Here is a 60948-nt window from a genome sequence, read left to right as displayed (position 1 = left end):
AGGACTCATTATAAAGACAACATTCTGTCATGTAGAAAACACATTAACATATAACAAAAAAAAAACATAGTGTTTGTCTTTACAAAGGTATACATGCATGTGGTAAAAGCCACAACAAATAAGCTAAATACACAGAACTGATAAACACTTGTATGATGATGAAAATGTATGAAGTCTAATTGCAAGTCCTCCTAAGGGTTTTTAGGAGAAATGGCTAAAGAAAGACACACACGTGAAGCATTTATAAATCTTATTATTCAACAATATTCACATTACAACAACAACACTGCTCTGCTAGTGACAGGTTCTAATAATCCCAATATGTTGTATAGTTACTTTGTATTACATTATCAAGAGGCACTTCCAGTAAGTCTGGCAATAGAGGAGCTACAGTATTGTGTCTAAATTCCAAAACAGTAAAAATAAATATTTTTCTAAAAGTTTTTTTTGTCATATATACTTTTGAATCTGTACAGCATATATTTTTTATACAAAGTCAACCAATATATTGAAATAAAATGTCATATTTCACTTAAATACTGGTGAATCACACATTTTCTTCATCCTGTTGGTATTGCTACATGTGTTAAGTGCAAGATACTAAAGAGAATAAAAGAACTGAATCTGTGACGTGCCTGCTATAGTAGATAAAAACATACCAGTCTTGTTTAGCTTGCTTAAAGTTGTGGAGAAAAAAAAAAAAGAAGTTTGTTTTGGTTTCCTTTCTGACAAATGAGGAAAGCTAACGAATAAAACATTCAAACAATGTCTACATACATATATGGGAAAATGGTATGGCACAGGAGCAACAAACAATACAAAAAAAAAAAGAACTGTTTTTGGTTTGAATAAGAAAAAAAAAATGAACTAAAGAGCTTCAGTCTAACAACGGAACAGTTGGCCGGTTACATTGCTACTGGTGTCTGTTGACATGGCAGTGAAAGATTAACAGGCAGTTAACGTGCACATCACTGTGAGCTGTGGTATGCTAGATGGATACCAATAATTCTTGAGTTACTTTTATCTTCACAGAATAAAATATATATGCATATTCAGATATCCTCACCAGTATTGGAATAACACTGATGGAAAACATGCTCCTTTTAGGGCTTGTTTTGTGCAAATCACAAAAAAACACAATATTTAAAAAGGTTCTTTGGTTTGCACAAGCTCATCCAGTGTGTGCGCCTCCCCCCCCCTCCCCCCATTTAAAGGAAACTGGCTCATGCTGGCTCTTATAAACTGAAATAACTGCGTACTTTGAAGCCCTGCACTTTTTCATGTTTTCTAACCCATTTCTAATAATAATTACTATTATTAGAACACAAGTTATGACCGCCATGTGACTGCCTGGTACAAATCACTGGCCGGTGCCCCCGTGATGACCAAGAACAAAAAGCCGACTGATGATGTAAAATTTTTGTGTAAATTGAGAATTTTCATCTAATTCAAAGCAGTCAGAAATGATTTGGTCACAAAAATCATCCAGCTTCTTCGGCCATGCATGTCAGTAGTTTTCCATGTGTTGGCCTATTTACTACAAATCAGCCACGGCGTACACTTAAAATCACAGAGTGCAGCCGTGTTTTAAAAAACAGGCATTCTTTGGTTTCCTGTTATCGATTCCGTCTCAGTTGGCAATAGGTCATCATTCAGTTTTTGTTAAAATAATGCAGCAATTCACTTAAATGACACTAATAAAATATTAGCAGAAAACGTGAATACATTTTAAACCTCAAGAAAATTTCCAGAGTGTGCTAACAGATTTTTTTTTTAAATGTGCAGATATTAAACAAAACCAATGGCTGTAAATGCAGGAAAAAAACCTCCTAAAATATCAAAAATTTTAAAGCCTACATTTAAATATGGTTAGCAACTATTTAAGAATACATGATTTGTAGTGAAAAGCTAAAACATGCGAAAACACTTATGTGACCCTTTAATTTCACTGCATAAAGACTCAAAACCTCAAAACCAGTTCATCGCTCCCCTCCAGTTTACTCCCTAAAATGTTAAAAAGCAACACGCTGCAGTGTTTTGGATTGTTAAAAAAATAACAGGAAAATAAAATAGCTTCAAATTAAATCACAGCTTTGATTTAAGTCTCTTTGAAGTGTACACGGAGGGGCAAGATGGGGGAGATCAGAGGGAAATTCTCTTCTGACTGACCTGTTAAGCTTTACATTTCTGATATCACACAAAATTCAAGTGAAAACAAAATAAAGAAATGTGAAAGAGTCTGCAGTTCTCCAAACATAGAGGTGGAGAATGGGATCGTACAGGTGTGAAACATGAAATATCCAATGTAATATAATTCACATTAGATTACATGTGAGGTACTGATATACTGTATAGTGTATCAGGTATTTACAGTGCATGGAGCTCAAGCTCATTTGCATGTACTCAAGTTACTGCTGTTTATCAGACAGGAGGCTTGCAGTATTTTGTTGTAGTGAGGTGGGTAGATGTTTTTTTAAAACTCAAGTTTGAAAGCTTGCTCACCTAAAAGATGCTTTGACCTACAGTTGTGTTGCTCCGTTGTGTATCAGCTGGTGTCTACAGGTCATTTTTTACCTGCTATATGTAAAAACCTATCAGGACAAGCCAATGCAAAGAGAGGCTAGTGGAAGACGACTGGTCCAGGAAGTGACACATAAAGCCAAGAGAATGCTGCCTGACATGCTACAGATATGCAAATGCAGCTAGTGCTGCAGCATTTGCTACCAAGTACTTTTTCTTTTTCTTTTAATTGCCAAGCAACATTTTATTTTTATTTTTTGGCCAGGGATTCCTGTGTGATTTACACCAATGCTGAAGGTGGCTGTGCTTTGATTTGTGTATTTTGCGCCATAGTTTGTGACTCAAAACCCAATTAAGTTCTTCCTTCTTTGAGTTTTAGTAACAGCTACTGTAAATAAAAGACTTTAAACACCAAAGAGCTTTGAGCTTGAACTGAAACGTGAACAATAAGCCCAGGCTTTAGTTAGTGCAGCCTTCTTTTTTTTTCATAGTATTAAAAACAAGCTGAGCTACTGCATCCATTTGTAAGCACAGGGAATAATCAGTCAAGAGACTTATGCTGCACCATTTAGTCCTCCTTTGCACAATGGGCATTTTGATAACAGTGCAATGGATACAGCTGCATATTTACACAGTATTACCAGAGTATTAGCAAAACTAATTGAGTTAAGAAACTTCGTTACAATAGGACAAGTTCAGCCAGTAAAAATAAGCAAACAAGCCTGTTTGACAAATTGCTTAATAGATCCAGTCTATAACATCTGAATGCACAAAGTGTACACTTACCGGTAAATGTAATACTGCTCTTTATATTTCTGTCACAGTCTTTTTTTTTTTTTGATTTGAGGTTTGATTTCAGTGTTGCTGATTTTGTTTGAAAAGTTTTCCTCTCCGTTTCTTAACCTTGATGTCTCATCATTTCAGGTACAGGTGGAATTATCAATCCCCAGTTAGCATCTCACCTGTCACTTGTGACATCTGCAGTTTCAAATTGACCTGAATTGTACTTATGTGATAAATCTATCTGAAGCCTATTGCACAGGGTATGCAAGTGACCGACACTTCTGTATCTCTGCGGGTCTCTGCCATTTATACCTGCTTGGTTTGCATCATGTGGTTATATGTCTAGGGAGGCGCAGGGTTCAAGAAGGGCTTGCAGTTATGACAGAAGCACAGCACAGAACTATAAATCCACTGTTACAGGTCAGCAATGCTTAACTGGCTCTGAGCTGAAGTGCTATAGCTTATACAGTATAACAACATCCTACTCTGCTTTGGCTACCCATGTCTCCATCACCTCTTCAGTGAACCTCAAGTGTCAGGCAGGTTCCCAAAAAAGTGCTGCTCAAATAAATGTATCCTTGTTTACTTCGCAAATATGATAAAAGAAAAACAATTGCCCATTACACCCCACTGCATGAAGCGACTTAAGTAACCTAAATTCTTGAGATCTGAATCGACAAAGAGCCACTGTTGCTTTTCTGATGTCAGCTCAAATACACTGTGCTGCATATCCCTGTAATACGGTTTGGAGAATTGGATCATCACATGATTCTGAATCCAACCAAACTGGCTCATCTTCAAAGACTTATACCAGGAAGAATCTGCTGAATTGTGACAAAGATCTGAGACCCCTCTGACCTCTCATGAGCAGCTACAAGTAAAACTGAGAGGCTTCCTTCATTAATAAGCCTCATTACTGAGGCTATTCCCCCTTTTCACACTTTCCTACATTACTGCCAGTCTGAATCTCTGAGGACATCAAAGAAGAGCGCAAACACAACCAGCTAAACCTTTTTCAGTCACATACGTACCAGTCAAGAGTTTGGACATACTCAGCCATTCATATGAATCTGCAGGCCTCTGATCAGAACTTATTTCAATCTTCTGCTTAAGCTATAGCAAATCTCTTTATCTGTATTGTGTGAAATGTTTTTACCCTTTCTGCATCTTCTATTTGCTATCATTAAGGATCGATTACACTTACAAAATACTTTGATTTTAAAAAAGGAGGAAAACTACAGTATTTAGTAAATTCATATTAAACATTACATATTCACTGCTATGTATTTATTTATGTAGCTGGGGTTATTTTTAAGCTAGATTTGGTAACATAAGGGGGTTATTGTTTCCACTTAACTTTCTTTGGCTTATTATGGAAATAATGAAAAGACTTTACAGTGATGTTTGGTTTCTTCACATGTACAAGTATGTCTTTAAACCTTTTCTACAGTTTTTTTCTATGTCTCATTAAAGGTCACTACAAAATTGACCTTCTGGAAGATAGTCTTCAGGGTACAATATTTATAGACTCCTATGTGTAGCACAGAGAACACAGGCTTTTTGGCTTGAGAGGTCAAAGTGCATGCTATCATTTGTTTAAATGAGGCAATTTTGTGCAATGGCAGATGTTATTAAAATGGTGCTGGTACTGCTCTTGCTAAAAGGACTTCTAATTGGCCCAAAATGGTTTTAGGGTTAGGTGTACATCACTGCTTTTTGGCTTGGCACATTATACGTCAGGACTTTTAACTGCTTTTGCATTCATGCAGACTGAAGCTTTTTAACAGTGCTTGTTTGGAGAGGATGTATTTATTTAGCACGACAAAGAATAAACCCTGTGTGAAGGAATACCCCTGTGTGTACGGACTAGGTTCTACGCTTCCATGTATAGTTTTTTTGTGGGGGCACAGCACCTCCTGCATGGCAATAAGCTTCACAGTGTTGAAATGTCTTATTAACGTAAATCTTCTTGGGTGATTTGGAGCTGTGACTCAGCTCTGGCCTGGACCATGGTGGATTACTTTACTTTCTGAAACATTTGGCCTACATACCAGCCCATAAAATAGATTGGAGAGAAACAATATTTCTTGTCTCTAATGAATCTCCTAAAAACAAGTTGAGAGGTGGCATGAAAGTGGGCACAGATTATATTTGCCTGCAATAAGAAAACACGTTGCTACTGGTTTCTTTTTTTGTGAGTTAGTTGTAATGTGATTTATAGTATTATTCATTATCCTTCTGTGTTGTACAAAGAGAACCACACTTCGCTGGGGATGCACTGAAGTGACAACAAGGCAGAAGCAGAGACAATTAAAAGGATAAGGACAGCAGAGGTCCTTTTTGTTTCTGTATCTCTACGGGTCTCTGCCTTCCTGAGTTATGCAGCCTGGAAACGTGTAGGTGCGTTGAACTGATTAACAGAAGAAAGGGAGAAACGATTACTGACAAACATTGTTTGACAAGAACAAAACATTGTTTTGTATGTTTTTCCTTGAATGAGAATAAAGCTTTTTGTGTAAGAGTTCTTTGTTAAACTTCCTATCTGTTCTGAGCATGGAGTGTGTTTCTGCTATAGCACTGTGTGTGTGTGTATGTGTGTACAATGCGTGACCACTGGCTCTTTTTTTCAATCTCCTTCTGAAATTCACGTGGCAGAGCCTCAGTGGACACGGCTTTTCCCCCTAGCTTTAATCCCATTGTATTCACGGAAAAGGGGCCTGTTGCACATCCTCGAGCAGCTGCGTGGCTCCAAAGTGTGCTGATAGCATGGGAACTAAAGAGAGGAGTGTGGGAGGGGGTGGCATTGTGACAGTGTATTACTCACTGGTGGAGTGAATATGTGAATCAGCGTGGTTGGCCCATAGTGCAAGATGAGCAGTCTGGGTGAGGGTATAGTGCCAAATCCAAACTAAAACAAAGAGCAAAACAAACAAATACAGTCCATCTTCATTTTTCACTTTCAGTTTTCTCTTTTTTCCCCCTTTGTCACGTCATCTTTTGCTCATCTCACATCTCTTTCCTTGTCAGATGCACTGGGTATGTGTTATCCCTGTCCTCAACCCTGTTTTTGTTAGGCACATTTTACCCAAGACATCCTCTACAGTGTTGTGTCAAAGTGATGTGCTGGCTACCATATAAAGAGTTTATTTAGGAAAGAAAAAAATGTTTTAGACAACGTTCAGATTCCTGGTTTAAGAGGAGGTCAGAGTTCATAATTTCACTAAGGTTCTTCCTCTTTTTCTCCTGAAGTGTCTGATTGTGGAACGATTTCCTCTTCCTCTATAGCTGGCACCTCTTCCCTTTCATTAAGGCCATCAGTGGACTCCTCCTCTTTGCTCACTTGCTCCTCCTCTTCCTCATGAATGGCTGTTATTGGATCAGTGGGGTTACCAATACAGTTTGGATTCTCTTCCTGAGCCTCCGCCTGGGCTTCTGCAGCAAGCACTCTTTTCCACATTTCATGGTTTTCCAAAAGATGCTGCGTGATCTGGCAAAACACTTTCCTCCTGCTCGCCTTTTTGGCTTCTTGCCGCTCTGTGAGACACAAACTCAACAGTTAGAGAAGCTCTTAGGATGATACCTCTCTTAAAGAAATAGCAGATTTTGGAAAATGTGTTCATTTGCTTTCTTGCAAAGTTACATGAAAGGACTGATATTAAGTTTATGCATACCTCATGAGAAAGACATGGAACAGGAAAACAGTGAGTCTGGTTCTGTTCAGAGAACAGAGCACCTTTATAGCCAAGTAATTAACAATATGTTCTTTTCTGAAATGTGTGTAAAATGCTAAATTTAAGAAATCTCTGCTTTGCTGCAAGGTTATAAGTAGAAGTGTTTTATTAGGTTTTTTATTTTGGCGAGTTTGACTGGAATGCAAATGTAATCCTGCTATAAAGTGAAGCATTTGTAGAGCCATTTCTCATTTCTTTATACACCTGTGGCACTTTTTCCAATTCTTCATTCCCTATTTAGTGGTGAAATTCCGTTGCGGATACAAATGTTGGTGACTTTTGAGGGCAACATACGCTGAACGTGACACGTGAAACAAACGCAAACGGAGAGGGTAACAACGCATTTGCAGCAAAATGATGAAATGAAGATAATATATATATGTATAAAAATCTAAAGAACTGTGATTTACAGTAAATACTTTCTTCAACAACATATAGATGTTAATTATCACTGTATTTGTAATGACCTTTGTGCAAAGTTTCACTCAGATTGGCCCAACAATTAAGGAGGAGATAGTATACATAGAGACATAATATAATTTCATACCAAATATTGACTTTCAAGCTTGTTTAAATTGTACAAACTCTGTTTTTTGTACCGTATCTCTGTGCATGTCTGAACATCTTTCAGTAAATCACTGCAGTGAGGGGTGGCTCAACACTTTTGCACAGTACTGTAGTACTTAGTTACAAAAATGTAATGTGCATATTTTAAACGACGCTTTAAACCTTTTTATAGCTCCATTGTGATCTGTAAATTGAATTGTATGTTGCTCTTCTGCTCAAACCACCAAACATTTTAATACCACAGTTTGCCTCTTTCATATCTAGTGCCACATTAAGCTCCTGTGGGTCATATCAGATACTGCGATAACAACCAATGCGGCCACTTAGGCTGCAGCACTTGTTGTTGCAAGAAAGCAAATGAGAGTGACAACCATCTATCACATTAAAAATGTTTAATAATTGTGCTCTTATTGTTTTCTTTTTTTAATCTCCTTTTTTTTTTTTTTAAATCTATCACAGCTGTAGAAATTGGCTGCATTGAATGTCAATAAATAAAGTAAAACAGCACTTCTGAAGTCCTCTGCCTAATTATCTGACAGCCTGGCCTCTGTCCCACTAAGCGTCACAGCATGACATCATTCGCTCTTGCTCTCTCTCTCTCTCTTTGTCTGATCAAATACTCACAGAAACTACACAATGATAATGATAAGTTAGAGATTTCCTAAAACATGAATTATCAAGAGACTGACATACGGGAAATGTCAGAGCTTGTCGATGCATCCTCTTCTGCCAAATCCTCCTCCTCCTCCTCCTCTTCTTCTGTATCTTGTCCTTCCCGCTCTCCCTCAGATTTGTCAACCCAGTGTCCCGGCATAAGAGCAGCTGAGTCGTAAGAGGAGCAAAGTGGTCCCACTATGTGAGTAATGAATGATTCCTGTAGTTTGGCCAGCTGCGGAGCAGACCTATCCATGAATGGGCTGATGGGAAGGCCCAGGCTTGCTTCTTCATCACCCTAAAGGGGTACAAATGTGAATATGTGAGAATAACAGGAATTATTACATATAATTGATGAGATTTGATGAACAGTTTTTGCCTTAAAATGTGTATCTCTCTTCAAGAGATATACATTTTTTTAAATTAGCAGAGAACAAAGTTTTTTAGGATTCTGTTACTGCATAAAAGTCAGTATGAACAGCCAACATCTAATCTTATCAAATATTGTGGTTGGTCTTTTTTTTTTTTTTTTTTTTTTATTAATGAGCAACAAAGCCTGTCAAAGAAAATAAAAAAGTAGAGCATTACACAGTATAAACAAATGCCTATATTAATGGTAAGCTCAATGGTAAACTCAGCTATGCATCTAGTATAACACAAGTGGCAAGCACAGAAAGTTACAGATATGCTGCCTCTGGGCACAGTCTCTGGAAAGTAGGTCAAGAAGACTACAAACAGAAAAACATCAGTTCAAACTATGGCCAATCTGTACGTAGGTATCAGTCATCCAGATGAGACTGTCTGCAGAAATTTTCCAGAGTAATGGTGACTGTGATCTTTCCATTTGTACCCACACGGTCACCACCAGTAAATACAGACATGAATCTAATTATCTTTGCTGTGTATGTATAGGCTAGGTGCATGACTCCCCGCAATACATCAGATAAACTGTAATTACATTTGTTTAAGGATTCATCTGTGTAACAGTCATATACTGTAAACGGAGGCCACACAAAGACAAACCAAAGTGGAACCATATCTACCCCTGTTTATCTTGTGGTTTGTGTTCCATTACCCTTGACCACACAGCTCGTATTGTATTTTAATACATTGTGACAGTCCTGTATTGTGCTTTTATGTTTGTTATATGATGTTAGGGCTTTCAAAGCTATTCACCAGGAGGACAGAGGGCCAAGAGCTCCAATTGCTATGGCAACCAGAAACCTGGATGGCGTCAGTGCACAGCACCAGTGTGTGTGTGTGTGTGTGTGTGTGTGTGTGTGTGTGTGTGTGTGTGTGTATTTATAGACACAGAGAAACTTTGTTATAAGTGAAAATTTCTAAGGTTTAGAATATTAAAGTGGTGCATTGCAGAGCATGATGAAAATATGTGTGTGTGTGTGTGTGTGGTGTGTGTGTGTGTGTGTGTGTGTGTGTGTGTGTGTGTGTGTGTGTGCGTGTGCGTGCATTTATAGCTCTGCTGACTCTGATGTCACAGAGAGCCTCGTTCCATCTGTGATCTTCCTCTGTGCGACTGTGAATGAGTGCTGTCAAAGGATGGCACATTTAGGTCATCCGTCTCCCCTCTATGAAAGCAAAACATGTGCATACGCTCTCTCTCTCGCCACCCTGTCTCTCACCCCCACCCCCCGGGATGCTGTCGCTCAAAGGACTTACATAATCCTCAAAGTTTTTTTAAGACAACTGAGCCAAAGCTTCCAGAGGAACACCAGAATGCAAAGCAGCAGACATGAGAGGCATGTCGCTTTCCTCGGGAATCAGCAAAGTTCAGATTAGAGGGTTCTCGCTGCTGAACGCTGTTCTGATATACTTTATTTGCACGTTCCCTTCATTAAAAAGGATTAAATGGATGATTCACGGGCTGATACTTTGGTGGTAAGTTTGGTGGCTGTCAAAGCAACCTTGTGATAACAAGTTTCTGTCACAGCCTGTATGCCTAACATAAAGACCTGTTTTGAGAGGGATTTATATTGTGAGTACCACTGAGGGAAGAAAAAAAAAAAAAGCTTAAGAGCTTCAAATTAGTGCTATTCTGCTTTTACATAAGCTTTGCTTGTGATCTTTATGGTCTTGAGAGTTTAAGGCAGGATTTGTTGCCAGGCATCTGTCTACAGTGGCCTGTAATAAATTCAGGAGCTAGTAGGCAAGTGTTTTCAATATTCAATTATTGTCAGAGGGAACATGCAGTTACACATATAAAACCTTACAGAAAGGTCCTTGGGGAAAGAAATTAAAACCCTGTCATGCATATTGGAATTTTGGACAATTCCAATTTTCTGTCACCTCTATATCGTCACTCCCCCGCTTTCCTTTATTTACTGTCTTGTTACTTTGTGTGGTCAAAATAACAAGTTTTCTCATTTCTCGTCTTCTCTGTCCTGGTGCCTGTGACCTTGACAGGAATCTCAGTAATCAGTACAAATCATAGTAGGAGGAGGAATCTACAGATAAGTGCTCATTTGTATCCATAGGTTATTTTAGGTACTGTTTGGTTCACCACGTGTGCATGTTTGATTAAAAAAAAAAAAAGTATATCTTGTCACATTGTGGTATGCTGTCAGTTTATTTAAAAGAAGCCCTAAATATTGAAATTGTCAACATCCCTGCTATGCTTGAATGACATCAGAAATAATAAAACACAGCAGTAGTCGGTTTATACCAAAACTATTTATGATGCCGCTATGCCAAACTTCATATTTAATTGACATCAATTTAAATCAGACTCTGAAGGCAGGATGTCTCACTTAGTTAAATGCCTGTTGTCTTGACTGCTCTGTCCTCATCTCTCTTCATCGCCTCCTCTACTTGCATCACTGGTGGGAGGGCCTTAAATGATGTGAGAGGATTTCAAGGAAAGGAATGGTGTATGTATTAATAAAGATTTTAGGAATCAGGAAGGTTTCCAGGAATTCTTAGTGTTTCTTGAGTTTTATGTCTTGCCTTTTTCTTTGTATTTCTTCATTCATTTTGTTCTGTATGCCCTCTGACCTACATTCTTTGCATTTATTATACAGTTCTAGTGGCTCCTGTATATATTTAGTCCCTTGGATTTTAGAAGTTTAAAAACCTTCTTTATTTTTTGATGCTTTATTTTCTAGCCTTGTTATTGACCTTCATTTGTATATACGATATGTTGAGTCTTTAGTTATTGTTAGTTTTATTTACTGTGACTCTCAGGTTGTATTTAGTTAGCTCTCTTTTGTGTGCCCATTGTCTGCTCCTCCTTCTGTCTTGTCTCTGTTCATCCTTTGTCTTTCAGTGTTTTCCTGTCAAGTCCTTCTGTTTATTCTTTTTTCCCCTGTTTAGTTCTCTGTCTTCCTGGTTTTGTTTGGTGGTTTGTCTTTTATCTCTTGTCCTTTGTATTTAGTTTACTTCTCTTGTCTCGTCATCCTGATTAGTTTCAGTTTTGTTTACTATCCACCTGTTTCCCTTCCTAATTACCTCTTGTATATCTTGGCTCAGTCTTCCTTTGTCCTTTGTCACATTGTCTGCATAAGTTGTGGGTTCTCTCACTCTGAATTCCCAGTGTTTTCTAGTATTCCTAGTTATCTGATTTTTGCATTCCCTGGCTGACTTTTTGGACTTAAGTTCCCCTGAGTAACCTGCACAAATGTGTTGCAGGTTTGTTTGACTCCTGCCTCCTGTGTCTTGCATTTGGGTCTACAAAATACTTTCACATAGCGAAACATGACACTGTTTTTTTGGATTTGTGCCTCTTGCCATGTTGACCAACCTCCAGTGTTCTGCAGTCTTCTTGTTGTTGCTGTGACCTGACAAACCACCGTATCACCGTGCTGCCCTATACAGTCTGGATTTTGAATGTAAAATATTTTTCTGTATAACTATTCTGTCTGCAGTGTCTAGGATATGCTTGTACTTTGTTGCACAAGTTAGACTTCAGCAAAATATCCAGTCTGATCACATTAGCTAAGTTTTATTGTGTTAAACCCTTACTGTTAATTTAGTCAAATGTCGGATTTGATTTGATTATGTTACTTTTTAAGTTAAATTTACAGATTTAAGTAAATGTAGTGTCAAGTTGTATTTATAAAACAACCCAGCCCCATAATCTCCCCTCCACCAACTTTACACTTGATTCAATTCAATTCAATTCACTTAGTGATGTGATTGTAAGGCTTGGATGCAGCTGCTTGGCGATGGAAACCCATTCCATGAAGCTCTCTACACACTGTTTCTTGAGCTAATCTGAAGGTCACATTACATTTGGAGGTCTGTAGCGATTAACTCTGCAGAAAGTTAGTGACCTCTGTACACTATGCACCTCAGCATCTGCTGACCCCGCTCTGTCAATTTACGTAGCGTACCACTTTGTGGCTGAGTTGCTGTCATTCCCAATGGCTTCCAGTTTGTTATAATGCCACAAACAGTTGACTGTGGAATATTTAGTAGCGAGGAAATTTCATGACTAAACTTGTTGCATAGGTGGCATCCTATCATGGTACCACGCTGGAATTCAGTGAGCTCATGAGAGTGGCCCATTCTTTATAACAAATGTTTGTAGAAGCAGTCACCATGCCTAGTTGCTTGGTTTTATAAACCTGTGGCCATGAAAGTGATTGAAACACCTGAATTCAACCCTAGTGCAAGGGGCTACATGAAGAGGATGTGGGACCTATGGGTTCTCAACACCCAATATCTAGACTAAAACTCAAACAACTAGTAGCTCAGTGTTCCAACATCCACAAGAAGCAACTGCTATCTCAACTAGAGTTTGACAAAAGTACAACACAAATGCTACAGCAAGGGAGAGCCAGGATCAGGGGGGAGATATCATAATTTCCACACTCTGAGATTGGGTACCAGCCCCAAGAACAGCTGGTATGTTGAATGCAGAACAGCTGACCTGAAAGATAAGATGATGGCTAAGCTGAAACCTGGACCCTCCGTGGTCGATTACCAAGACTATATGAAGTACCCTCTGAAAGTCTACTTGAAGATGTGAATTCACCACTATGGACAATCCCTACTGCGACCATCACTGAAACCAACCAGCTGATCTATACCACGGCAGCAGTGATCCTTGAGATGCTTGTATATAAGATTAACAGCCACAAGGAGCAGTACCCTCCAAGGAGAAGGAGACTAGAGGCCAAGATCAAGGCAGCACAGAGGGCATTTAGCCAGCTATCAGAGCTTCAGAAAGGGGTGATGAAGAAAGGGGTGACTAACAAGTACAACAAGTAGAAATGTCAAGCAAAGACTCACAGCCATGACTAACTGCTTGAAGAGGTATACCAGAGACATAGAAGTAAGGAGAATAAACCAGATGTTCTCCACTGAACCATGCAAGGTATACTCTCAGTGGCAGGGAAACAATATGTGAACAGGACCCTAAGGACCCTTCATCAGGAACTCAGTGGGGATGTGGAGAACAACGCTTGAGGCCAACTTCAAGCCAACTGCACAAGTGTGGATTTTACTAAGGAGATGCTCTGCCCCACTGCTGTTCTGCACAGGCCTGAACCCCCTCAGCCAGATCAACACTGGCTACGGATACCGACTACAGAATGAGCAAACATCAGCCATCTCCTCTACATGGATGACATCAAGCCATATGCCAGGAGTGAACGAGACAATCAATTCACCGATTCACACCACTAAGATCTACAGCAGGGGTCTTCAACTCCAGGCCTCGAGAGCTGGAGTTCCTGCAGGTTTTAGATGTGTCTCTGCTTCAACACACCTGAGTCAAATATAGAAGTCATTAGCAGGACACTGGAGAACTTGACTGCATACGGAGGAGGTAATTCAGCCATTTGTTTCAGGTGTGTTGGATCGGGAACACATCTAAATCTGCAGGATACTGGCTCTCGAGGCCTGGAGTTGAAGACCCCTGATTTACAGCAATGACGTCAGAATGTCATTGCTCTCAAAGATTCTTGAAAGAGTAGTTGTAAAACAGCTAACTGATCATCTGCAGAGGAACGGTTTTATTTGAAGAGTTTCAGTCAGGTTTCAGAATTCATCACAGTACAGAAACAGCATTAGTGAAGGTTACAAATGATCTTCTTACAGCCTCTGACTCATCTCTGTTCTTGTCCTGTTGGACCTCAGTGCAGCTTTTGATACTGTTGACCATAACATTTTATTAAAGAGGTTAGAGCATGCCATAGGTATTAAAGGTACTGCACTGCAGTGGTTTGAATCATATTTATCTAATAGACTCCAATTGTTCGTGGTAAATGGGGAGTCTTCTTCACACACTAAGGTTAATTATGGAGTTCCACAGGGTTCTGTGCTAGGACCAATTTTATTTACATTATACATGCTTCCCTTAGGCAGTATTATTAGAAAGCACTGCATCAATTTTCATTGTTATGCAGATGATACTCAGTTTTACCTATCAATGAAGCCAGATGACACACATCAATTAGTTAAACTGCAGGAATGTCTTAAAGACATTAAGGCCTGAATGACCTCTAATTTCCTGCTTCTAAATTCAGATCAAACTGAAGTTCTTGTACTCTGCCCCACAAATCTTAGAAACATGGTGTCAAACCAGATACTTACTCTGGATGGCAGTACTTTGGTTAGTACTTTTATTGTTATGCTCAATAAACAAGGTCAGGTAAATAAAGATGTTTTTTGTTGTTTGTTTGTGTGTATATTGGTCTTTCAAGCATTAATAATATTCCACAACTTTTCATAAATGTTTAATTTTGTGTGTGTATAATGACTAATTCTGAAGAAAAAGCATTTACATTTACACTCTTTATATTTCAGTCGACTGAATCGACTGTAGATTTAGCAGACTATATTCATACACTAATTAGTCGACTAAAACTAGACTAAATCTAAAACTATTCAGAGTACTAAACTAAATTACATTTTCATCAAAAGACTATGACTAAAACTAAACCAAAGTTTGCTGTCAAAATTAACACTGGTAGTCGGATGGTAACAAAAAGAGGGAAGGTAGTCAGAACTTAACCAAATACAAAACTAGTGAGAAAACAGTCGGAAAAAAGGAGGGAAATATCAGTGGCCTCCACCTGTAAAATCAGTCCTGTTTTGGGGGTTGTCTCATTGTTGCTCCTCTAGTGCATCAAAACAGCTGAAACTGATTAACAACCCCCTCTTCTACCTAATTGACCATAATTGCCTTGATGGTATACTTTGATTAAAAAGTGCTCCTTTAATTTTTTTGAGTGCTGTATATGCACCAATCAATAGGTCTCAATGGGTCATGGCTGTTTTTGGCAGCAAAAGGGGGACCAGCACAAAATTAGGCAGGTGGTCATAAGGTTATGCCTGATTGGTGTATAATGGGTATAATCCAGTTCTTGTTGTGCTTTGTTCTTTTGATCCAAATGCTAATAACTTAAAAAGCAACTTTTTTTTTCTTCTTTTTTAAGAGAATTTTAATGAACATACTTGTTCATAGAACTCATTGACGATCCCTTCCGTCCATTGTAGGTGCAGCTCTTTACACTTCAGTGGTCCGTTGACATCAGCCAGCTTGATGCACATCTGGCACACCAGCAGTCGATCATTCTCATTGTCCAATCAATACAGACACTCCCTCATCCCCTACCTAAGAAAGATGTTTGTCAAAACAAAATTGTTAAAAGGTTGATGGACCTTGCATTTAGGACAATATAAAAGAAAAGATATTCTCTATTATTGCAGGAAGTGACCCTTATGGAAAGAATGGAAAAAGCCTGTAGGAAATGTTTCTGTTTTAAATGTACTGTCACAAGGCTTATGAAGTAATACATAAGCACTTACTATTGGAGAACACTGCAACTTTTTTGTGTTTTCTTTTCCTGTGAGTAGCAAAATATTAACCAATAGCCGTGGAAAGGTTACTAACAAATATTTTAATTTCAGATGGATAATGGATACCCTTTTTTTTTTTTTTTTTTTTTTTAACCAGTTATGTAACACATTTGATTACCTTGCATAAACTCTGCGAAGGAAGTCAAAGTGCTTTTTGAGGTCAGTGGCCAGGATAGCTTCAATGACTAGGAAGCGGAAGCGCTTGAACTCCACGTGTTCAAGGTTAACCAGGAAGTTATATTCAGATCGAGACATAAAGAGGTTCCAAGCCGCAGCCGCATGATGGTTTTCCAAGACTGATCTGTCGTTGTAGAGAAGAGCCTAAAGTGGAAGAGGAGAAAGTTCAATTAATATTCAAGATCCATATTCAGTGAAAAACCTAGAAGAGTCACTCACTTACTAAACCATATTTAATATTTCATGTCACTGTTTAATGTATGATTTGGTATGCAAAAATCTGAAAAAAAATAGCTCAACACATGAATCAAACCTTTGACAAGAGCCTTCTTCTTTTTACCATAATGTTGCCTAAAACCTACAGTGCATAACTTCGGTTTCAGTTTTAACTACTAGATTAACTAAATTAATTTAATGTCCTGTTGGCTGTATGTTGGCATTTGTATTTGGTTCATTTAAAGCTCTTTAGCAATAGTACTCATATCTGAGCATTATGAAAGTTTACATTCACACCATTTATATTCTTGTAACAACATTTGAACTCACAGGATAAGCAGCCTTATTCATATTAATTGAAAGCTCAACAAGCACATTTTAGTCCAAATTGCAGTTAATGTGACAGCTTACATTACTCTTTATCCCATCATAATTACATCAAAATTGTTATAAAGGTTTGCACTGCTGCTTTAGGCTCATTTAGGCTCGCTGCTTATCAACGCTATAGATGATTTCATCAACATAAACTTGTTGTCATTTAATTTTGTGAGCTTATCAACCTTAAAATATTAATTACTGCCACATAACTAATAATTCAGTGAGTTAGTATTCTAAGATCAGCTCACTAAATATCCAGCACAGCCACTGAAGGCACTTGGTTGGTGAATATCCATGCAGCAACTTGATTTGGACTTTGTTTCCCTTTCCCAGTTTAAGCATCCCAGTAAAATAAACATCCTTATCCATCTGTGTTATCTCTCTTTCACTCCATCACTTCACCTCCTTCCCTTCTATGTTTATTTACCTGTGGTGCACTGGTAGCCACTAGAAAGGCATTGGTTCTTCCAGGGTGATCATAGTCATGCATGGCAGCAGCTACATAAAGGGCCATGAGCTCCAGGGCAGGGATAAGACCAGCCAGAGAGCCATAGCCGTCCTCCAGTGCAGGGTTCATCCTGGACACCAGGAATCCTGTGGCACCAGGTGTAATGCCATTTTGTGAGTCTATGGCCAAAGAGACAGCACAGGCACACTATCAGCGACCCTAACCAGATCGTTCCTCTGAAATGCTGCCTATTTAATTTAGGTATCACATGCCAGAATTTTCACTATCTTTCAGTATCTCACCAGTGATAAAACAGGAGAGAAAACAAAACTAGATGCAGTAATTAAAAATGAAGCAAAATGTGGTAGTACTTGAGTAATTTTGCTTTTGTGATGCTGTTAAAATGTGTAAACAAGCATGAATAAAAATCAAGGATAGACATCTAGTTAAGTTGTGAGCAGTAGCTCTGGTTCAGGACCCACGAGTATGACTAAATGTATGGCCTAATTATTCAGTTTGGTCCCTTGTGGTGAGAGTTATTAATACATAAATAACAACTAGAATGGTTAATTTTCATTGTATGCATTTTCTACCTCTGAGTGAGTGCCTAAATATCTGTCCTGCTAAGTGTATGTATGATTATGAGTGTGCTAAGCTTTAAGATTTACACCAAAACAGCAACGGGCTTGACAGCATCTGGTAGACTGGAAATAAAATTAAGAATAATTTGCATAAAATATTAGGGAGAGAAACGTATGTGTAGAAGAGGCCGCACCAGTGTGTACTCCGTTCTCAGTCAGCAGGATGGGCAGCCCTGGCACAGGCTGAGTGGTGAGGTACCAGACAGCATGCAGGACGTCTGTGGCATGGATCCGGTTGTGATCTGAGGAGAGTAAAATGAAGTGCTAATTCACACAAGTGTGGGAGGTAAGAGCATAGTGGGAAAATCTCAGCTTGAGTAGTTTTAAATATTCTGAATCACAATAGTCATTTCACCTTACTGTGACTCAAAGCAAGAATTCACTGTCCTTTTAAAATATAATGAAAAAGTATATGTATTTGTAAAGTATATGGTATATGGATTCCTACTGAATATTTGAAAGTGTGTGGTTGATCAGAGCCTTCTGTTATTATCTTAAAACTGAGACAGCGTAAACTTGACACATGATTCAAAAACACAGTGACCTTTAACGTCATAATCCATGGAAGACATAAATAAAAATCCATGTAAAATAAGCATCTGTGTAAATATTAAACATGCTTGCACATTCCCATTTCAGGTCACACTCTCATTCACACATGAATGAGGTGCTATCAAACATTCTGAGTTGATCAAGCAATTCAGACAAATGCTGAAAATTTGGGCTGCAAACTGACAGCTACACTGATATAGTCTGGTCATGATCAGTGTCATAAATGCATGAGATAGATATCAATGCCCTAAAGTAGTCTTCATCTATAGTATTAACAAGAATCTAAAAGTAGTCCTTCTAGGTGTACTTCAAGGAGGCTTTGAGGGAAAGGCTAAGATCTATTTATTCATACCTGATTAGTAGCCATCTTACAGTATATTACAATCAGGTGGTTGTAACCTGATCTCCCATCATGCAACATTTGGGTCCAAAAGTATAGAGATCTGCTTAAGATGGACCAAGTCAACACTTACATTTATAAAGCAGTGGATCCTTATAATAATCTAATCTGCCACGCTATAAATTCATGCAACCTTTGGACTCACAATGTCATCACATTTTCAGTATATAGTGGACTGACATAGAAACATATTAAGTAAATCATACATTTTCATCTTTTGTCATTATTATTATTACACACTAAATGTAAGCAAAAACAGATCTGCCATTAAAGGTTTATTTCATGAGCAACACATCCACCTTGTGGTGGCAAAAGGTAACGTTAGATGTTGGCTGGTTTTTTTGGGTTTTTTTTCCCCTTAAATATGTGGGCCTTTTACTCACAAGGGATGTCCCTGTATCCATTTTCCAAAGCATGGAAGTAGTTCATGAACTCTTGTACAGGAATCCTGAAGGTCTCAAACAGACCCGTGTCCTCAAAGAGCTTATAAGAAACCTGGGACATACCATGAGGAAAACATAGGAAAATAATTGTATTTTTCCACCACATGCATTAACAAACTAACATCTTTATCCAGTTAGGCTGCTAATTACATGAGCCTTCTGTAAATGTGATCATACTAATATCAGTTCCTGTTTATTGAATTACTGATCATTTGTTTCCATTAAAGTTACAACATTTCCTCAGTAACGAAGCATTTACCTGGCTGAGGATGCAGCCTGTCTTGCCATGAGTCTTCTCCACAAGACTAAAAATGGGAAAATTCCAGTTGTTAAGTTGACTCATTAGAGGCTCCAGCCCTGGCATTAACAGAGTCTCTGGGGCCAAGTTTGGCTTGTCCTGTCAGGTAAAGGTAGATGCACAAAGAGAAGTTCAGAAATAACTTTTAGCATTTCAACAACATTTCAGTCATCACAGTGTGATAACAATAGCAGGAACATTTTGGTTCGCTCAGTTCACACTGTAGACATACATTATTATTCTAAAACCAGCTTTTGGTAAAGTCACCTTCAAAGATACACTATATTGCCAGACGTATTCATTCACCCATCCAAATCATTGAATTCAGCTGTTCCAATCACTTCCATGGCTGCAGGTGTATAAAATCAAGCACCTAGACATGCAGACTGCAAAGCTTTTTGAAAGAATGGCTCCCTCTCAGGAGCTCAGTGAATTCCAGCATGGTACCATGATAGGATACCACCTGTGCAACAAGTCCAGTTGTGAAATTTACTCACTACTAAATATTCCACAGTCAACTGTTAGTGGGATTTTAACAAAGCAGAAGTGATTAGGGGGCAGCAGAGTGGTGTGGTGGTTGACTGCCTCACAGTCAAAATGACATCTAGAAGGTCTGGGTTCGGGTCCACCTTGGCCCGGGCCTGTCTGTGTGGGTTTCCTCTGGGTACTATGGCTTCCTCCCACAGCCCAAAGACATACTGGGGTTAGGTTAATTGGTTATTCTAAATTTCCCATAGGTGTGAATGGTTGTCTGTCTCTCTGTGTTGGCCCTGCGACAGGCTCTACAGGGTGTACCCTGCCTTTTGCTCTATATCAGCTGGGATAGGCTTCAGCCACCCTGTGCCCCTGAATGGAAGTGATTAGGAACAACAGCAACTCAGCCACAAAGTGGTAGGCCACATAAAAAGACAGAGTGGGGTGAGCAGATTGCTGAGGTGCATAGAGTGCAGAGGTCTCTAACTTTTTTTGTTTTTTTCCCCATTTTTGGCCACAGTGGCTTTTATCTGTAGTGGAGAGAGAGAGGAAATGGGGAAAAGACATGGGGGAAGACACATGGACAAATCCGGGACTCAAACCTGTGCTGCCCGCACCGCAACGCGGCATATGTATGTGGTCGCTGGCTTCACCACTAAGCCACTCGGTTGCCCCAGGTCGCTAACTTTCTGCAGAGTCATTCACCACATACCTCCAAACTTAATGTGTCCTTCAGATTAGCTCAAGAACAGTGCGTAGAGAACTTCATGGAATGGCCAAACAGCTGCATCCAAGCCTTACATCACCAAGTGCAATGCAAAGCGTTGGATGCAGTGGTGTAAAGCATGCTGCCACTGGACTCTAGAGCAGTGGAGATGTGTTCACTGGTTCACTGGACACTGGAATCAGATGATTCATGCTTCTGCATCTGGCAGTCCGATGGATAGGTCTGGGTGTGGCGGTTGCCAGGAGAACGGTACTTGTCTACCTGCATTGTTCCAAGTGTAAAGTTTGGCGGAGGGGAGGGGGATTATGGTGTGGAGTTGATTTTCAAGAGCTGGGCTCAGTGAAAGGAACTCGTAATGTTAAACATTTTGGACCATTTCATGCTCCCAACTTTGTGGGAACAATTTGGGGATGGCCCCTTCCTGTTCCAACACGACTGCGCACCAGTGCACAAAGCAAGGTCCATAAAGCTATAGATGAGCAAGTTTGATGTAGAACTTGACTGGCCTGCACAGAGTTCTGACCTCAACCTGATAGAACACCTTTGGGATGAATTAGAGCAGAGACTGTGAGCCAGGCCTTCTTGTCCAACATCAGTGTCTGACCTCACAAATGTGCTTCTGGCAGAATTATTAAAAGTTCCCATAAACACACTCCTAAACCTTGTGAAAAGCCTTTCCACAAGAGTTGAAGCTGTTATAGCTGCAAAGGCTGGGCCAAAATCATACTAAATCCTGTGGATTAAGATGGGACGCGTGTGGAGGCAGACGAGTGAATACTTTTGGAAATCTACTGTACGTGTTGTTTATTAAGAAGAATATCTTGCTCCCGAAATCATATGATGTTTCACTTAATTGGCAAGTGATGTAATGCTGCTCTTATTGAGGATTAAATTATTCATCTCCCTAATTAAATTATTTTTGGGGAAAGCACATTACTTGAGGTCTGATTGTCTACCTCTGAAGAGAGCAGGAGTGGATGAAGAACAATGCCCTCATTTGGATACTCCCGGCAACCTTCCCTTGCTTCAGGAGGCTTCTTGCCTCCCTCCCCCTCCTCTTCATTCTGTGCAAAGTCGCTGCTGTCACTGTGGTTGGTCTCATAGGTGCTGTCGTAGGTACTATCATAGTCTGATGATGCCACTGCACGTTCATCTGGAAATACATGGTGCAAAGATAGTTTTAATCATACTAGAACTGGCCTCTTCTATTAAAAATGCATTCATTAACACCAACAGATGTTTCTATTTAAAAACAAAGAAAATACTATACAAGGTGAACTCTGCTTGTGGTTTTTTTAATGCCTCTGAAAACATAATCCAAATCCATCTCCAAAATTTCTGCTTTGCCAGTTGAAGCAGGATTTTTAAGACCAATATTGATATTTGGAGATCTAAAAACCGATAAACCGGCTAATATTTTTTCTTTCAGACACATGAAATATACACAGATTTCCCTAACATTTGTTATGTGTTGTTATTTACAAGTTCTTACTAAGATAAGGTGACAGTACAGTTCAAAAATAAAAAGTTGTTGATTACTTGTTAGTGCTCTGCACGAGTGCAGATGTTGAAAATTATGCAACACAAACCATCATCTTAAATTTTTCAATTTGCACTAATTGGCTGCTATAAATGCAGATACCAATATATCGGCAAACAACTAACATCAGCTGATATATAGATCGGGCTCTAATCTGCAAGTATAAGCAGTAAAGTATGCAGGTTTTGCTTGGTTGTTTACCTGGGTGGGGTATTCTGTCTTTGTCCACAGATTCTACCCTGTTGTTTAGTCGATTGCTGAACGGCCTGCCACAGCTGAAAGAGAGCAGAAAGACACAAACACTCACAGGACACATACCGATCCACCCTAACAGATGTCTTTCATCTGGTAATTTAGACAGTTCCTTCCTTCTCAGAGCAAACTAATCAACTGACTAAATTCCTTCATTCACACACAAATGATGCAGGGATTGTAAATTAAAAATTTCTGCATTCAGAGCTGCTCAATGAAATGTAAACAATTGATTTAGTGTGTGATAGCATGTAAATTACCTGCCGCAGAGTGATGGGGGCTGCCAGTGAGTGGTGGTGGAGCTCGGGGCACTCTGGCTGTGAGTTAAGGCTCTGTGGTGGCTCTTGGGGACCACAGATCCAGGTACCCGCTCTGTTAGTGGCCCAATCGGCTCAGGAAGCTGCACTGAACATGTTTTTATTGTAGGGCTGGAGGCAGGAGTGCCCTGGACGGGAGGAGATGAGCATGGAGAGCCCAGAGGTGATATGTTGGAGGGAGGAAAACCTGAAAAGGAATATTTCAGATTTCAAGCACTGCATTGTAAATCAAGGCACCCCCCCCAAAAAAAAAAATTAAAAAAAATAAAAATGTAACTACGTTCTGAACTCTACAGTAAAATAGATTTACAAACACTCGCCTGGTCTTCCCAGTGGTTTGCTGTACAGATGGTTGGATGTGACAGAGGCAGCACAGGAGGCAGACATGGAGCGACTCTTTGAGATGGTCATCATCACTGAGTTGTTCCAAAATTCACTGTTTTAATGTAGGAGAAAAGTCAGATGAAGAAATTACAGTAATCTTAAACTGTCAGAGTGTGAGACGTTACCTGTCTGTAGTGTGTTTAATGCTGGCTGACCGGTCTCTGCGTACAGGGCCTGGCTCGATGGTAGGCAGCCCCGTAGCTGACGTGGTTGTGGTCCAAGTAGATGAAATTCTCCTCAGCAATCCTGGGGGCAGACTCCGCCTGAGGCGCTGAAATACAGGCGTACATGTACATGTTAGCTTACAAGCAGGACACCACCAGTTAGTTAAGGTATCATGGTGAAGAACTAAAAAGAAAAGGCATTTTCAGTAAACTACACTGCTTATAGAACCTCCACACTGTTGAGGTTGTCTTGGGAGACACAGCAAACCTTCTTGTGACAGCACGTATGGATGTGCCATCCTGGAGGTGTTGGACTACCCGTGCAACCTGAATGAGTTGCAGGTATTTTAGCAAAAAGTAAAAGGAAACAAAAATCAGTTAGGAAGGATAAGGAGTGCACAGTGATCTGTGGCAACCACCTGCAAACCATTCTCTTTTTTTGGGGGGGGGGGGGGGGGGGGGCTGTTTGTCTTGTTATGTCTCCAGTGCACCTTTTGTTCATTTGCACCAAAGCAGTGGCTTATGCTGCCAAACTGGACAGATAGCCATGAAGTTTATCTGACTTGTTGTTCAATTGTGATGATCAAATGTTCACTAAGGCAGTTATACTCAGAGCTGAACTTCTGCTTGTTACAGAACACAGTGGAAGTGTGTTGATGCATCTTTAACAAGTATAGATTAAAAAAGGATTTTATGTAAATAAAAAGAGTAATAATTTATCTGGCATTTTAAAGAATTTCGTTACTATTACTGTGCAGATGCTGAACTAATCATCATGTTTATGCTAAGGCTGGCTTCTTTCTGGCAAGAAAACAAATCTATTAGAATTACAACTTAAAGGAAAATTTAGCGTAAATAACTTCTTCACTGATTAAATATTAATTTAAGAAAACTGACTTACTGACACCCTCAGCTTAATATCACTATTATTCAACTAACACACACAGTACTTCATGGTACAACTGATGTTTTGTTTTTTGTTTTTTTAAAGAAATATAGTTGTAATTGTTTATTACAAACTTTTAATCTTCAGCCATATTTCTTCAGAGCAAGTGTTGTGCACCCTTTTCTTAACCATCAAAAAAACCAACGATATCAAACATGGGCCTTATCTGTTCTTCGAGCCTATTGCAGTTTTTTGAAAAATTTATGGGAGTATCTTGATACTGAGATACTAATCAATACTAAAATTGACTACTTGATTAGACACTCATTTGCAGCAGTATTGGTACAGTACCAGCAGTCTTGTCCTTGTCTGCTTCAGGTTCACACAGCAGCACTGCAAACACACAGCCCCTCTAGCAGCTGAACAGTACTTTAGGAGGAATTTCAAACTTCAGCTGAATCTTGTGTCTTGGATGTCTGAGTGTCCATGAATGTACCAACAGGTAGTCTGAAGACTGTCTCTAATTATCTGAGGATCTGATGAGTTAATTTGACACAAATGAACAGTAAAGCTTCTATTCTGTCAATATTTGAAGAATTAAACACTTATTATAAATGTTAACCTGGCTGGCACACACATTTGCCTGCTCACATTGAGGCAGCCACTATGGTTAATAATAAAATAATGTTAATGTGGGAGCTAGGCAGCAAACATTATAAACCCTGCCCATCTGTGATGTTAATAAACAGTGTTAATTTAACAGTGTAACACAATTATTTGTGTCTACAAAGTGTTATGTTTCTCTTAAAGTCCCAGATTGAAGTGGAGAAAAATACAGACAGCTAGACCTAAACAGTGGCAGCCTACATTAACAACTCTATTTGATCAGCAACAAAAATCACCAGAAGCACAGCACTGCCTCAGACAACCTAAGACAATAAAAGTTTTTATTTGTTGTTGTTCTAGTCTTTATAAAAAATAATGCCTGTGTGTGTTTTTTGTTTTGTTTTTGGGGGGTTTTTTTGGTCTGTTTTCTTTTACTTTATCAAAAATGGTTTCAAGTATTCTCCTGGGTATACATATCGAGTTTGCAACTCTCATGACAAACCTATATGGAAGACATGATGATTAGAAGGAAGACATGCTGTGAGCTGGGCTCACGTTAATCAGCTTGTATTTTTCTGAAAAGGACACACAAACACATTTACAGTAGGATATAGAGGGCAGCAGAGGATCACATTTGATGCTCTTTGAAAATAAAATTGCATCCACTCAAACAGATAACCACACATATATACAATGACATAACTGCCAATCAATCACGCAGACACACACACATGCTCTGTGGCACTTTATCTATTCAAAGAGCTCAAAAAGAGTGTGAAAGAATGACTGAGGAGGTAAGTAAAAGAGAAAAGGGTGGGTTGAGAGAGAATGGAAGCTGGTATTATTATGGGGTATTCCATTTTAAAGGGCATAGCTGAACTGTCTTCATGCAACAGTAATGTAGCTTGAAAAATTGGCATGAAGTTTCATATAATCCAATCTTATAACATTATGGTACACTTTGAAAATGTAACTGGAATTACAAGTAATAAATATAAATAAAAGACAAATACCCTGAAATGCAGCAGCTGGACAGCATAAAAAGCCAAATGATTAACTGCTAACAGGAACGACAAGCAAAAGTATCCATCCTTTTAAGAAAAAACACAGTTCTGCTGTCCTGCTGAGCAAGGTCAAAGCTCAGTTGTAGCTCCATCACCAATATTACTGATTACCTTTATGTAACTGCTGTTTGTGCTTAGTTCAGAGCCATACAACAGGGCAAGTGAGTTGAATCACCTACATTACCCACTGCCACATGCAGTCTCACAAATCCCCAGTGAGCCAAAATAAGGCAGCATCTCATTGAGTTCCACTATATAGTTCAGGCATTTGAGTGCACTCAGGCATTGTTAAAGCTGCTAGTCACTTTCCTGGTAGGCTGTCCTGCATTGCATCACACACTTTATTTAGGTTCCTTGCCCGTGTTAAGTGCCTTCATACTTTTTGAAGCGCTGGCCTTGTAAAACATTAAAAAGCCCCCTGGAAGAATTTGCGTCATTGTTAACTATCTTAGAGGCCCCCACCAGGCTGGCAGTGAGGGAGAAAGTGGGAAAGATTGGTGATATATGCAGAAAGAAGCTTACCTAAGGAAATACCTGTGTGTGTGTGTGTGTGTGTGTGTGTGTGTGTGTGTGTGTGTGTGTGTGTGTGTGTGTGTGTGTGTGTGTGTGTGTGTGTGTGTGTGTGTGTGTGTGTGTGTGTGTGTGTGTGTGTGTGTGTGTGTGTGTGCCATACAACTAAAAAAACATAATTATGTCTTTTTTGTGCAAATATGTTAAGTCTTCTGACTTTACTCACTCAATATAGTGTAAATACAGAACTGTAGTAATAGTACCTACCTGTACATATTCATTCTCCCTATTACATGTCCTCTCTTCTTCATGGGTAACCAACTACCTTTAAGATTATTCCACTGATTTTCATACTTCAGTCTGATCATAACTCCATGAGTCTATTAAATTCCATCACTAGTACACTCCATTAAAAGCCTCTTAATTTTTCCGATTTTTTGATAATCTTTTTGGGGGTCCTGGCCCTGAAATTAAAACAAACAAACAAACAAGTGTACATAAAGGATGAATCAGCCCACAGGGTCTCAAAAGTGAAATTTCTAACAGTCTTTCTAACTTGAGTTATTACTTATGCCCTCATTATTCATTTTCCTGATAAGTCACTGGCTTCAATGTTAATTTTGTAAATTATATTCCCATTAAGAGAAATATTGATAATGAAGACAGATAGTCTTGCTTTCATGCAGAATCTATCTTTCCTAGTCAGATTCTCCTCTCGCTTTTTCAGTATTCGGTTATACTACAAAATATTCTAAGCAGTAGGCTGTTCAGTTTTCCTGGTAATTCCTTTTGTTTTTAAGCCTGTTCTAGCCAAAACTAGATTCACAACAAAGACAAAAAGAAATTAAAATCAAAATAATAGATACTCCTTGCTAACCAAGCTACCTAGCTAGCATTAGCTAACTGAGGTTTCTCATGTGATGTCATGCGCACATTGCTCAGGAGGTGACCTAGTGTTATACAACCATCGGCTGCTAGGGAAAAATGCGTGGTTCCCGATGTTTTCTGGCTGTCGCCAGGTTGCAAAGAAAGTGCCACACCAAATACCTATTAGCAGCTGGTTTGGTTGCCTGTAGTTCTTCATGTTTGTCTGCAAATACTCACAAACTACTTGCAGAGCAGTAGTAAAACTTTAAAAAAGTGTGATGCAAACTGGCTTCCAAATAAAAAGTTGTGGCTCAGTGCTACAGCCAACAGGTTTCAAAAGGTTCAACTTTTCTTTTGAAGGTAAAGCTCCATTTCCAGGTTGCATTGCACTTTTCACAGAGTAGCTGGGCAGTGTTTGTGGACAAGTCTGTCACTCCTTTTCAAACTACAATGGCAGAAATACGAGACCAAAGCAATCAGAAGGAGGTTTTTGCCAACATTTGTGGTATACATGTTTTCCCCTCACAAAAAGATGCTGACCATTCTGCATGCCTGTGTGACTGGGGCTTTAGCAGTCATTTTCCCTGTGACTAACATCAACATCCAGCAATCTCTCACAACTCAATGGAGTTGCACTTTGTGCAACACACTAAACAGCTAAAACAGTGGTATCTGAATACAATAATTGTAAATCTTACGTTGAATTTTAGTGCCTCTTCTTCTTCTGGGCAACCAATCAATGCTTTTAGTTGAAAGTAAACTTCTAAACAAACAGTCTAACAGTGTACTAGTGATGGAATTTATTAGACTTTCAAGTAAACAAACACCCAAACCTTAACAAAACTTTTCTAGAAAGAAAAAACAGTAACCTTTGGAATGGCAAGTCTCTCTGTTTTTTCGGGCCCATCTTCAGAGTCGGAGCAGGTGTGGGTGTCTGCAGGGATGCGAGGTCGGTGGAGTGGCTGGAGGTTGATCTGGGTGCTGAGGAGATTGCTGACAGCCTTCAGAGAGCTGCAGGTGTTAGGGGGCAATGAGGGGTCTGCCAGCAGGTCTGAGATCAAACCATGGGCCTCACCCATCACCGCGATGTCCACCACCACACTGGTGCCCGATGACTGGAAGGCAAAATGAGAGAAAAGGGTGAATGATTAATAATCCTTTCTTCACCTGTTCTAGTGTAATACAGTCACTATAGACTGATGCACACAAACTCGAGAATGGAAAATGCTAAGTGCGTTAATCAGCTCCTCTTTAGTTCATGATCACTTTCCTCACAGTCCCAAACATGTCACCATATGCACACACACAAGCTGGTTTATGTATGCACATATTGACTGCATGCAAAATGTAGCATCTGCATTTTCACTCAATAAAAAATGAGCCCTTGAAAAATAAAAAGATATAGGCTGTGCCTGTGAAAAGAAAGAAGTGACATTTGACAAAATTCACCAGTCGCACTGTGTTTAAATAAGTGAAAAGTCAAAATAAACAGCTTTTTAAATCTACGGTACCAGTCAAAAGTTTGGACATGCTCACCCATCCATATGAATGGGTGAGCATGTCCAAACATAATTAGAAGACTCATATCATATTTAAAAAAATGCAAGGCAACAATGAAAAATTAAGAAGAATATTTCCAAAAGAACATGTTTAAGTTCTTTTTCCTTATCTATTTTGGTGAATGGATCAAGTAAATAGACAAGGGTCTGTTGAACAGGTGAGACAAAGGCAGCCTGGAGTGTAAGAGACCTGGAGGTGATTGAGTACTGTGAGAGTCAGCAGAACATTACATTATCTGTGTTATAAAATAATACTCTCACACCTGTGACAGATTAATAACTTTTCTGTTTAACTGCCAGTCTTTTTTTTTACAGCAGCATTTCTCCCACTAATGGTTCTGTTGATGTGTTTCCTTTCAGTAAAAAAAAAAGGCAAACATACTTAAGATAATGTTAAAGGTAATAACTGAAGTTAAAAGCAATAATTTTGCCAAACACCTGTGTTTGATGACAATAAAGGCTTCTGATTCTGAACAGTTTGACAAATTTGATAGTAGTTTGTCAGTGATAGTAAATATTAAATATTGTTATTTTAATGCAAGCAGCCTCTGTCTAAATACAATACCATCATACTGTGAATTAAAACAGATCAAAGAATAAATATTTACAAATCTGGTTATTTTCCAGCTTTTAATACTTGACATTGTCAAGTACTAATATGTAACAAAGTGCTGCATATTTTTAGCTTTAGTTCAAGGTACATACTTTCTCTCTCATATTTTGTCCCTGAACCATAAGCCTGTTCATTACAGCACTGAGTTTTGATATCTGAAAGTGCTCTGAAAGTTCAGGTCATGTTTGGAGGGCTTCATTTTATTTTAGTTCTTGGACTTGTGCTACGTTTTTTTTTTTTTTTACAAAGGATCTAAATTTTGTTATTGATTAAATATGACACAAGTAGGATATGTCTTATGTTTTGGCAAGACTGGAACGAGGTTTTTGTTTTCCTTCTGTTCATCCACCTTTCTGCAATGAAACAATCAAGCAGCAAGTATATTAAGACTGCATGGCACCACAGTTTTCTGCTGGACTGTCCCTGTTGATATGGTGATATTCAGATCTACTGTGGTTAAAATCTGTTTTGAAGTACTTTGTAAATTCACTTTGTGCATTCATTCTGTCTGCAGCCTCCTGTCTGGGATCTCTGGTCTAGCTCAGACAGTTCAGAACCCCACAACCCTGCACACCACTCCTCCCTGGCTCTACCACTCCTGTAAGAAGACTCTCTTACCTGCTCACAGCCTGCCTGCCTGCTCTCCACCTGTGGCTCTCTGGAACCCTGCCTGTCATCCAAGAGCTACTTCCACACTCAATCTCCTCACAGCAACAAGTAAGCTCAAAACCTGTCAATTGCACCTTTCATGCCACTTGGATTCAACAATAAAGTGTCCTCTCTCCTCTGGTAGAGCCCCTGTGAAATCCCCTGAGCCGAAGCCCCTGACTTGCTTTCACTCACAGTCTCACTTTGCCACAATAAAAACCGCGCCACTGAGTACTGTTGTTTGAGTCTGCTACTTGGGTCCAGCCAGAACCTCATTATAACAACATGTTATAATGAGGTTGCTATTCTTTTTGGTATTATGATTAATGGACTGGTTGTCACAGCGCTTTATACAACATGACTTCATTCACTCCCATTGATACGGAGCACTTTTTTCTGAGTGCTTTGTATCAAACACTTACATGCAATCTCATTTCACCGAACACATCGCAGAGCAGCCAGGGATAGAACCACAAACATTTCGATTGGTAGATGACTTGCTCTGTCTCCTGAGCTACAGCTATCCCCACTCAAAATTATATATATATATATATATATATATACACTGCTTGGACTGGCCAAGCAGTTCCAGTAGGTGTAATGTGTAGGTGGCCCGGTACTTTCCCCATAGTGTATCTACTGAGTCATTAGAATTAGACTGGTACTAATATTATTGGTCCTCCTAAATATCTGACTAAAAGCACACAGTTAAAACTTAACAAGAAATGTCATCCATCAGTATTGAAAACAAAACAATAACCTGTATTAATGAAAAACAAGATGATTAAAGTAGACTAATCAAAGCACAATGTTTTCACTCTACCCCGCCCCCTCTCCTTCTGTGTCTGTCTCTGCTTGCTGTGGCAGCACATGAAGCAAATTTAGCTCACATGATCACTCCATCCATAAGCCTGCGCTCTCCCATCTGCCTGCCCCCTGAGGCTTCTAGGCTTGACAACTGGCAGAAACCTCTGCTTTTGCCACTTCGCTTGTATCTCTGCCAAATTTTTCCACTTTGGTTGGACTTTAAAGTGTTATTTTTATATCTCGGGCCCGTGAGTGACCCGCTTTTGGATTTTTATTTATTCAATTCTTTTTTTGGTCCAAAGTCAGCAGAGGAAGAAAGATAAAGATGAGACAGCAACAGGAGAGCCACACCTCTGTATTCCAACTAAGTGACAGCTGATTCTCATATTTTAAACTTCTGCATAAAGCTTCTTTAAAGAGAATCTATTAGCTCTTTGAACACGTCAAGGCTCAGGGCTGTGATGAGTAAATGCGTCAAGCATTTACTCGTGATAGGTGATAGTTTCCTGGAAGAGCATGTGTCTGTACATGTGCGTGCGTGGTAGTGTGCATGTGTTACCTCAACCTGAACAAAACCCATTAGACCACTCCAGAGCTTTATGACATCCTGCTATTGTGACATTCACCTGTTACCTGGGAGTAATGGAGTTGTTCAGCTAATGTCACAGAGGGAGTGACAATTTGTGTGCATCTATAGACACCCACCAAGACGTGGAGACATGTGGGTGTTGCAGCTGTTTTTATGGCACTGTAATTCTCTGATATTTAACTTCGTAGATTTTTTTTTGCAAAGAATTGAGGTTTTAAAATCCACTTCTATGTCTATGCATTTTTTAGTGCATTCAGTGCATCATGCAAAAGAATTTGAGCTGATGGATGCCACAGAGAGTTGTTTGAGACACAGTGGAGTGTAAAAGTGAGGGCGACATTTATTGATTTCTCCCAGAATAAAGGGCCACAGGATACATAAGGGGGAGCAATGGTCAATGAGTAAATTAACATGGGAAACACGAAAATGAGTGTAAAGACACACACACATACAGAGGCATGCATGTACCAGAATGTTGGGGGTCAGACTGAGACAGTATTTAGTGCACACAGAAAGGTGGGTCGTAACGCCTTCTCAAATTCTGTTCACTGTAACAGAATATAACGACTGGACTCTGGTGATATACAGTACACAGAGAAATAAGATGAGATCTGTGTATACAAGGCTCCTAAGAAACCACAGAGATGCTGCTGAGCTGGTTCACTTGTCAAACCGCATCATCAGTGTTTAAAGGTTAACCCAGTCTCCATTTACAGCATAATAGGGTTTTGCATTCAAACCGACAAAGACAGAAGGTGGTCAAAATGAACAAACACCATATAATGCTAAAAAAAAATGAAGGGATCACTTGAACATTTTTTACTTAGATTTTTTTTAAATCCAGCCCTCAAAGGGTTGATAGTTTAAGCATATAATGTATGAAAACATTAAGCTGCCATTTTATTATGCACGTGTTCAGCTACTCAATGCAATACACTGGATTGCCAAAAGTATTCGTTCACCCATTCAAATCATTGAATTCAGGTGTTCCAATCACTTCCATGGCCACAGGTGCATAAAATCAAGCACCTAGGCATGCAGACTGCTTCTACAAACATTAGTGAAAGAATGGGTTGCTCTCAGGAGCTCAGTGAATTCCAGTGTGGTACCGTGATAGGATGTCACCTTTGTTGTGAAATTTCCTCGCTGCTAAATATTCCATAGTTAGCTATTAGTGGTATTATAACAAAGTGGAAGTGATTGGGAACAACAGGAACTCAGCCACAAAGTGGTAGGCCACATGAAATCACAGTGCAGGTCAGCATATCCTGAAGCGTATAGTGCGCAGAGTAGGGTTTAATATTTTTCCCGAAAATGACATGAATCAAATCCCGGGAAATGACGAGCCATTTCCCGGGAATCCCGGGAAAAAGTTTATTTATTTTTTTATTTTAATTAGGCCTTCTGTAGCCTGTGTCGGCCTTAACCTATTGTGATATTGTAGAGGTAGCTTTCCAGCTATGTCCTGTTATGCCCAGTAGGGGGTAACGTTGGCTTGATTAACGCAATAAAACCTAAATCTCGAGATTCGAGTGCTCGAGATATGCGGTGTTGTATCGTTCCTCAACACTCCCTTAACAAATATAATTCGAATATTCCTCCATTGTACATGGAATTATACCAAGCTATTTTACAATTGCTGGTGCAAAACAATACGGTTCATCTCCACAGCATTGATAATGGCTCAGCCACGCTGTCGTGGCGACATCTGTTGCGCTATATCTCCACCAGTGGAACGCTGTAATAGTCATTGAAAAGTTAACTACCGTACTACACTATAATATGACATAACACAGGGCCTTGAGTAACGCACTACGACTTGGTCATTGCCATTCTGGCAACAGCAAATTTATAACACCGTGTCTGAGGGTTAAAGTAGGTTCGCTGTGAATCGTCTTTTGAAAAACTGGCCAATCCTTATAGCCTAAAAAATATACATTTTACTCAACTCCATTTTAAAAGCGAAATATGTTAAAGCAATCTATTTCATGATAATTTCTTCACACATTAGGCCCGTATCCTAATTCATGATTGTTAGTAAGCGGCTGCAAACGAGGAAAAGAAACACTCGAAGTTAAACAGATATTTCTTTATTGTTCAGGGCAGGCATATTTTATAGGCTATATAATGCAATATAACAATATATAATAATATAAAATTATATAATACAAAATACCTTAGGGTAAACACATTGCCTACGATTTCAACAAATTAAAGAGGAAAAAACCACAACTGTGTAATACCTCTATTAATACGCTTGAGATGAAGGCTGAAGCCTTAAACGGAGGCTGAACGTGCCTGAAATGAAGAGTAATGCTTTTCGCATTAAACGAACCCTTCTCTCAATATTTCCTTAAATTTAACATTCTGAAGCTTTCTTTTCTTTCTGAAAGTCAAATCGACGCGCGCGACTTTTTTCCCGGTTTCCCGTCTAACGTTTCCCGGGAAACGGGAAATGGTTCTGATCGCATTTCCCGGGAATCCCGGATCCCGGGATTAAACCCTAGCGCAGAGGTCACCAACTTTCTGCAGAGTCAATTAGATCTCCCCAGATCTTCAACATGACTGTGCTCCAGGGCACAAAATAAGGTCCATAAAGACATGGATGAGCCAGATTGGCGTGGAAGAACTTGACTGGCCTGCACAGACTCCTGACCTCAACCCGATAGAACACTTTTGGGGTGAATTAGAGTGGAGACTGCGAGCCAGGCCTTCTTGTTCAACATCAATGTCTGGCTTCACAAACGCATTTCTCGAAGACTGGTCAAAAATTCCCATAAACATACTCAAGTTCATACATGTGTGAAGGCGAACGAGGGAATGTTTGGCAATGTAGTGTAATAAACCAATGATATGGCAACAAATAAATGCATTTAAGCATGTAGACATGGTTAAATAACCTGTTGACTTCAAACCAAGAATTAAATGGGGAAGAAAGGTGATTTAAATGACTTTGAACATGCCACGGTTGTTGGTGCCAGATGGGCTGGCTTGAGTATTTCAGAAACTGCTGATCTACTGGGCTTTTCCTACACAACCAGCCATCAGTAAAGTTTAGAGAGAATGGTCTGGAAAAAAAGAAAATATCCAGTGAGAAAAGTAGCAGTAACACAGATAACCACTCATTACATTCAAAATATGCAGAAGAGCATCTCTGAATGCACATGTTGAACCTTGAAGCAGATGTGCTACAGCAGCAGAAGACCACACCAGCTACAAAAACTGAGGCTACAGCTCACACAGGCCCACTAAAATTGGACAATAGAAGTCTGGAGAAATGTTGCTTGGTCTGATGTGTCTCCATTTCTACTATGACATTAGGATGGTAGGGTCAGAATTTGGTATAAACAGCATGATCCATCCTGCCTTGTGTCAACAATTCAGACTGGTGATGGTGTTTGTGTGTGACCAAATATGGACCAAAATCTCTGAGGAATGTTTCCAGCACCTTGTTGAATCTATGCTATGAAGAATTAAGGCAGTCTGAATGCAAAAGGAAGAAATACATATGGAATTATTTAGTAAATGAAAAAGTGTTAAACAAAACAGAATATGTTTTAGATTTTAGATATTTCAAAGTAGGCACCTCTTGTTTAGATGACAGCTTTGCACATCTTGGATTCTTTTAGTCAGCTTTATGAGGTAGATACCCGGAATGGCTTTCAGTTAACAGCTGTGCCTTGTCAAGAGTTAATTTCTTGAATTTCTTGCCCTATTAATGTATTTGAGACCATCAGTTGTGTTGTGAAGAGGTAGAATTAGTATACAGTGAATAGCCCTATTTGAGTACAGTATGAATCCATATGGCAACTATTCAACTAAGTAAAGAAAAATGACAGTCCATCATTACTTTAAGAAATTAAGGTAGTCAATCCAAAAAGCGCAGTTGCAAAGACCATCAAATGTTATGGTTATGATGAAACTGGCTCTCATCAAGATCGCCCCAGGAAAGGAAGACCTAGAGTTACATCTGTTGCACAAAATAAGTTCATCAGAAACACCTCAGATAAGAGCCCACCTAAATGCTTCACAAAGTTCAACTAGCACACACATCCCAACTGGACGAATTGCTGCAAAGAAGCCACTTCTAAGAAAGAACAACAAGAGGAAGAGAATGGCTTAGGCCAAGGAATACAAGGAATTGAACAGTGGACAGTGGAAATCTGTACTTTGGCCTGATGAGTCTAAATTTGAGATTTGGTTTAATTCAATTCAATTCAATTTTATTTATATAGTGCCAAATCACAACAAAAAGTCGCCTCAAGGCGCTTTATATTGTAAGCTAAAGAGCCTACTGTCATGTCCTGGGCCGTTGGCCCAGCGTTTTGTGTTAGTTTATTTCCTAGTGTTGTGATATGTCTGCGTCTCTGTCCTGAGTCTGTGCCTGTTCCCCGTGTTTAGTCAGTATGTTCCTTGGTTTGTCACTTCCTGTTTATTTTGACAGTCTGGTTTTCCTGTGCTTTTTGTTCAGCTTTGCTTCCCCTGTGTAATTAGTTTCATTTGCCTCACCTGTTGTTCCCTGCTGTTTCCTCTTGCCCTGATTACCCAGTGTGTACTTAAGCCCTCAGTTTTGTTTTGTTCTCTGTTGCGTCGTTGATGTTTTGTGCCCGCATGTTCCTGTGTTCCCTGTGCCTGCCCTTCGTCTCCCTGTGCCTCCCTTCCAAGGTTTTTGTATTTGTGTTTTCCCCGTTGAAATAAATCCCTTTTATGTTACGCTGACTTCTGGAGTCCTTCGTGTCAGCCATTCCTCGTCCATTTCCTCCCCGGCCATGACACCTACAATAATTACACAGAAAACCCAACAATCAAAACAACCCCCTGTGGGCAAGCATTTGGTGACAGTGGGAAGGAAAAACTCTCTTTAAACAGGAAGAAACCTCCGGCAGAACCAGGCTCAGGGATGGGCAGCCATCAGCCACAACCAGTTGGGGCTGAGGGGAGAGAGACAGGACAAAAGACATGCTGTGGAAGACAGTCAGAGATAATAACAACAAATGATTAAATGCAGAGTATAGTATAAACAAAATAAAAAGAGGTGACTAAGAAGAAACACTCTGTGCATCATGGGAACCCCCCAGCAGCCTAGGCCTATTGCAGCATAACTAGGGGATGGTTCAGGGTCACCTGATCCAGCCCTAACTATAAGCTAGGAAAGGAAAGTTTTAAGCCTAATCTTAAAAATAGAGAGGGTGTCTGTCTCCCAAATCCAAACTGGGAGCTGGTTCCACAGAAGAGGGGCCTTAAATCTGAAGGCTCTGCCTCCCATTCTACTCTTAAGTATCCTAGGAACCACAAGTAAGCCAGCAGTCTGAGAGCGAAGTGCTCTATTGGGGTGATATGGTACTATGAGGCCTTTAAGATAAGATGGGGCCTGATTATTCAAGACCTTGTATGTGAGGAGAAAAATTTTAAATTCTATTATAGATTTAACAGGGAGCCAATGAAGAGAAGCCAATATGGGAGAAATATGCTCTCTCTTTCTAGTCCCTGTCAGTACTCTAGCTGCAGCATTTTGGATCAGCTGAAGGCTTTTCAGGGTTCCAAATGCCATGTCTTTGTAAGATGCAGAAAAGGTGAGCAGATGGTTTCTACATATGTAGTTCCCACCATAAAGTATAGAGGAGAAAGTGTGATGGTATGAGGTGCTTTGCTGGTGACACTGTTGGTGATTTATTTAAAATCCAAGGCACACTTAACCAGCATGGCAACCACAGCATTCTGCAGCAGCATGCCATCCCATCTGGTTTGCACTTAGTGGGACCATCATTTGTTTTTCAAGAGGGCAATGATCCCAAACTCACTTCCAGGCTATCTAAGGGCTATTTGACCAAAAAAGACGGTGATAACCTGGCCTCCACAATCACCTGATCTAAACCCAATTGAGGTGGTCTGGGATGAGTTGGATAGCAGAGTGAAGACAAAGCAGTCAACAAGTGCTCAGCAACTCTGGGAACTCCTTCAAGAATGTTGGAAAACCATTTCAGGTGATTACCTCATGAAGCTGATTGAGACAATGCCAAGAGTGTTCAATGCTGTAATCAAAGCAAAAGATGACTACTTTGAAGAATGAAAAATATAAGGCATATGTTGTGTGTGTGGGTTTTTGTTTTTTTTAAACACTTTTAAGTTTACTACATGATTCCTTATGTGTTCCTTCATAGTCTGGATGACTTCAGTATTAATTTACAATGTAGGAAAAAAATAAAAATAAAATCATTGAATGAGAAGGTGTGTCCAAACTTTTGACTGGTATTGTATACCTAAGGTGTCCAGTGATTTGAGTACCATGGGACTGTACATTCAAGTCAATTATGACTTTAAAGCTCTTACCACACAAATGAGGACGATACAGAAATGATTTTTCCTCTGGTTTCCCATATCCGCTATTTCCCACTATAACAGTTTTCTCTCCTCTCTACCCCATCCCCCAGCTCTCTCCTGAGAGACGGTTAGGAAATATGCAGGCAGATCAGGCATAAAGGCAGATGGTGAGAGCAGAGAGAGAAAGAGAGAGAGAGATAAAGGAAAGAAGAGTGATGGAAAGAGAAAGTGTGAGAGAGAGAGTGAGCGAGATAGAGAGAGGGAGAAAGAGAAAGAGAAAGAGAGTGATAGGCACATAGAAAGAGAGGAGCGAGCTATGGCCACAGGCAGGCCATGGCCAATCAACTGAAAAAGAGAACAGCTCACCCTAGCAGACCAGCTGAGCTCCTCCACAGTCTCATCTACAACAACTGTAAATACAGCACTACAGTGGAGACCTGACAAATGTTTTTGTGTTAATATAGTAAATAAAAGAATAAAATATGAAGCAAGCCCTCATTCACAGATTTATGAACTAATTCTACAGCAGTGATATTCAACAAAGAATGCCAGTGGCCAAGTTCATGTTCTGAATTCTGTAATCATCAAGAGGACGATTACAGAATTACAAACAGTTACAGGATTTCATCGCTGGACCAACTGTTAATCCTTAAGTAAACCAACTGATTGTTTAATAATGAATGGTATATATTTTGGAAAGGGTGCAGCTGAAGACGATAAACTCCCAGAGGCTACATTTCTTCACAAATTTCATTTCTGCAGTAAACGCTTTATCTCCTGCTCACGCTCTGCAAAACTGAAGCTCAAACAAAATCAATAGATACTGATTAAAGTAAGTTTGAATTAAAGGTAAAGACATTACACCAACCATTGTGCTGGAGTTGGATAAAACTTAGATTTTATACACAGTTAAAACTCCTATAAGACACACTTTTCAACCAGCTGTATCCACCAAAGAACAATAGCGACAGTGAATCTCAATAGAGGCTTCACTCTCCTGCTTATGAATGCCAGACTCTCTGACCTAAAAACTAGGCTCTATCAAGAAGCTTAATTTAGACATTGCTTCAAGTTGTCCTATTTAAACCATCTCTTCATTACTGATTAAATGGTTTGCACACATGTGCACACACGCACACGCACGCACACACACGCGCACACACACACACACATGCAAATGTGCATACAGAACAAGCAGCACACGCCAATACTCAAACCAATACTGGACCTGTTTAGGAGGATGTGCATTGTCCTGGTGGCGCCCCATGGTACTAGCTGAGTGCCTCCTCTGCATCATTAATGTTCAGCTTGAAGACAGCCACTCACTCGTAATAATTGTAACAAGATTCCTGGAGATGTCAACAACTTTTATGATGTCTTCACCTCCTTAAACCTTAATTCAAATGTCACAGTAAGTGACACATAAGCATCTCAATCCAAAGCAAGTGACATTTCAACAATGTAGCCCACAAACACTTCCTCGCACTTTCATCTCTTCTCCTTTCCTCTGCTGCTTCATGAGCCTCCCCCTCTCTTCATCTCACCCGCCCCTGCTTCCACATCTACCAATTGAAAACTGGTTCACTGATGGTTCAGGGATGAGAAAACCTGCAGCACATAGAAATCAGTTATATTGATGAAAATACCTGGTTGCTAGGATACAGTGGGACAAAGATCAAAGTGACTCATCTATGGACCATAAAATAGTTGTTCGGGGTTCAGCTGGCCACAGTTATACTATGCCTTCTACTTGTCAAGTGTTTCCTGTGATAGCAGATGATACATGACAACCAAACAGCGGGTAACATGTGCTATCGGAAAAGCACTCTCAACATCAGGAAACTGAGGTACATACTGTATTGATTCATTAAAAGTCTTTTAACATAGTGGGTGTTGGCTAAAGCTAGAGTTACATTTCAACTGTGGAAAAACAGATGTAAATGTAAATAAATTACCACAGTACGGAGAGCCTCTCTTTTTTTGAAAAGACCATACTGACTTTTAAAATATGGGAGTCTTGAAAAGTCCGAGACCCCTTTCCAAGGAGGAAACTTCTTAACATTAATCAGTTTTTACTTTGCATAGCATAATTATTTATATTAAAAAAAGATAATAGATTGTTTGTCCTGCCCAAGTTAGTGGAGCTGCGAAAGTGAGGTGTATTTTTTTTTTTTCTTGCGTGTCCAAAAGAATTCCATGTTTCACTTGATTTTTACTTTTCTGTCAAAAATTTGTAATATGTTACAGTACTGTGCAAAAGTCTTGAGCCACCCCTCCTTTCTTTTAGGAGAAAATGGGAATTAGGTGCAGAGATTTATTGAAACATGCAAGCATTCATGAAAATACAGGATATAAGGGGAAAACAGAATTTGCACAGTTCTAACAAGCTTGAAAGTCAATATTCGCTTTGCCCACCTTTATTCTTCAACACAGCCTGAACTCTCTCAGGCAGCTTTCTTGTAATTTATTTAAGTAGTCTTCTGGAATAGTTCTCCAGGCTTCTTGAAGGACATTCAAAGCTCTTCTTTGGATGTCGGCTGCCTTTTGTTCCATTCTCTGTCAAGATGACCCCACACTGCTTCAATAACGTTGAGGTCCAGGCTCTGGGAAGGCCAATTCATAACCAATGGTATTCCACTGGGTGTTTTACTATCCAGGTTTGCTTACTGCATTGGCCGGGTGTCATGCTGAAAAATGAAGCCACTGCCAATCAAATGGTTTCCAGATGGTATTGCGTGGTGGCTCAAAATCTGACAGTACTTTTCAGTGTTCAGAATTCCATCCTCCAACACTTTTGGCTGAAATGCAGCCCCAAGCCACAACAGAGTCTCCACCATGTTTTACAGATGGCGGTAGACACTCACTGTTGTACCTCTGTCCTGACCTCCTCTGTACATACTGGCAAAGATCTGAACCAAATTTTTCAAATTTGGATTCATCACTCCATAAGACCTGTTGCCATACATTTTTCTTTTGTAATGTGGCATACCTTAGCCTTTTCTCCCCGTCTCACTTCCTTAAGAATGGTTTCTTGACAGCCACCCTTCTATTGAGACCATTACTTTACTGTTCAGTGAACAGTAAATGAATCAATTGAAGGGCCAGATGCATCTCTAGGGTCCGGTATCAGGTCTTTGCTGGATTTTTAGATACTGTTTCATTTACTTTCAGTTACTGTTCAGATGCTGTAGATGGGTTTTTAGGCTTGCCACTTCTTTTGTCTTCCAGTCTATTTCATTAGTTTGACTGAGATAAATTCCAAATCAAAACCTTAAATAGCTACTAATAATAACCAGCCCAGCTAATATATATTAGGAATTAAATATAGTGACTTCAAAAGCAAGCCAAATATGACTGGAAATGTCTTGAAATGTGTTGTGTGTAAGAGTTTAATGTTATGAAAATAAATGATCTCCTTTCAAGCTATTTTGATATTCAGCATATATTCAGATTAAAAGAGAAAATAATGCCAAAGACACACATCCTTTCTGCCCTTTCCCTCTGGGCTGCTTTGACCCAGAATCTATCCAGAGTTGTCTTCTGGTCCCAATCCGGATGGCACATAATCTGCAGATAAAAGCTAACTAACAGAAGCCGCTCTCAAAGATCAGTCTACTCCATGAAACTATCGAGAGCTATCTGAGCATTAAACAGCATCTCTCTTGTTCTACTGTCCCTCCTTTACTTACCATTACTCTCTTCCTCTTTTCCATCTAAAAATAAACGAGTGCACGCACAGCTGATAAACAAAAAGAAGGACACGTGCAGCCTTAATGCTGGAGGGCTGATCTACATTTGTTTCTCTTCACCACTCTCCTACCACTACCCTCTATCTCTCCCCTCTATTATTTATTTATTTTAATTTTCAATAGGGTAAAAAGGGTAATTCAGGTACGCACTCTGATAACAAGTTTTCAAGGGGTTTTTGCTACAAATGACAGCTTTTGTGTTTTTTGGAATAAACTGTTAACAGAGCATAGCTGCTTCCTCCTGATTCTAGACTTTGTGCTGATTCATAAGATGACCTGGAGGAGGACTGCTTAAAATGCATGGGCAGTTTGAAATTACATTAGACAACTAGTGGCCCCAAATGGACGCAAGAGGCAACTGATTTTAGACACATCAATAAAGAACAGAAACTGTGTAATGTAAGTATTTCAGAGTCTAATTCTCTGACCTACATTTCACAGTGCTAAAAGCTGGCACAGTGGTGAAGAATATGTAAGATTGAACATTTAGCATTTGGTTTGTTTGTTTTTTTCATGAACGAAGAAGACCTCACTGAAGTAATCACACCTGACAGCATTTAGAATTTAGTTATCTCAGATTTAACAGGAAACCCTTCTGTGTTGCATCTCCCTGTGTGAGCCACTAAATAGTAACCACTGCAACATTTAACTTTATGTAACATCAGAAAAATACACACGGATACAAACCAGGACAAAACACATCGATGACAAATGTAAAAAGAATTAACAGCTCACACACTGTAGGGCAATAGGTATAAAAGCTAATCAGGTATTATCATTTTTTTGAGGATGATAAACTGCTATAGTACAGCTGCAGCATGCATGCATCATCTGAAAAAAGACAATGTAGAATTGAAGATAATTTGAAATACATGGTGATTTGAAAATCTGAACAAAAATTCTCAATAACTATGTAAAGGCTGTGGCTATGTGGTCCAGTGAGTGTGTCCAAACCTTTGACTGATGCTGTATGCAAATTAGTGACACCGTTCATGCATAATTAAAATTAAGTTCACCTTAGTGAAAGAAATAATATTAATTGTTATTCTGAAAAATCATCTCTGCATGACTTAAATGTAAACTGTAAAAAAAAATCTGTAATTTAACAGTTTGTTCTATAAATTTCACAGAATCTTCCTGTTATTTTTAAATATGTGAAATATCAATAAAATTAAAAAAACAGACACTGAATTAGCATGTCTAAGGTAAAAAACTGCTGGAATATGTGATTTTATGAAACAAAATTTCTGCTTTATTACATTATTTTTCTGGTGACCCAGCTGCCGGAGTATTTCTCTTTTTTAATGTTCTAGTTTTGAGAAAATGTAAGGCACAATATCTGAAAATTTAAACCTACAACAGCCAGTAAATATGGGCGCCTGCTACCTAACAGTAAATCAACAACAAGGCTCGTGACTATAACAGGAGGGTTGTGCTATATCATATCATCCACGATAATGCTGGTAAAAATTTTTATGTGATAGAAAAGTACCATATCGCTATATCAGTGCCATAGCAACATCATGCATTTATGTTCCCTAGCACGCACGACACAAGAACAAACAGCACAAGCCCAGACATGTCTGAGAGTGAGAGCAGCATGTCAGCCTTGGGTGACAATTTAGTACCAATAAAGGGAGCAAGAGGTCAGACCGCCAGAAGTTATTTCATACTTTTACTTAATATTTCCATTAAAATCACTACCTGTGACTTATGCTGTGTTACTCTATATAATACTGTGTCACTACTATTGCTCTCCGATGCTGCCGCTGCTGCTGGCACCTTGTGGCAGCAGAGTCACACTTTGAATTAGGTAGTCTGCTATCAATGACAGCAGTTTGCAAATGCTGCTGCCTGAAAGTTGCAATCACCAATAACATGTTGTTCAATTTTTTTTTCTATATCATCATAAATATCATTATCACAAATCTATATCACCCCCACCTCTACATTACATTACATTTTTAATGTTTAAATGTTTGAATTAACTGCATAAAGGCAGCATGCATCATGTTCATCATGTTTCTTGTGCAGCACATAGTTAATTTTAATCCTTATTAACTGATAACTGGTCCCAGGCCTAGTATGCATGCCTGTGTGTGTCTGTGAGTGTACGTCTATTTGTACGGTGATTTCATCAGATGTGATGTCCTGACAGTGCAACTGTCATCCACTGGAGATGACTTTGCATCTTGAATGGCAGATGAGATAATCTGCCTAATACAGTGGATTTGTTTAATGTGAACCCCTGAGCATGGAAAGGGAGCTGTTTTAAAAAATGAAAAAGCAGGACTGCTGAACTACACTTGATTCCTTATACATGTAAAAATATCTGTATAATGCATATGAATTGAAATGCCTTGTGTACAATTCTTTTTTGCGGACAATGTTTGTTTAAGACATGAGTTATTAAAATAATGATGCCGCTGTGGTACAATGCTGTTCCATAGCAAAAATCAAAGTAATCCAAAGCATTTCAGCGTCAGTATTTACCGCAGGCCATTAAACCTTCCTCTGTGCTCGGCTGTCCCTTGACAGCCTCAATTACTGCTCAAATACACTCTCTTGTCAAGTCTATAAGAGGCTGGGAAATCACAGTGGCCTAATGTACTCCTGAGCCACATAAACTTTGACAGGTCCATAATTCAGTCTTAATTAGACTTCTAGTTATTTCATTGACACAAAATGTGCAGCAGAAAAGTCAACATCATATGTAAGAAGGGATGGCTCATTCTCCACACACACCATAGTCTAATTTTGCTGGGATGGCTGGCACGTGCATCATCACACTGCACTCTGCAGGGGGAGCTCTTTTTGCTGACTTAGTAATGTCAGCCTAATGCTGTTTGCTCTAAAGCCTAATGCTGTTTGCGGATGTCATTTGTTGTTTCTCTTCAGAGCTGCATCAAAGATGAATTTCTGCTTTTTTGTGACAGATAATAAAGACGTTCTATTCTCTTCTCTTCCATTATACTTGTTGTGCTATATGCAAAACATAAAACTGATTTCTTATTTTTAAAGTCAATGCTTTAAAATAATATTAATGAGATATAAATATTAAAATCATTTGGTCGTGAAACTTTAATAAATGCAAATTCTCTTAGGAATCACAAAAATTTTGTTATAAATGCACAGAAAAGTAGAGCAGATCAAAATCCAGTAAAAGACAACAGGATGGCACACTTGGCAGTAGTTGACCATAGGACCACAGATGTCAAACCTAAACCTTGGGCCACATCTAAATACTCTTAAAGACAGCACTTTTACACAATGCTAGTCTACACACCACATGTACTACATAGTGCATAAATGTTCTATAACTGCTTGAATCTCTGAAAACACAACATATATCGATGGCAACTTCCACTGATAATTTGCTGTGAAATTTGAGCTTAAAAGGATAGAAAAGAAATTTTAGAAGTTGCAGAGTTTGTCCAAAAAAGATGACATAATCATAATCTGCTGTTATTATGTGTGTCTCCACCTTTAGGCTAGTCTCATACCTTTAGTCCGCCTTGACTTTTAATTGAAAAAATTGTAAAACTCTCCTATGGAAAAGCAGAACAGAACGTTAGTCATTATTAAAGCTTTTCCTCTGAAAAACCTAAATTACAGTAGTTTGATATTTATATTAGAAATGAGTTATGCCAGTCTCATGCTGCATGTTCTTTATCAATAAGATTATTATGGCAAGACAAACTACATTCACATGTGGCCTACTTCTTATTGAAAAAATATCTGAAAGCTAACAAAAACACCAGAAATTTAATTAGGCTTAAAAAAAAAATCATTAAAAAGGTCCATCACAGGAAAAACATGGAAATGACATCCCTGCTTTTCTAGTAGTCACCCTGACAATGTGAAACCGTTTAGGATAGTTTACAAGAGTCATGGATCTTATTCTGAAACTCTCTGTGTGACTGCCCTTACTCTGACAGCGGTCTGCGTGAGCCTGTGCATGTTATGACACACAACGACAAATGACATGTAATGGCTACAGGAGCAAGACAGTGGCACGGATTCCATCTTGCACACCTACACACTTGCACACCTGCGGCGGCACATACAGAAACGGGTTAAAACATGCGCTGACAAACACATTAACACACATGTCCTGTGTCACGACTCAAGCGCTCCAGTCCTCAGAAACACAGCAAGCCAGACCAAAACCCCTACCGGCCAGCAACTGTTCTTACTAGAGCCCAGCTAAGGCAGAAAAAGAGAGAGGGAAATGCGTAACACACAGCCAACATGAAGAGCGAGACAGAGGGCCTGAGAATTAAAGGACAGAAATAATACCTCTTTCATGTTATTTCCATAAACGCATGAGATAACTGTTGTGAAAATATATATGAGACACAAAAGGAATATGTACTAAACCCTGTGGATTAAGAATGGGTTGTCGCTCAAATTCATATGTGTGTGAAGGCAGATGAGTGAATATTTCTGGCAATACAGTGTAGTAAAAGATTCAGTCATTGCACAATACCCTTTTAAGTGTCAGTAGTTCCCTGTTGTAGCACTTTAGTTCGTTAAGCTTCTGATATTGGCCTATCATTAAGGTAAGTTGTCTACCACACTGTTCCTCATTGTCATAATTTTGTTATATTCCACAATGTGCAGTGAAAGCAGTTTGTATTTTCTATAAAAACTGCTTAATTTTGACCCTGAGAATTACAGTTTACCCCCTGAACACAGCTAGCTTGCCAGATGGAACTGGCAAAGCTTCATGTGCATGTATGGTTTGCATGTGTGTGTTTATGACAGTGTATGCGAGTGAGGGAGAGAGATGGGACTCCTGGGCTGGATAACGATGACTCATCCACCCACACACACACACACACACACACACACACACACACACACACACACACACACACACACACACACACACACGCACAAATTCAAACATGCACTCGTTACCGTCATCACTCAAAACCCTGTTAGCGCCGCTCACTGATGCTAATTGTTCCCAATCAGCACATCAGGGGTCCTGTCAATGCACTGTGAAACCAGACCACACCAATGATTGCTTATTGATCTTATTACAGGCTGACGTCACTCTGCCAAGCAAGTGTTTGTGTGTCTGAAAGCAGATGTTCGATGGACTTAGTAAAGCTGATGTGAAACCTACATCAGCTGCACTTGCATGGAGCACAGCTCTGCAGCTACTTGAATAAATTACTACACTGATGATATAAAGTTTGACAAAAGACTTAAAATTTTTTTTTTTTTTTTTTAAAGCAACAGTAAGAGCGTAGATCTGTGCAAGCAGCTTGGTGAAGCTATACTTAGTGCAAATTTTTAATGGCAATACATCCAATAATTACTGAAATTCACTGGATCGAACTGGAACCAATACGTAACGATCTCTTAGCCAAGCTGCAAAAAAGGCACGCAGTTGCTGCATTTTTGTCAGCTGTATCATTTGAATCTCCTGTTCCACCACATCCCAAAAGTGCTCTTTTAGATTGATATCTGGTGACTTTGAGTACAGTGAACTCACTGACATGTTCAGGAAACCAGTTTGAGATGATCTCAGCTTTGTGACATGATGCATTTCCTGCTGGAAGTATTAAGGGGCCCAAAGTGTGCCAAGAAAATATCCCCCACACATTACACCACCACCACCATGAACCATTCATCCGAGACAGGATGGATCCAAGTTTTTCTTCTGATCCTACCATCCAGATTTTTTTCAGAAATACAGTAGTACATTCTAGGTTCAAGGCTCTTCTGCATACCTTGGCTGTTATGAGTGGTTATTTGAGTTACTGTTACCTTCCTCTAAACTCAGAGCAGTCTGACCATTGTCCTCTGATCTTTGACTTGCTGCCATGTGATTGGTTAATTAGATATTTGTGTTAACAAGCAATTGAACAGGTGAACACACTGTGTGCTGAAATAAAAACTAATGCGTTAATACCGACAAGGAACGCATAGATATAATTTTCTGGATTGTACAACAGCCAAAAGTATTAGTTCTATTTATCAGTTGATCCCTGTCTATCCCTGTTGTCCCCCTGTTCATGGATTGTGCTGATGACAGGCACTAATATAACCTAAGGCATGTATGTGAGTGTTTTTATGTTTCACAGTAGAGTTGCATGACTAAGCCTTTGCATGTACTGTCAAGTAAATGCATGCGTGCATCTGTCAGCAAGTTCCGATTTGTAGAGTTCATGTTTCTGTTCCCCGATGCACGTTTGATGCATGAGCTGGTTCTCATGCATCAAAGGCGACTATGAGTAGTCGCCTTTATCTGGGGACTCATATCACTAATACCCTCACCTGGAGCACGAACTCTGGCTGTCTTATCAAGAAAGCCCACCAAAGATTCTACTTCCTGAGGAAGTTGAAAGAGGCTGACCTGGGGACCAAAACCCTCACTTCCTTCTACAGATGTGTGGTTGAGAGCATCATAAAAACATGTGTGGTACATGCTGACAGGAAGGCTCTGCAGAGGGTGGTCAAGTCTGCACAGAAGATCACCAGCACCACCTTCACAACTGTAGAGGACATCTATGTCAGCAGATGCAGGAGCAGCGCCTCCAGCATAATCGGGACCCCTCCCACCCTGCCCACGGACTGTTCTCCCCACTCTCCTCAAGTCGGAGATTACGCAGCACCAAAGGGAGGTCAACCAGGCTGCGAAACAGCTTCTATCCTGAAGCTGTCAGACTAACAAACTCTGCACCTCACTAAAATCAGATCACCGACAACATTCTTGTGCAATAGAAACTCTGCTTCTTTAAGGCCAGTCCACTGATAATATTCATGTGAAATACGCCACTGACTGTGCAATACTGTGCAATAAACGACAATATGATGTGCAATATCAGCGCAAACTGCTCAGGTACGAGACCACTTTCTTTTTTATAGTTAGTTATTTGTTATAATTTATTTTCTTAAATTATTCTACTTATTTGTAAATGTGCACTGCACATAGTTTCTTTGGCATTTTGCACTGGAGGAACCTCAAAATCTGATATTCGTTCCTGTCATGTTTACATGAGAAGAATGACAATAAAGTTTTTTGAATCTTGAATCTTTGTGTTGCTTTCTACAGTATAACTGCACCCTGTGCAATTAGCCAAATGCTTATATAGGTAACATAGAGCAGACATTAAATTTCTTGTATTCACAACTATTTGGCTGAAAAGATCAAGAAGCACTGACACTTTATGTAACCCAGCCCTCAGTATGCAGTAAGCTTTCATATCCATCTCCATGATAGAGATATGATTAAAAGTGAATTAGAGGAAAGAAAAAGAAAGATTCTTGTGCTATTAAATAATCATAGTATATTCAAAGAAGTATTTATTCACATAGTAACATAGTAACAATAAAAGTGGACCACAGTGAGATCCTTTAAGGTTATTTCAATATCTGAAATGTTTTTAACTAGCAAAGTTGTGTATGTCAACAAATCTGATTTTGTAAGTCAAGTGAAATTAGCAAGTTTTTTTAAAAGAAATTTTCTGACATTATCCTGAAATACCTTCTCTTTATTGGATTTTCTTTTTACTCTGGATTAACCAAAAACACAAATTTATTTTATCTCTAAATGGCTTCCCAAGGGCACTTCCTATTTTAGGAAATTAATTACATACAGTACAATGGTATAGGGATGTCACCAGAACCGATACTTTCAGTACTATTTGATACCAACATTTTTGAAAACGTGACAGTATTCGTAGTCAGCAGAGACAGTGTGGCGTCAGTTCTTCCAGAGAAGAGAGCAGCATATAGCGTTCTAGTGTTCTAGTCTAGTCTTGCATACTGAGGAAGAAGAATGCCCAAAAGCACAGAAATCCACACATAGTGCAGCTGCCACAATTGTAAAGGGAGTCAGAGTCTGATATAGAAGTATTTTGCATTCCAAGTTGGTGACCAAGGGATGATAACTGATTTGCAAAAGGCAACATGCAAATTATGTTATTTTTTTCAGATCAGGGGCATAAATATTTCCAGTTTAGCAAAGCAGCAAAAACACCGGCATCCAGATCTGCTCAAAGAATTCAAACTGAGTGTGTTTCAAGTCACAGTAACAACATCTAAAGTATTATCCTTTTTATGTTATCCTGAGATGCATGTTACCATTTTGTTTGAGCCAGCTGGCACTGCCGTTGTGAAATCAACTTTGTTCCACAGGCTACAATGTTTGCAATGGCTCACATTAAATGTTTATGCTAATGTAACGTAACTGTAACACAATCATATACTGATGAACTGTACATGTACTGCACTGAAACTCAGTAACAGTGGCTCAGGAGATAGAGCAGGATCTCTATTAATTGGAAGGTCAGTGGTTTGATACCTTGCTCCTCCAACCTGCATTTCGAAATATTCTTGGGCAAGGTACTGAACCCCGAGTTGCCCCTGATGCATCCATTGGAGTGTGAATATTAGGTTAAACATCCTTAGGCATAGAAAAAAGCACATGAATGAATGAGTCTTGTAGTAAGAAAGCACTTAGAAAAGGGCTATATACAGTAAGTACCAGTCCATTTACTATCCAATAAACTGGTGAGAAACAAATAATTATAGGACACACTTATACAAGATTAAAGAAAAATAAGATAGAGTATAATAATAACAAAACAAGGGTATTACTTTTAAATAGATTAATACCATTGTCATGTGCATTCCTGTACTTGCAGTCCACTGTCATCTTTATTTCACTGAGGAAGCTGCATCACGAGCAAATAAGCCGCCATGCATGCAAAAATACTTATCCGACACACACACACACACACACACACACACACACACACACACACACACACACACACACACACACACACACACACACAGACCCCATTTCATCCTAGGCTTCCTCCTCCTTCCCTACTTCCCTCCAAGGCTCCATGGCTAAGTGAAGTGCTTTTCCCTTGTGTTGTTGTACCCATGTTAGGCTACTGACGCCAGCTTGTCATTCTCTCCTCCTATTACTGTGAGAGGTGAGTGCGTCACAGCTCGCACAACCCACTTCTCTCTGTCAGCTTTCTGCTCTTGCTGATAGACACTGACATTACCGGGCGTTAGCATTTCAGGCTGAGTCCCATGGGAATAACTTGAACATTCAGACACTGGTCTTCCATTTGACGCTGCATGCATAATGACTTACATCCCGTTTTGCACCTGTTCTTTTTGAAGTTTTGCTCTTTAATGATTGACTTTTTAAAGACAATAACCAGAGCACCTTCATACAATAAGGACTCACTCATTGAATTGCTTCTTGAATGAGACTGGAGAGAAAGCACTAGAGAAGGAAAAAGGTGGGTGAAGAATAAAGGGAGAGAAAGCAAGAGACATTATTAGAAAAAAAAAAAGCTGAATGAAAAAAGAAAATACATGGACATTACCACAAGATGCATTAAGCATATAGAAAGTAAACAGGCCACAAATGTACTGTGTGTTTCTGTGATTGAGTGATTGAGACAGGGAGAAACAGAGAGGTAGACAGTGTGTGTTCGTATATGCAGTGCTGTCCTGTATACACATCACAGCCCAAGGCCAACCCCTTTGTCTGCTCTTCAGATGGGAACCAAGGGCTCACTTTGTGATGGTTTACCACAGCTCTGAGAAGAACGGGTACCATTTATAAATAGTATCCAGATATTTATGAATATTTAAACTTGACCTGAAAAACAACTGGTAAAACATATAAATGTTCAATCTGGCCAAAAAAAAAAAAAAATCTTACTACTTTGTTTGGTAGAGTTCCAATCCACAATCTGCACAGTTCCTACCATATATTTAATTGAACTGATCATGTGAAACAATCACATGATTAGGTAAGCGTACCTCCTCACAAGTCTCTGTGCCCCGTTTTTGCTCTAATTTGAATCTGAAAGTTCTGATTGGAAGTGGTGATTTGTCTCTCAGACAGTTCTTTCAGGATATCTTCTTTTGTTCCTCTCACCATTATTCTTTAGTGTGCACATTCATGTGGAACTGGAATGCTTGGATAATGCTTTTATATAAAAGTATTTCATTTTAAAATTTTAGATTTCCAAGAGAGCAGAACACTGTTCTACAAGAGCTTCTGTAAGCTAGAGGTTTACTCCAACCACAACTGGTTTTACGTGCACTACATTAAGTTTGCCAAGGATGCAGAGCAGATTCAGGACTAACATCAGCTCCTGTCCTATCAGGATGAAAGTCACTGGAAAAGCAGCTGCAAGACACTGTGGCCACCACAACAGCAACCTGAAGTGATGGGGCAGGGTAGCTAGTAAGCTGCAACTTAACTTTAAGAATAAAATATACTGCTCAAAAAGATAAAGTAACACTTTTTAGTAACACTGGGATATCGGCCTGGTCAGTTAAGTAGCAGAGGGGGTTGGAATCAGTTTCAGCTGCTTTGGTGTTAATGAAATTAAGAGCAGGTGCACTAGGGGGGCAACAATGAGACAAAACCTAAAACAGGAATGATTTTACAGGTGAAGGCCACTGACATTTCCCTCCTCATCTTTTTTGACTGTTCACTAGTTTTACATTTGGCTACAGTGATTGTCACTACTGGTAGCATGAGGCGATACCTGGACCCTGCAGAGGTTGCAAGGGTAGTCCAACTCCTCCAGGATGGCACATCAATGCTTTCCACTGCCAGAAAGTTTGCTGTGTCTCCCAGCACACACTCGAGAGCATGAAAGTGATTCCAAGAGACGGGCAGTTAGTGACAGGGCTCTAGAAAGTCTTTAACTCATCACCAGGACTGATATCTGCTGCTTTGTGCAAGGAAGAACAGGATGAGCACTGCCAGAGCTCTACAATATGACCTCCAGCAGGTCACTGGTGTGAATGTCTCTGACCAAACTATCAGAAACAGACCTCATAAGGGTGGCCTGACATCCCCTAGTGGGCCTTGTGCTCACTGCCCAGCACCATGGAACTTGATTGGCATTTGCCACTGATTACTAGAATTGGCAGGTCCACTGCTGGTGCCCAGTGCTTTTCACAGATGAGAAACATTGTTCAACATGATCCAACAGATCCATGGATGGATGCACAGATCTCTACAGGCTAGGCAATGGCGCCCTGACTCCTATTAGGTATCAGGATGAAATCCTTGGAACCATTGTCAGGCCCTACGCTGGTGAAGTAGGTTCTGGGTTCTTCCTGGTTCACGACAATGTCCAGCCTCATGTAGCAAGAGTATGCAGGCAGTTCCTGGAGGATGAAGGAATTGATACCATTGACCAGCCCCCACACTCATTGACCAGCCCCCACACTCGCCTGACCTAAGTTACTTCCCAGTGTTCCTTTCATTTTTTTGAGCAGTATACAAAGAGCACCTTATGGTGACAAGTTCTTTACCATTACTCTGAAGAGGAGAGCTTATGCTAAAGATAAAAACACAAAAGAGATTGTTGCATTGCCCACTTCTCACAGGTACACAAAGCACACAAAATTGCAGATATGGTATACAATTGGCAGGTTCTGATGTGTTAGAAAACACTGCATTTCTGAACAAGTGATTTTATGATGTGGTTTGATATATGAAATATGTGTGCAGAGGGTCAGATTATCAGACAATTAGCAAGCTAAATCTAATATGGATTGTGTGTCTCCAGTTCCCCTTTAAAAAATGGGGACTAGCATCCTAGTCTGGCAGTCTACAGTCACTCTACCCAACCTCTTGTGATACCGAAGAGGCATGTCAGTCAAGAAGACCCAAAAATAGCCAGAGCTTCTAGCATCTAAAGGCACAACTCATCCAAAACCGGGCACTTAGCCACTGAAGAGCTCCTGAAGTACCTCAAACTCCTCTGTGTGTTTGAAATGTGTAAAGCTTCCCCTGATAATTCAAACTTTAACTACTCCATAGAAGGCATGATGGTTGGGGCCAGGAGTTTCTCAAAGAACTTTCCACTAGTTTCACAATACTTGAATATCATGTTCATTGTGGCCAATCAGTGGCTAGCAAAGAGGTCCAAGTATGGTATTCCTCCTAATCACCTCGCACCATGTTTCTTCATTGTTGCCCACATGAGCATTAAAGTGCCCCAACAGTAAAATCTCTACTATTCCCTAGACAATATCCTTTCCAGGATCTGACCCAAATTCTTCAAGAACTCCAAATACATTAACTGCTGTTCATAGGCGCAAACAAAATTTCCTCTCATTTCCCCTTCATGTTCTCCAGGGAGAACGCCAACTCAGCAGAATTCAGCGAGGGGTTTTTGAGAATTCCCACAGCTGCCTCTTGCTGTAAGCAACTATGGAAAAGGATATTCCAAACTCAAAAATTTTGGTTCCTGAACCAAGCACGTGCGTGGAGGTGAGCCTGAATATATATTGACTTAACTTTGGTTTGCTTCAATTTTGGAGTTGATATGTCATGTTCCTAATCTGGAACACCCAGTGTTGGCAGATCCCAATTTGTGCTGGCAGATCCTTTGCTGTTGCCAATGCTATATAGATTTAAAACAGAGACTAGCTAAAGAGCAAGAGGAGAAAGTTAAAACAGACCACACATCTCTAGATTGAATACACTCAGTTTGGATACATGGGAATGACTGTGAACTCAGAGAAGGCATACCAGGACAGAATCCGAGGTAAGACACAAGCAGAACCTCACACACACACATGCACACACAGACACACATCAACGATGTCTTACGTAACACAGTGAGTGATGGCAGCTGAGGACACAATAATACTGCCTTTGGCATTTGTCCTATGAAAGTTGGACACAGAGGAAATGGGGTGAGTGGGAGAGAAAACAGACCCAAAAAAAAGCCAATTGAAAGTGAAAGAGAAAAAGGGGGCAGAAAAAGGGTGAGAGAAGACAAGATAAGAAAGAGAGAGATAAAAGAGAATATTTATTTGTTTGTTTGTTTGTTTTACTACAGCTTCCCATAGCCAGATGCAAAATACCCCAAGGGAAAATATGACTTCATGTTAATAGTGCAACCCAGTCATTCCGACCCCTATCACCACCAGCATCAACTCCCAGAAAGAAACCATAACAGGGCGCAAATAAAAGAAATGATAAAAACAGGAGCTAAACAAGAGTATCATCAGAATAACATTAGAGTAGCTTCCAGTGCAGGGACTAGCTCTTGGACAGAAAATGAAAAATGAACGATCATGCTGAGCATGACTCTAAATTTGCATAGTTTCTTTTAGTCTGGTAAGATAAAAGCTATGAGAGCTAATGACTGCCATGTAGCAATAGCTTATAAAGAAAGCTAATTGTTTCACATTGGTGACAGTATTGGGTTTTAGCCACAAAGGCTGCTCTTCCCAGTGACAGCAGCATGGAAGGGTGGGAGAGCGTAATGATGCATTTGAATAATGTAGCGCTATCTACTCACTCTGAAGTTAATTGTGTGGCACAAACAGAATTGGTGCATAGGTGTAAGCAGGGGTTAAAATGGGCTGGAATGATCCGATAGGCAGGTTAATACGTATTACTGTCGAATTCCTTTGATGCATGCATGGGGCACATGCCAAAGCTGCTTACTTACTTCAGCACGTAGCCAGTGCTACTGAAGAGGAGTGAGCGTAAAAGGAGTAATGCTTTATAAGTGGCAGGTAATTTCAAATGCAACTGTTCAAACAGCTCAGCAAAAATCACCAGACACAAACAGTTTCTGTGCAGTTTGGTATACTAGTGTCTTCGCAGCTAACCATACAACTTCTGTATTTCCCAGGGAGGGTAAAAAGTTCATGCTGGACACTTAAAAATTGAGAAAGATGTGAGAAAGATGAAACAAGAGAGGAAGATGAGAGGTAACAACTGCTCAATAAGTGATATTTGATAATCTGGAATCTGGCTAGTATTCTAATTCATTTTATGTTTTTTTTTTTTTTTAATAAAATATTGGATCTATACATGATGTGTTGCTAAAGTTATGTTTTGGGGTATTTTTTGGTGTAAACACACTGAAGTATAATAATTTTCTGTTATTCAAAGGTTGCATGAAAAGTCAGACAGCTTAGTGCAGGCAAATGTGGTAACTATGCAGTACTGTGGTGTAGTTTATAGTAATGCACTATGCTGCACTACTGGACTGTGGTGCGAGGTTACATCAAGGGGTAGCAGACATCCATTTAAATTTAAAGTGATGATGATTAGATTCACTCACCAATTTTGACCTTTTATAAAAGCTGTATAATGTCCAGGGGTTGGACATCTGCTTATATCTTGTTAAATTCAGTTGACTAAATTTACAAAGAGCAGAGCAGCTCAGAGCAGCAGCATCACAGGTCAGTTGATCATGGCCTACATACAAAGTAAAATCTAATGATTCTTTTCCCCACACTGCATCTCTACACCTAATCTTAGGGTTCGGTCCCCTGCCAAATCCCACTTTAACCCCTCGTGTACCTCTTCTTGCCCCCTCTGTGGAAAATAACTGAGAGCAAGAAAAAGAAGCACCTGCGTTTTTCTCCACTTTTTCCAGCACAAAGAGAAAGTCGATGCCATCCATAGAGTACCGAATTACAATTAACCAGATTGATATATTGCAAGAGATGAGCAACCTTCCTGTAATTAATTAGTGAACATAATTGGACAGACAGGCAAAACTGCTTTAAGTAATTTCATTTTCCTTTATTCCGTATTCTTTTTCAAACCTTTTTTTAAGCCATTTTATCTGTAATCAAGATTAAACTAATAAGATAAGTTAGCTTAAGGTTGTAGCTTCTCTGTGTTAAAAATTTAATAATAACTGTGTCCAAATATCAAGTACAAGAGTGCAGCCAGCATGATATAGTAACTTAAATAGAGAAAATAAGTTGTTCCATATAAAAATAGTCAAATCTGAGAAAATTGTTGCAGAACCTCAAGGTATACTTTTGAGTCCTCATAACTTTTAAGTACAAGAGCTAGGTACAAGTAATTTTCAGGGCTGAAAAACAAAATCTGTCAAAATTCAAATTTTGTTTAAAATTTTTCTAAATCCAACTTTGAGCATCGATATCATGGCATATATCAAAGTTTCAATAGCAAAAGTGCAGTGACTGTGTGTCTATGACAGGGAGAAACAGAAACAAGCATATAACTATGCTATAACTTGGCTAATCTTATGGTTCCTTGTGTGTGAAATGTATTTATTAAAATAGTCATTTATAGTCAGATGGGAGGCGTTCACAGAAATTACCAAAATGTAAGTGTATAGCAGCAATTTCTTGTGTATGTACATGGCAGCTTGTTTTAATAAAATAGTGGGACTTGGAAATAATAAGCTTGCCACAAATATAGGCCTGATGCCTTGTGCAGTTGAGGTACATAAAGGCCCCATTCAATAATTAAGAAAATATTTTCATAACCCCCAAACTATCAATTCATCCATCGCAAGAACTGGAAAGGAGAAAATGGCAATAAAGCAAAAGATGGCAATACATCCAAAAATCGAGAGAAAATTACATTTGAGGAATGTAATAAAACTGGTCCATTGGATCCCTGCTGGTACAAAAAAAAAAAAAAAAAAAATGGACTCATTACAAACTAAAATAACCCTGAGTTATTTTCAACATCAGAAGCAACGTATTATTGTAGTCTCTTATGCATTGTTTCACGGTCCAGTTCCCCATCATTATAATAACTTCAGACCCATTTTTCAAAGAGCAGGTATGCCACAGTATCTCTCTTCAAAGCACTTTAGCAATCAGCGATGCTTTCCTGTCAAAACAGGGTACAGCAGGTAAAGACAGCTTTGCATTTTTATGTCTAGATGAAACCACAACTCGGCACAGACCGATCTCCACAATTAGCTGCTGTATGCACGTCACCACTGTGTGTGAGTGAGCCATGTATGTGTGCATTATAAGGGATAATAGAAGGGAAAAACACTCCCAGATGCATGTGATGCAATTATATCCTTGATTATCTGATTGGGTAATCTACAGGCAGGCTGGAGGCGTCCAAGATAAACACACTGTTGGAAAACTGTTGACCAAGCGTAAACCATGAGGAAGGACGCACATACAGAGTCACATATATACACACACACACACACCTGTATTTGAGCATGTGCTCAACAATGTATAGATAGAACGAATACCAAACAGAAATACTGTGATCAATTCAGCAGTAATTTAATTCATGACAAAGTTGTATTCATCACAAAATATTGTTGTAACATGATATAATATATTGGGAGTAATTGTCAGATAGATGGAAAGAGAGTGGGTTATGGTTGCAACTGAGGCACAACTTTTGCAACAAGCATACATACATACATACAGCACATGTTTTCCTTGGCATGTCTACTGATCGAACCTACAGTGACTCCAGCTAAATCTGAATCAAAGTCTTGCTTTATGAGGACAGAGCCCATCACTGAGATTAACTAATCTGGGTGTAAGTGTGAGTGCAAGTGTGTCTGAGTTTGTATTTATGTTTGTACAGCATGTACACACATTTCTGCACAGTGCTTGTTATGTGCACATAATTAAGCAGAATGCAGAAAGGGAAAAGTTTGCCAGGAGATTATTTGAAGCTGTAGACTGACCCTTAAGATACTTTGGAATTATTTTTTAGCACATGAAGAGCGCTTTAGATGTTGCAGATGTGCAGTATATTTTGAATCATTTTTGGATAACTCCTCAGATGCCAGGATAATCTGACGCTGCTTGTTGACAGAGTAAATGCTTGATATTTGCTGATAATTATATAAACAATAAAACCAGAGGCATTCTTTCAGCTAGTTGGCTCACCCAGCACTGCAACACTGCTGTGCTCTTGGGTAGCTCCCAGCTACGTCAGTAGGTGTTAACTAAGTCTGTAAACTAAGGGCACAGCTATGAAAGAAATTCACACATGCCAGCAATTCCTGCATAAATACAGTTTTAAAAATGTATGTCCTCACTGATCCAAAACTACCCGTGCCCTGTGTCCGCAGTGTAGAGGAAAAGTTTGAGACATAGAATATTTAAATATGCGATGTGAGATTGCGTGTTTGTTTTTTTTAATAAAGGCTTAAACTGAAAAATGTCTGTTATAGTTTAAGAGTGTAGAGGAAGCAAGAAGTGGCCAGACAGACAGACAGATGTATGGACAGGTCTAGACTCTGCATGTCAATGCTGCCCCCTGCTCAGGCCAACTGCCCTCCCCCCTCCTCACCTCTCACCAAACATATTTTGGAGTTAAAACACACCATTGAATCGAGCAACAAGGCAATCCTTGTCCAAGGCCACCAAACCTCATCTGGACAGCCAGCAGGGAACCCACTATATGTGTGTGTGTGTGTGTGTGTGTGTGTGTGTGTGTGTGTGTGTGTGTGTGTGTCTAAGCACGTGTACAGTATGCAGAAATGACCAGGATAGGTTAAAATTGTTTGCTGTTGCCTTTAAAGAGCAGGCTGGTGAGGCCACCCTATCACACACATTTTTTTTACTCCTGCTCTTTTTCCCCGGCCCTGTGTTCTCCCTCTCCTTCTGGGGACAAATGGCATGGAGCCATCTTCACATTTCATAGGGACGAAAACATAAAAACACTCACATATGCAATAACTGTCGGGCAAACTATAAGCGACCAACGCAAACTTGTCTCAACAGTCTGTGAGTCCATGTGAGAGTTCAGAGCAACGGTGTATTTAGGACAGAAGCAAAGAGGCTGAACACGAGGATCAGATAGTTGTCCTTTTACAATCAACACTTTAGCTGAGCTTGGCAGCAAACCTCCTCTCACTCCCCCTTTTTGCCTCACCCTCAACAGCAAATCTTTCAACACTCCTCTTATACCCCACATTAACTCCAGCTACTTTGCCCCCACCTTTTTGAAGCTCTTTGTCACACACACACACATACAATCACCCATGCTTCGGTGCTGCTCATGGATAGATGCAGCCTGTCCAAATCTAAGTCTCTCGATCACTTTTTTCAGGATTTTTGTTTTCACTGTTTTGTCACTATGACTACCTTTCCTGTTTATCAGTGTTTCTTTTTAATAGTAAGGGGTGAGCTCATTTAACGCATAGACATGGCATATATATGTAACTGAAATGTAGTGATATATAAATAATAATATCTAATCATAATTGTTTAGTTTCCTACATACATAAAAGACTGCAACACAAAAGCAGACGCTTTTACACAATATAAACTTCTGTTTTTATTCTTTGACGTACTTAAATTACTGCTGTTTCATTGTTACTATCACCAAGAAGCAAATATTCTAGGGCTGTTCACTAATGGCAAAAAACATATTATACATATGATAATTACAGTACTATGCAAAAGTCTTGATCAACCGCTCATTTCTTTATATTTTCTTCCTGAAGGTCTTTCAAAGGTTTTCTTTGGACATTGGCTGCTTTTTCACTTTTTATTTATTTTGTTTGTTAAGCCACTGAAAACTGACCTATGAATCATTCAAGCAAAAAAAAAAAAGGCATCTAACCTAAGGGATGAACTAGTGTTATGTTTACATGTAACAGACAACTTTGCAAAGAACCAATTTTAAACGGTACCTTTAGACACTTTGTTACTAGAACGTGTTATGTGTAACTAACTCATCATTTTTTCCCATTTCTTTAGTTGACTATATGAAAAATGCTAAAGATAACACAGTTTGGCAGGCATAAAATAGTATTTTTGCACCAACAAGATGATTTTTCAAGAGCTATTAGCTAAAAAACATGGTATATCTCAGTATGGTGTGTAGTATGCCCTTAAAAAAATAAGGAAAATAGACAAGTGGAGGAGAGAAGAAGTGGAACGCCTTATAACTGTCTACAGCAGTATCTGACAGTCATGTCCTTAAGAAATAGGAAATAAAATCCAACAAAAACCTGACACAGGACCTGAGAGATATGGTCCTTCAGTGGATCCAGCTACTGTTCACTGAAGCCTCATAAGAAATGGTCTCAAGAAGCCATTCTTAAGGAAAGGAAACAGGGAGAAAAAGCTGAGGTATGTCACATTACATAAGAACTGAACTGAAAATCTTTGTTAACAGGGATGAATACAAATTTGAAATTTTTGGTTCAAATCGTTGTCATTATGTACAAAGCAGGGTTATAATAGTTTTGGATTTTACATTATAGTTTAGTTTTAGTTAGTTTTTACTTTTTTTTCTCTAATTCAGTTAGTTTTAATTAGTTTTCAGAGTGGTTTTGCTCGTTTTTATTAGTTTTTATTTTTGGTTTTATGCTTAGTTTTAGTTAGTTTCAGTATTAGTTTTAGTATTTTCATACTTAATCAGGTACGCTTTAAAGATACCCTTTAAAGAAATATATTCAGCAACCAACTGTTCACAGACAGCAGAACTACATGCTAAAT

The 60948-nt window shown here is 39.4% G+C and overlaps 1 protein-coding gene across 1 annotated transcript; it reads right to left on the bottom strand.

Annotated features, from left to right (window-relative positions):
- Positions 1 to 233: 233 nt before the first annotated feature.
- Positions 234 to 28707, bottom strand: LOC115790488 (cGMP-inhibited 3',5'-cyclic phosphodiesterase A-like). The gene is given in 16 exon segments (XM_030744292.1): positions 234 to 6837; positions 8295 to 8553; positions 15672 to 15799; positions 15802 to 15815; positions 16183 to 16397; positions 17275 to 17474; positions 18071 to 18178; positions 19272 to 19383; positions 19591 to 19728; positions 21787 to 21983; positions 22572 to 22645; positions 22883 to 23126; positions 23260 to 23375; positions 23449 to 23594; positions 28290 to 28535; positions 28696 to 28707. Coding segments are annotated over 16 exon segments (2523 nt in total). The 3' UTR covers positions 234 to 6523.
- Positions 28708 to 60948: the final 32241 nt, after the last annotated feature.

This window comes from Archocentrus centrarchus, chromosome 13, assembly GCF_007364275.1.
Source record: "Archocentrus centrarchus isolate MPI-CPG fArcCen1 chromosome 13, fArcCen1, whole genome shotgun sequence".
Taxonomy (NCBI): Eukaryota; Metazoa; Chordata; class Actinopteri; order Cichliformes; family Cichlidae; genus Archocentrus; species Archocentrus centrarchus.
Note: the sequence above shows the minus strand (reverse complement) of the source record. Positions and strands in the feature narration are given on the sequence as shown.